Here is a 72,089-nt window from a genome sequence, read left to right as displayed (position 1 = left end):
CCCATCCCAGAAAGGAAGGGGTTAAGTGACCCCCCTTCCTTGCTGGGAGGGGTGCAGTGCTGGGGAGGGGGTGGGGAGAGCTCTATACTCACCCCAATGTTGTCTCTTCGCTGGTCCGCAGCACAATGAAGTCACTGTGCTGCGGACCCGCTAATTATATGTGCGCTCAGCCGATCAGCCAATCAGCTGAGCGCACATATAATTCTAAATGTTTCTTCTAATAATGCTATTGTCATAACATAATTAGAAGAAACATTTGATGTTTTCATTAAAGTAAAGTGATGATTAGTACAGAATGCTCTTTTGCCGGCAATATGAATTAACGGCTTACGGAGCTTCCTGTACTAATTAATATTTAATGAATAAAACACATTTTCGTTGAAATAAAATCAGTTTCGTTGTTCAATAATTTAATTCTAACGAATCCATCATTGTGCAATTAAATATACTGTCAAAAAATAAATATATATATAAATATACATTTATTTATATATATATTTATTTTAACAGTATATTTAATTGCAAAATGATGGATTCGTTAGAATTAAATTATTGAACAACGAAAGGGACTTTATTACAAAGAAAATGTGTTTTATTAATTTAATATATTAACTATTAGAGGCATCGGCATTCGGCATCATTGCCGGCTATTTTTGAAGTACTCCGTACGGACCGCCTGTCAATCCACGGCCGCATTTTCAGCCGCAAACAATGGTCTTGTTCATTTTTTACGGGTCCGTTTACGATAGGGCCGTAGATTCATACATAGTGTGCACTGTGCAGCCGTATATCGTATACTTTCCAGTGCACGCATGAACCACCAAAAATACCGCCGCACAATTACAGCCGCAAATACAGCCACACACTTACATAGTCTGAGCCTGGCCTAAACCTGAACAGGTCCCTAAAAATATCTGATTTTGAAATTTTACTGAAAATTTGGAAATTTGCTGCTAATGTTTTACGCTTTCTATTGTCTAAAAAAAATGAAGATAGTTTAATAAATGCCGCCAACATAAAGTAGACATGTTGCTAATGCTATTTAATATATAATTTATGTAGTCTAACCTTTTTCTGCATAAGCAGAAAAGTTTTAAAGTTGGAAAAATGCATTTTTTCACAATTATTCACGTAATTTTGTTTTTTTTTCATAAAGATTCGTTAAGTATCTACTCCAATTTACCAGAAATGTGAAGTACAATATGTCACGAGAAAACAGTCTCAGAATCAGCCGGATAGGTAAAAGCATCCCGAAGTTATTAATGAATAAAGTGACACAGGTCATATTCATAAAATTTGCTCCAGTCCTTAAAGGACAACTCCGGCGAAAATTTTTTTTGGCTTATTTAACACACATTACAAAGTTATATAACTTTGTAATGTGGTTAAATACCCGGTCTGGCCCCCTTCCCCCACTTTCCGACCCCCGACCCCCCACCCCGGAAGTTAAAGAATATATACATTACCTATTACGGTCGTCACGGTCCTTTTCTCTGGTGTCGGGTGATGTCAGAGCTGGGGGCGGTCCGGGTCTTCTTCCTCCTCGGCGTCTTCATTGAGAGTGAATGGGAGAGAAAAGGCTGCTGGTGCACATGCGCACCAGCAGCCTTTTCATTGGCTGGAGCGCATCACATGGCTTCCAGCTTGCTCAGCCCTGATTGGCTGAGCTTGCTGGAAGCCATGTGATGCGCTCCAGCCAATGAAAAGGCTGCCGGTGCGCAAGCGCGCTGGCAGCCTTTTCTCTCTCATGGACCCGGAAGAAGGAGACATCGCTGGACGGCGGACGCAGGTGACGGTGAGGCGGCCGGCGGCCGAATGGAGTGGCGATCGTCACCGGAGGGATGGTGAGTATGGTGTCTGTGTGTGTCTGTGGTTTTTTTTTTTTGGGGGGTCTTGCCGGAGTTGTCCTTTAAGGCCATTTCAGGCCCGATCCTTAAGCGGTTAAACAAATGATGGGATAAGGCACATTGCATACTAAAGCTTATTGACTAGGCTCAGAAATTACTTGTAATGCGTTCAGTTTAGAGATGAGTGAACATGCTCGTCCAAGCTTGGTACTCGTTCGAGTATTAGGGTACTCGATGGTACTCGTTACTCGGACAAGCATCTTGCGATACTTGAGAAAATCTCATCATCCGTTTCCTGTAAGTTTGGGCGCGATTTCTCAGCCAATCACTGCGATCACGTGGGACCTATACACATCGATAGCAGCGATTGGTTGGCCAGATCAGATGACCCTGGCATATAATAAATCTCGGCCGCCCAGGCTCGGCTCACATGCATGCTGGAAAAGAATAGGGACAGAGCTTCTGCTTGTCAGGAAGGCGTTAGGGAGGGAATTAGCATTCCAGTAGGCAGGGAATACTAGACAAAGAACCCAACAGCCCTTTTAAGGGCTTAAAATCTTTATTTTTTTGTATTACTCTAGACTGCTGCCTGGGACTTGCAGTGAAGCTACCACGATTTTAGCAGCACACTGTGGTGATCGGCTGCTGGCAGAAAGGGGACAGAAGGTGTTGCATACAGACCGCTAAGAAGTCTTCAGTACTATTATATTATTTTGTGGCTGGTGCTGCTGCTGTTGTTGCACATTACATTGCTGTGATTTGTAGTACAGCTGCATAGAACCTCACTGCTCATTGTCCTGTGTAAGAGGGTGGCATCCACTATATACCTCCATTTACCAACAGATTGTATACCACAGCCTCCAAAAAACTAGTGTGAACAGTATATGTTCCTTTTTCTTATTGCTGCCATATCAAATCTCACTGCTCATTGTCCTGTGTAAGAGGGTGGCATCCACTATATACACCTCGATTTACCAACAGATTGTATACCACAGCCTCCAAAAACTAGTGTGAACAGTATATGTTCTTATTTCTTAGTGCTGCCAAATGGAATTTCACTGCTAATTGCCCTGTGTAAGAGGGTGGCATCCACTATATACCTGCACTTACACACCCAGACTCTATACGACTACCTCCAAAAGTAGTCTGAATAATATATTTTCTTGGCTTGCTGTGATCTTTAGTGCAGCTTTCTCAGTCTTGACTGTGCAGTGTCCATAAAAAGGTGAACCCCAGGGGTAAGGGTCGAGGACGAGGGTGTGGGGTTCCAAGCAATGCAGTGGGCAGAGGCCGTGGTTCAGGGCAGGGTGACACAGCAGCACCCGTTGAAGAGGAAGCAGTGGCACACCGCAGACATTCACTTACTAGCTTCTTCTCACAACTTACAGGGTCTCACGGTACACCGCTATTGAAACCGCAACAGTGTGAACAGGTTATCAGGTGGATAGCGGATAATGTGTCCAGTAACTTATCCACCACCCAGTCTTCCACGCAGTCCACTAACACTTCCCAAGGGAGTGGAACCCTTGCTCCAGCAGCTCAGCCTCCTTCCCCACAGCCTGGCCCCTCCAGGGAAAGGAGGGATTCAGATCCACCACCATGCTCCCAGGAACTCTTTTCTGGACCCTTCTCTGAGTCTGAGCAACTGGAGCAGTCGATCTGTCCCGAAGCCCAAACTATGCAGCTCATGCAGTCAGTGGGTGATGAGAGTGGGGACTTGCGCGCGGAGTTTGAGGAGGTGTCTGATGATGACGATGAGACCCGGTTGTCAGACAGTGAGGTTGTTGTCATGGATGTAACTCAAAGTGGGGTGCAGAGTGAGGAATTGGAGAAAGAGCTGGTGGATCAGGACGAGGTGACTGACCCGAGCTGGGTGGATAAGGCTAGTGAAGACAGTGTTTCTGAGTGGGAGGCAAGTTCACCCGCAGGATCGGTTGGAAGAGGAAGAGGGGTGGGTAGAGTGGCCAGGCCTAGATGTTCGCAAGTCTGGAGGTTCTTTAAAGAAAGTGCGGATGACCAACGGACTGTAGTGTGCAACCTGTACCACACCAGGATCAACAGGGGAGCCACCACTACCAGCCTAACCACTACCAGCATGTGCAGGCATATGAGTGCTAAACACCCCACTCAGTGGAACTAAGGCCGTTCAATGACTGCAAGTCATACCCATGCTCCTTCCCCTGTGTTACGTGCTTGCTCTCTCAGTCCCCCCGCCCAGGCCCCAGGCACGAGCCCCTCTGCTTCGACAGCCTCCAAAAAACTAGTGTGACCAGTATATTTCCTTATTTCTTTATCTCTTAGTGCAGCCATATCGAAGCTCACTGCTAATTACCATGTGTAATTAGCAGTGAGCTTGGTTGCGTGTGACAACGGGCGGAACCTGGATCTGCAACTCAGCAGCCTCACACATGTACCATGCCTGGCCCACGTCTTCAACCTAGTGTTGCTGCGGTTCCTTAAAACCTACCCCAATTTGGCTGACTTGCTCACCAAGGTGCGGCGCATCTGTGCGCATTTCGACAAGTCAACCAGGGAAAGTTACCCCAACTGCTACAGTCAAATTCAAAGTCAAATTCAAAGTCAAATCAGCAGTGGGAAGAAGTGGTGAGTCACATGATGCAGGGAAAGTTATCCCAACTGCTACAGTCAAATTCAAACTCAAATCAGCGGTGGGGAGAAGTGGTGAGTCACATGATGCAGGGAAAGTTAGCATATGAATGTAAACACCCCACTCAGTTAAACCAAGGCCGTTCAGTTACTGCAAGTCACACCCCTGCTCCTTCTCTTGAGTCACGTGCTGGCTCTGTCAGTCCCCAGGCCCCAGGCACGAGCGCCTCCCACCCTACACCCACCCCTTCACCTCCACTATGCTTCACACCCTCCAGCAAGGTGTCCAAGCACAGCGTTCAACTGTCTCTACAACAGACCTTTTAACGGAAGTGCAAATACACTGCCACTCACCCACATGCACAAGCCCTAAATGTGCACATAGGCAAACTGTTGAGCCTGGTGATTCTGCCGTATTGGCTGGTAGAGACAGAGGCTTTTAGGAACCTCATGGCGGTGGCGGCCCCTCGGTACTCTACTGTGTCATGCTTAATGTTTGGGAGGTTCCACGCCTGCCTTATCGACCTTGTTCACTGCCATGCTCTCTCAGGCCTAATTTTTAGGAGGTTCCACGCCTGCCTCATCTAAAGGCCGGTAAAGGCCACTTTATGGCCTTTTTTTCCAATTTTTAAATCAAATCAACTTCAATTTAACTATTTTGCAGGGCTGTCAGGCCATCTATTGTATCTCCAAGATACACGCCACCGTTCAAAGGAACAGACAGTGAAAATGGTGGATCTTAATTTAGCATCATATGCTACCTCTGTTTTAATGGTTCCCTGTGTTCTCACTGCAATGCTGTGTCAGGTTAAATTTTGGAGTGGTTCACGTGCCCACGCGGTGGAATTGTACTCTCCAGATCGTAGCCAGGGTTTACCAGCAACGCAGAGCCATTGTGGAATGCCAGATGTCAACCTAGGCAAGAAGCTGTAGTCAGGTCAGTCAGCTTCCTCAAATCTACAATGAGGGGTGGACGTGGATGTCTGCTATCTGTCAGGTACTGGGCCCCATTGAGGAGTCAACACAGATGGTCAGCGGTGATGGACTTGGGGAAGAACATCCGCCGCTAGATAGCCAGCCCACCCTCACGTCTGTTTCTCAGCACGAAGTAGAGGAGAAGGAAGAGGAGCAGATTGCTGCCGCGACAGAAGAGGGTACCCATGCTCAATCCTTAGTTGTTGAGCGTGTATGGCCTGAAGAGGAGGAATTGGTGGAGGAGGAGGAGGAGGAGGAGGAGGAGGAAATTGAGAGTCAGCCTATTGAGGAGAGGGAATTCTTGCGTGTTAGGACCCTTGCGCACATGGCTGACTTTATGTTAGGCTGTCTTTTCTGTGACCCTCAGGTTAAAAATATTTTTTACAACACCGATTACTGGGTGTTCACCCCCCTGGACCTTCGGTACGAGCAGAACTTTTCCACTCTCATTCCTGCCAAGAAACGCAGTATGAGAGTGAATCAATATCAACAGGCCCTGGTACAGAAGCTGAAAATTTACTTCCCGTCTGACACCACTAGCGCCAGAGGACGTAGTTCTGTGGGCAAAAAAGTGGGGAGAGGAGGGGTGGAGCAGGCAGCTTGATAAGGAGCAGGGGAACACTCTCTAAGGCCTTTGACAGCTTCATGGCACCCCAGCAAGAATATGTCACCGGTCCCCAGTCTATACAGAGTAGGGGGGAGGCCTTCAGAAAGATGGTGAGGGAGTACTTTGCTAACTGTACCAACGTATACAATCTGTGGGTAACTGCAGGTATATAGTATATGCCACCCTCTTACACAGGGCAATTAGCAGTGAGCTTGGATGTGACTGCAGTAAGAAATGAAGAAATAAGAAAATATAGTGGTCACACTAGTTTTTGGAGGTTGTCATATAAAATCTGTGGGTAAATGCAGCTATATAGTATATGCCACCCTCTTACACAGGGCAATTAGCAGTGAGCTTGGATGTGACTGCAGTAAGAAATGAAGAAATAAGAAAATATAGTGGTCACACTAGTTTTTGGAGGTTGTTGTATAAAATCTGTGGGTAACTGCAGCTATATAGTATATGCCACCCTTTTACACAGAGCAATTAGAAGTGCGCTTGGATGTAACACACAACCACCACTTTTAATTTTGAGTTTGACTTGGAGGTGCTGGGTTGCCCTGCCACTAGCATGTTGTCAGAGCGGTCTTCAAAGCAGCTGGTGGCATCATCACTGTCTGGCATAATTGTTGGGAGGCTCACCTGCTACTGCTTCTACCTGGGTCACTGTGTCCTCACCGCCATGCTGTGTCTGGTATAATTGTTTGGAGGCTCATCTGCTACAGCTTCTACCTGGGTCACTGTGTCCTCACCGCCATGCTGTGTCTGGCATAATTGTTGGAAGGCTCACTTTCTACCTCACTTTTAATGGTTCTCTGTGTTTTCACTGCCACGCTGTACCAGACCTAATTTTTGGGAGGTCCCACGTCTGCCTCAACTAAAGGTTGGCATTTTTTTAATGTTTAATTTCAATTTTCAAAGCACCACAGACATTCACTCCCTAGCTTCTTCTTGCAGCTTACGGGGCCTCAGGGTACACTGCTATTGAAACCGCAGCAGTGTGAACAGGTGATCACGTGGAGAGAACATACAAACTTCTTGCAGATGTTGTCCTTGGTGGTATTTGAACCCAGGACCCCAGTGCTGCAAAATTACAGTGTTAACCACTGAGCCACTCAAATTCAAACTCAAACTCAAAATCAAATCTGTGGTGGGGAGAAGTGGTGACTCACATGATACAGTGAAAATTACCCCAACTGCTAAAGTAGTCAGGGGCTGTCATGCCCCAGCCCAGGTCAGTCTAGTAACTTAAAAAGACAAGTTATTAAGGGGGGAGGAGGGGAGCAGTCAGCTTGTCAGGCACTGGCAGGGGAACACTCTCCAAGACCTTTGACCTTCAAAGGGACCTTCAGGCCTTTGACCGTGGTCACATGTGCCTCGCCCATCTTGGTCTGGGTCAGCACTATTGTCTTGTGGTTGACTACCAGGCTGTTGCCCATAATTTGAGGTAATTGTGCGATAAGGCAGCCTCAGAGGCATCCATGCATGCTGCCCCTGCTGTTTCCTGTCCATTTCCGTGGTGTTTCCATCATTTTCTGAGGTTGATAGGTTTTCACATGACCTTTCCTCTACCAAGCTTGGGTCCCCTGCAAAAATGCTCAAGTTTTCCATTTACTTCAATGGGGTTCGTTACTTGAAATGAGCACCTGTGTATCGGGAAATATTCGTCTTGAGTAACGAGCACCCAAGCATTTTAGTACTCGCTCATCACTAGTTCAGTTGCATTTGCAGTGTTTTGTTCTAGAACAGTGTTTCTAAACCTTTTCAAGCCAAGTTCCTCCACTCAACAAGATGCTCCAGCTGAGTACCCCCAAGGATGCAATAAAACGATTATAAACATTGCCTTAGGGTTGATCCACGCAAACGTTTCACAGTTAAATCTGCTGTGATACTCTGTACTGTTATGGCCTATGGCTTTGCATTCTTGCAGCAGATTTTTATTCTGCTGTAAGGATGTAGCAGCTACTGCCTATTTAACTGTTTAGCTGCCGGGTATTGAACAGATTATGGTTACCGGCCTGCACTCCCACCTGCTTCTTAGGCTCCTGGCTCACTAATGCTCAAGTAATGTCATAAAATAATGCCCCCTTCTCCAATAATAATGCCCCTTTGCGACCAGTCATTGATGCAATGCCTCCTGTAACCTGATATGCCCCCTGCAGCCATATACACCGCTTGCAGTTAGGTATGCACTTTCAGCTTGGTATGGCCCTGGAGCCAGATCCCCTGCAGCCACATATGCCCCTTTGGGCTAGGTATGTCTCTTACAGCCAGTTATGTCCCATGAAGCCAGATGTGCCCCCTGGATATGCTGTCTGTAGCTAGGTATGCCCCCTGCAGTCACATATATTTTTTGATGCCAGGTATGTCCCCTAAAGGCGGATATGTCTCTTCCAGCCGGATTTGTCCCCATGCAGCTAGATACCTCCTCATGTAGCCAGATACCTCCCCCATGTAGTCAGATACCTCCCCATGTAGTCAGATACCTCCTCATGTAGCCAGATACCTCCCCCATGTAGTCAGATACCTCCCCCGTGTGGTCAGTGACCTCCTCATGTAGCCAGATACCTCCCCCATGTAGTCAGATACCTCCCCATGTAGTCAGATACCTCCCCATGTAGTCAGATACCTCCTCATGTAGCCAGATACCTCCCTCATGTAGCCAGATACCTCCCCCATGTGGTCAGTGACCTCCTCATGTAGCCAGATACCTCCACTATGTAGCTGGATACCTCCCCCATGTAGTCAGATACCTCCCCACAGGCCCACTGCCCACTGGGCTGGTTAGATTACCAATCATTGGGCCTCACATTTTCGCCGGCCCTCTGCAGTGGCTGAAAGAACAGCATGGTGCGTCCGCCACGCTATTCACTATAAGGGGGACAATAAGGGGGGCGTCTATAAGGGGGTTAATAAGGGGGGGCATCTATAAGGGGCCTAATATGGGGGGGCATCTATAAGGGGGATAATAAGGGGGGCATCTATAAGGGGATAATACTGGAGTATCATCTATAATGGGGATATCTATAAGTGGGATAATAAGGGGGCATCTATAAGGGGGCAAAACGTGGGGTGCATTTATAAGGGGGACAACATATGGGAAGCATCTAAAAGGGGGACAACACAGGGGGCATCTATAAGGGGGATAACACAAGGTGCCATCTATAAGGGGGAATACAGAGGGGAACCATATACTATGCGGGATGCACAGAGAATGTAATCTACTATAGGGGGAACACACATGTGGGGGCTCTCAAGGAGATGCACATGGGGCCATCTATATGGAAGACTGAACAAGGGGCCAACTATAAGGTGGCTACACAGAGGGGGGTATATAAAAAAGGGGGGGGGGGGGTCCACATAGTGTCAGGGCTACCCACTAAATGAGGATGTAAAGGGGCAGTACAGATGTGCAGTTTGTAAAAATGAGGATGGTGCCAGAATGAGAAGCCTAATATGTCTGTCTGGCAGATTCTGTGCAATCGTGGCTCGGAGAAGTTCTCATAATGGCCCAGGGAAGATGGAGAAGAAGACGAAAAAAAAAGAACTCTGATCAGAGAAGACGTCCCCTGTGAGTCACCTGATATAACTGCACTGTAATGCATATGGTGTACAGAGCCTTTGTAGAGCTGGGGCTACCTCTATATGACTGGATGAGGTGATAGTGATCTGTGTACAGTGGATCTTGTTCAGCAGCGGTGGTGTTAGTCAGTATGTGGCGGTGTTAGTCAGTATGTGGTGGTGTGTGTCAGTAGCAGCGGTGGTGTTAGTCAGTATGTGGTGGTATTATTCATTATCAGTGGTGGTGTTAGTCAGTATGTGGCAGTGTTAGTCAGTATGCGGTGGTGTTAGTCAGTATGCGGTGGTGTTAGTAAGTGGTGGTGTTAGTCAGTATGTGGTGGTAATATTTGTTACTTGTAATATGGTACTGTGTTTTATTGGATTTAGTATACTGGATTATTGGTCTTAGTATACAGGAATTGGTCAGTAACAGTATGATGGTAATAAGTATGTTGATAATATTTCTCTCCTATATACTGGTATTATTGGTAATATCGGTCTTGGTTTATATTTATATGTTGACTTCTTTTCGTGCACCAGGACACAAGAGACATTAGATACGCCTGTGGATAGATAGATCTCAGTTCTTTGCGGTGCCGCGAGGGATCCCGGACGGAGCATATACTATGCGCATGTATATATGTACTATGTGTATATGCTCCAGCCAGGATCCCATAGAAGATAAGGCAGCATGTCTTTAGGCAGCAAGTATGGCCATTGTTGCCAACTGCGACACAGTCATACTTTTACGAAAATATACGCTGTGGTTACATAGCCTCAGGGAGGATATGGTATGTGGGCTGCAAAGGTTTAAGTGCCAGGGCTGATTTTAAGTCCCAGTCCGGCCCTGCCCTTTGGGTAGCTACTACAGCCGTGCAATATCTAGTTGTACATACTTGTAGTAACAAGGTCTTGTGGCAAAACTCTCGTACTACTACATCACCACTTAAAGAGGTTTTCCAGGATTTTTATGTTTTTTCAAAAATCATCTAGCATTATGGCCAAGTCAAGAAAAACCTCCCCATATCCATTTTTCTTCTCTATCAGCTTCTCTTGAAATAAAAAAGCTCTTTTTATATCTTGTATTGTTTGTTTACAAGCTGCTCTGTCTCTGTCTGTTTACATACGCAGCACACCCAGTGGCCAGAGTTGGAATTGCAGTGTATAACAAGCTAATCAAATACCACATGTGCTGCAGCCTCAGGCCAGGTTCACACTATGTAAAAACAACGTCCGTATTTCATAACAATGGCCGTAGTTGTTATGAAATGCGACCATTGTTTTTACATAGTGTGAACCTGGCCTAGGCATAGGTTTCTTACCTAACCAAAATAAAATCATGTCAAATTGTAACATTATAATGAACTGACTAAAATATATATCTTTTCTATTTTTAATTCTTTTTATTACGAATTTGATCTATTTTTTTGGACTATTTTCCTCCTGCTCCCACAGCTTCTGCCTATGGTGCAATGGTAAGTGTCAGGATTACTGTGCTCGCTGAAGGGTTCGGGTCTGGTGACAGAGTTTGATTTTATTTTTTCCCCCCGTCTTAGGGCCCGTTGACACAGAGTAAGAAAGGCGGAATTGTCCGCCGCAGAATGCCGCCAGCCTCCGTATCATAATGACGCTCTATGGGAGGCGCACGCCGCTCCTCCAGCGCCGAGAAATGCAGGGCGCACCTCCCATAGAGCGTCATTATGACACGGAGGCTGGCGGCATTCTGCGGGGAACAATTCCACCGTTCTTACTCTGTGTTAACGGGCCCTTATTTTCCAATGATGGCTTGTGCTAAGCATTATAGTGATTGTATTTCCTCTGCAAAGAAGAAACACTGAGGTATTATACAAACAAGATGAATTTTCAAAGAAAATAATGCTCTACTGACAATACCTATTGACTCTATACCTTCTAAAACTGCCCTGGATATCTGTATACCTGTATTACCTAACCAAGTCTATTTGGTTTTATTATTTATTTATAGACTTGGTTAGGTAATACATGTATACAGATATCCAGGGCAGTTTTAGAAGGTATAGAGTCAATAGGTATTGTTAGTGGAGCTTTATTTTCTTTGAAAATTCATCATGTTTCTGTAATACCCTCAGTGTTTCTTCTTTGGAACTACAATCACCATAATGCTTAGCACAAGCCATCACTGGAAAATAAGATTGAAAAAAAAAAAAAATCAAACTGTGAACCCTGGTCAGTGAACTTGGTAATCCTGACACTTACCATTGCAGGAAAGTAGGAGGAAAGTAGACTATAACAGTGTTCTGCCACACAGAGATCCTCTCCACCCCCTGTCCCGACCTCCTCCTTCCACACAGACATAGGAGGACACCAGCAGCAGCAGCAGCTCTATCTATAGGAAAGTTCTCACTGACATCCCATGAGTCCTGTGTGTGGAGGGGGAGGGGTGGCTTAGCACGGGGGTGGAGATGATTTCTGTGTTGTGACAGAGAGAGCTATTAGATCGGCAGCACAGACACACAGCATCTCCCTCCCAGAGTGACTCTCACTGCTCCTGCTCTAAATGGGATGCAGCCTGCTGCAGCAGTGTGTGATTCACTCTGGGGACCGAGAGACACTGTAGATGTCTGTGCTGCTGCCGAGAGCCAATCAGAAAGCATCAACACCTGAGTCCCTCCCCCTCTCCACACACAGGACTCAGCAGCTGACGTCACCAAACCGGAAACACAGACGGTCCGGGATGTGACAGGAAGTCAGAAGCTCAGGAGCAGGCAACACACGTGACCAGCAGGGGGATCTCCTAGAGCTGACAAGTAATGTTAGGGAAGTATATTAGAAAAGGGTTAACCTTGGTTATCCCTTTCCTAATACCAAAAATAAATTGTTCCTGGAAAACCCCTTAAATCTTAAAAGTATAGGCTTTTACGAAGGGTGTATGCAATACAATAGGGACACCACAGGGGCAACTAAACCCAGTACATCTCATTCAGAATACACACCAGCTGCCTATCTGCCTGAATAAAGCAGCTACTGTACAGGTATCTGGCTGATTCTCTCCATAAATGGACGGAATATACTGTGCTGTGTCTTCTAGTAGCCCTAAAAGGGGCTTTTGTGGTCTTTCCTGCCTAAAATGTGCTAAAACCTCCCTTTCCCTGCAGCAGTCTCTCTTTCGCTGTCTAGGTCTGACATGGCATCTGACGACGAGCAGGAAGTCCCAAGTTTTTGTACTTTGGAGGTCACATGAGTGAGCCAGCCAATAAATATAGACTCTGTTCTCGCAATGCCCGCGTGCTCCTACCCCCTCAACCCCCCCCCCCATTCCTGCATGGTTGTTGGTCCAAAAAAGGCGCAAGGGAAGGTGGGAAGGGAATTGAATTTTTACTGAGCATTCGGACGTATTTTGAATAGCATAGTATTCAATCGAATACCTACTCGATCAAGTACTACTCACTCATCTCTAGTTATAACTTCTAGAGGTGCTGTCAGGGGAACAGCTGGTAAGTATGCCAGAGGAGTAGGGGGTTGCCTGTGGTGCCACTGGTGGGATCAGGGGCGGTCTTGGCATTTCTGGGGCCCCAAGCTAAGTTATGTTTGAGGCCCCCCCTCGACACGCGTTCCAAAACAATAGACCGCTGTGTGTTGCCCCCAGTAGTATATACCCCTTGTGCGCTACCACCAGTAATATATACTCCTTGTGTGCTGCCCCCAATAGTATATACCCCTTGTGTCCTGCCCCCAGTAGTATATACCCCTTGTTTGCTTCCCCCAGTAGTATATAGACCCTTGTGTGTTCCCCCAGTTATATATAGCCCCCCTGTGTGCTCCCCCAGAAGTATATAGACCTCCTGTGTGCTGCCCCAGTTGTATATAGACCCCCTTTGTGCTGCCCCCAGTTGTATATACCCCCTGTGTGCTCCCCCACTAGTATATATACCCCCTGTGTGCTCACCCACTTGGATATAGACCTCCTGTGTGCTCCTCCAGTAGTATATAAACCCCCTGTGTGGTTCCCCCAGTAGTATATAGACCCCCTGTGTGCCCCACCAGTATTATATAGACCCCTTGTGTGCTGCCCCAGTAGTATACAGACCCCTGTGTGCTCCCCCAGTTATATATAGACCACCTGTGTGCCTCACAAGTAGTATATAGACGCCCTGTATGTTCCCCCAGTAGTATACAGACCCCCTGTGTGCCCCACCAGTAGTATATAGACCCCTGTGTGCTCCCCCAGTAGTATAAAGCCCCCCTGTTTGCTCCCCCACTGGGATATAGACCTCCTGTGTGCTCTCCAAGTTATATATAGACCCCATTCTGCTGCCCCAAGTAGTGTATAGACCCCTTGTGTGCTGCCCCCAGTAGTATATAGACCCCTCTGTGAAGCCCCAGTAGTCTATAGCCCCCTGTGTGCTCCCCCTATTATATAGCCCCCCTGTGGGCTCCCCCCGATGTGCTCTCCCCCAGTTAAACAGACCCTTGCGTGCTCCTCCTCCCATATAGTATATAACACAATAAAACAAACACTTATACTCACCTGGGTCCGGGCGTCTCCTCTTCTCTTCACTCTTGTGGCCGCAGGAAGGGTTTTCCCTGCGATCACAAGAGGCGGCACTGCCCTTGTCCTGGCGCCGATGCTCCAGTGATGTCACTGGAGCGCCGGCACCACAAGGACAAAGCTGCCACTTGTGACCGCAGGGAAAACCCTTCCTGCGGTCACAAGAGTGACTGACAGGAAGGGAGCCAATGTCTCCCGCCCTGTCAGTGCTGCTGCATGTAACTATGAGCGCTCATTACGAGTGCTCATAGTTACAGTTCAGATGGCAGTGGCCCTGTCCAGCGGTCTTGAGCACAAGAGCGGGGCGTGGGGGCCCCCTGGATGTTGGGGGCCCCAAGCGATCACTTGGGGTGCTTGGTGCCAAAGACCGCCACTGGGTGGGATAAGCATGATTTTAAAAAACAAATCCCTGCCTTTACATACATACACACACACACATATATGTACAGTGGTACCTTGGTTTAAGAGTAACTTAGTTTAAGAGCTTACAGTTTTTCAAAATTGTCACTTGGTTTAACTTGGTTGTACTGGGTGGGAGGGCGAGTTGGGGAGGGGCATGTTCTGCATAGCGGGGTCTACAGCACTGTACTCTGACCCAGGAAGTCTCCCTCACCTTACTAATTATGGCAGGTCTACTTCAGGCTGGGGCTTACATCTGGGGACAGGACTGTGGAGGTAATCTCTTCATAGCTCCCCAGAGTGCTGCTATACTGTGCTCACTCTACAACCTGCTCATTCCTTCATACTCTCTGCAGTCTCTGTCAGCCCTTGTGTTTCCCATCCTCGCCATTATGGGGATCTGCGGCTCCAAAACAAAAACAAAAACGATTACACAACTAAAATGTTGAGCGGTAGGGTGGTAAGGCACATTTTGAAACTAGAGTTGTCCCCTCATCTGGTGTGAAGAGGTACTGTACAGCTTCAGGCTGGGTTCACATGCTGTAAAACAGCGGCTGTTCAGTGACTCGGCCATGCCACAGAACGACCACTTTCTTTGAAGTTCATCCCGACCGCTACTGCAGCCCAGCTACTCTTAAAGGGAAGTCACTGTTAAAGGGGTGCTCTTTTCAAGCACTATGTATTTCCCTGGAAATCAAGTTTATTTATTTTTATTTATAAAATGGGAAAAGGGGGGTTATTTAAGCTTTTATTAGGGGAGTTTTTTTTTTAAATTAATAAAATATCCCCCCCCCCCCCTTTAACGAACTGCCGCGATTCCTGGCTGCTTATAGCAGCTCTATACAGCAGGGTCACAATCTCCCTCTTTCTATTGGTTATATATCTCGCTAAACAGCCCAGCATTCAATTAAGTGTAAAAACAGGAAAATACTAACCATAAAGAGGCGCTGCCATTGCAAAATTTTTCAAAAACACTGTATTCGTTTAAAAATGAAATTTATTGTGCAAAATAGTGCATACAGGATAACATGTTTCGAGGATCACCCCTTTTTTTAGATCCCAAACTGTATAAAGAGGTACAAGTTGCTGGGTATAAATAAATGTGCAAACAACTAGAATCAGTTCAAATTGGTAGGGCCATAGCTACTGCGATGAATGGGTAGTAATGATCAAACAGATCAGTAAACACAAACACTTTAGATACACCGGACAATAGGACCAGTAGTAAGCCATAAGTCAGACACATCGGAATAAGGGAAATATATTAGTATGGCCTGGGTGTGTTTCACAGCCTCCTATAGGAATATGCCCCATTGGGAGAATGAAGTAAACAGAGAACACTGCAGTTGATCATGGAAGGGATGTGGTTGACACCTCCAGACAATAGCTGATACAAATAGTGTTGGTACTTGCCCAGCAGCCATTGTTGTAGCGGCGTGGTGGGTGGTGTCGCCCACAGTGGCTGTGTCTAGTTGCATTAGAGCTGCTGGACAACTGGGTTGCTCCTCCCTCTGGCACCCTGGTTGTTGCAAAGGTGGTCGCCACAAACTCCTGATGTTAGTAGTATATAGTGTGAAGCAAAAGGATCAGTTATAAGTATATGGGTGTGCTTCAATGTCTATTACAAATAGGAATGGAAAGAGGTAAGTATATTGATATTATGGTGAAGATCATTGATAGGCGGAAGTGAGGTAATCAAAACAACCCAACAGGCTTTCATAGTACATATATATGTATTTATATTAAAAAAGGACCATAATGAGTTAGGAGACATTCTCTATACACTCATTAAGCTGATTAGTGATGGGTCTAGCTAGGGTCCTAAAACATGTCAGGGGCCCTCTGAGTTGCATCAATTTGCCACAAGTGGCTTCCACTAACTTAAGAATAGAAAAAGGGACAACTGATTCCTGATCTAGATTAGCCAATTTTAAGTAAATTTAAAGGGTTATCCCCCCCACAATTTTTTTTTTTGCATTAATTTATTGCCCACCCATAGCTTTCCATCTTTCCAATATCAATTATGGATTCTGCAGTTTTGCTGTTATCTAGGTGCATTCACCCCCAATAAATGCATAGAATCATCAAATCTTAGTCCACTCTGACACCGCTCCCTGCTCCTGGCCCCCACCCTCCGTGTCGGAATCATGTGTCCTCCATCTCTTCAATGGGCTTGACTACGCTTCTAACCTGCCCATTGAAGTGAAGGAGGCCACTGAGACACTGACAGCTGCTGCTGATCACTGTCTTCCTCCCCCCAGGTCACCTGTGTTCCCTCCTGCCCTTGAGCTCACCAGTGGCCAACACTGTGCCCCCCCTGCGCTCACTTGTGGCCCCCATGCTCCCCCCCCTTCCCTCACCCGACAAATATCTTAGACTGTGCACTCTTATAATACCACCTACTCAACTTGTACAAGATGCCCATCCATATTGCTTAAAATCGTAATAATGCCCCCTTCTGTAGCCCAAGCAGTATAAGTTCCCTTAACAAAACCCCTTAATAGTGCCCCATACAGAAGTTATCCCATAATAGTGCCCCCAAAAAAGTAGTTACCATTATTTCTCATTGGGGGAGATTTATCAAAGGGTGTAAAATTTGGACTGGTGCAAACTGCCCACAGCAACCAATCACAGCTCTGCTTTCCTTTTAGCAGAGCCTAAAGCTGAGCTGTGATTGGTTGCTGTGGGCAGTTTGCACCATTCTAAATTTTACACTTTGATAAATCTCCCCCATAGTTTTTAATCCCCGCATAGTAGCTAACTCCTCTCAGTAGTGCCCCATATAGCAGTTAGGCCCCCAATAGTGGCCTACATAGTAGCCAATCTCTCTGTACCATGCTACCTGCACTGGAAGATAACAGAGAATGCAAGAGAAGCTGCTGGGGAGTGGGTGACCTGTGAGTAGCTGCCCGTCCTCCTCCCCCCTCTTAAGCTGGTTAAACTTTCAGGGCTAGCCTTTAAATAGCCCCAGACATTCATGTCTAGCGATGGCCCTGGTTCTAACAGGGTAAGTTATGTTTGGGTAACTTTTCTGAATATGTTGTGTTTGTTTGTGTATGAGTATATGACTCGCCTTAACCCCTAGATGACCTAGGGCTTACCGGTACACAGCGGAGCACGCTTCATAGCAGGTAAGGGTTGGCTGCAGTGAGCAGCCCAGCCCTCACCATTAATGACAGGCTGCAGCGTGTCATTAACCCCTTAAACACCGCAGCGTTTAAGTGACAAGGGCAGTCCACTGTCACTTAGCGATCGGGACCCCCGCAGTCCCACTAGCTTTATCAGACTGCCGGAGGTCTCTTACCTTCCTCCATGTGGTCCATTCGGCTTTCTACTCATTGAGCCTGCCACAGGCAGACTTAATGAGCAGAACGACTATTTCACAGATCAATGCTATGCCTATAGCATAGCATTGTATAGTGTCTATGATTTCATGTAAAAGTCTAATGATTTCATGTAAAAGTCCCCCAGGGGGACTTATAATGTGTAAAAAAAAAAGTACAAGTGCTTTATATGTACCCCAAAGCCCCTCCCCCAATAAAAGTTAAAATCACCCCCCTTTCCCATTATATAAATAAAACATATAAAAATAAACATATTATATACCAAAGCGGGCGTAATTGTCCCATCTATTAAAATATAACAATCGTCATCGCGAACGGCGTAAATGAAAATAGGGAAAAAAAAGTCATAATAGGCCCATTTTATTAATAATTGCAAAAAAAAAAAAAAAAAAAAAAAAAAAAAAGGATTTAATAAAAAAAATATATAACATGAGAATCTGTGTAAACCTGCATATGGTTGTGTTCGGGATGACCTATTGAATAATTCTATCAAGTCCCTTTTACCATATAGTGCATTACATAGACACAGGAACCCCCAAACTGTTACCATATTGCATTCTTTTTTATTTATATCTTCATAAATAATATTTTTGGGGTTCCATCATACATGTTATGGTAGAATGAAAGAAGCCATTGCAAACTACAACTACTCCTGTAAAAATCAAGCCCCCACATGGCCCTGTAGATAGAAAAATGAAAATGCTAGAGCTCTTAGAAGGGGAGGGGGAAAAACAAAAACACAAAAATGAAAATTTGCACGGTCCACTGAGTCATTTTGGGCTTGGTCTTCAAAGGGTTAACTTTTTTTTTTTTACACATTTGAAGTCCCTTTGGGGGACTTGTACATAGATTAGTTTGATTTTTACACTGATGAATGCTATGCCATAGGCACAGCATTGATCAGTGTTATCGGCGCTCTGCTCATTGAGCCTGCCTGTGCAGGCTTAGAGTAGCAGAGCGCCGATCGGACCGCATGGAGACAGGTAAGAGACCTCCAGCAGTCCGTTATACCGATCGGGACCCCCGCAGTCACACTGCGGGGGTCCCGATCGGTAAGTGACAGGGGACTCCCCCTGTCACTTACACTTAAACGCCGCGGTCGCGCCGTGATCGCGGCGTTTAAGGGGTTAATGACACGCGGCAGCGCGATCGCTGCAGCGTGTCATTGCCGGTGAGGTCCCGGCTGCTCACTGCAGCCGGCCCCCACCTCCTATGAAGCGCGCTCCGCTCCGGAGCGCGCTTCATAGCGGGAATAACACCCGTGACGTAAGGTTACGTCATGGGTCGTCTGGGGACAGACTTCCATGACGTAACCCTACGTCCAGGGTCGTCTAGGGGTTAAAAACACTAATACACTACCCCAAAACCCCTCCCCCAATAAAAGTTGAAATCACCACTCTTTCCCATTATATAAATAAAACATATAAAAATAAATAAATAGATAAACATATAATATACCGTAGCGTGCGTAATTGTCCGATCTATTAAAATATAACAAGTGTCATTGTGACCGGTAAACGGCGTACACGAAAAGAGGGGAAAAAGTGCGCAGATTACCGATTTTATGTTACATTATATATATAAAAAAATTAATAAAAAGTGATCAAAACGTCCGATCTTCACAAATATGGTATTAATAAAAACTAGAGATCATGGCGGAAAAAATGACACCCCATACAGCCCCGTAGGTGAAAAAATAAAACCGTTATAAGCGTCACAATAGTCCCATTTTATTTATAATTAATTGCCAAAAAAAAGGATTTCATTTAAAAAAAATATATAACATTAGAGAATCTGTGTAAACCTGCATATGGTTGTGTTCGGGCTGACCTATAGAATAATAGTATCATGTCGCTGTTACCATATAGTGCATTACATAGACACAGGAACCCCCCAAACGTTACCATATTGCATTCTTTTTTGCGATTTCATCAATTTATATCTTCATAAATAATATATTTGGAATTCCATCATACATGTTATGGTAAAATGAATGACGCCATTACAAAGTACAACTATTCCTGTAACAAATAAGCCCTTACATGGCCTGTAGATAAAAAACTGAGAGTGCTAGAGCTCTTAGGAGGGGAGGAGGGAAAAACGGAAACACTAAGATCAAAATTTGCGCGGTCCACTGGGTCATTTTGGGCCTGGTCCTCAAAGGGTTAAATCGTACGTGTGATTACCTATCCACATCCATTTAGCGAGCAATGATTTGTTTCGCCAGAAGATTGGGGAACTATGGATATGACCACAACAGGTGAATTTTATGCACAAACCCTATTCTGACGTACTAGGGCTCACGAATGGGACTCTTCCTGGTCGTATCCATAGTAACCAGGTCTTCCGACACAGGAGTGACTGCACGATGGTCGGGTGAACACAACTAATCACAGGCATGCTTTAAGGCTATGTTTACACAATGTAAAAATAAGTGCAAATAACAACCCTTATTGCAACACAACAGCAGATTTTAACATTCGTTTATTAATGCTGTCCGCACTTTCCTTTGTGTGAACATAGCCTAAAACTAGTAATAGCAAAATGAAAAGATGTCCTGCTTTTCAACACCCCTATTTACTAAACATAATCAAAATAGAATTCTTTAGATTTCAATCTGCAAGGTTTGACTAACCGGATAGAACTAGTTACTTACAGATGGTAAAGATACAGATACTATGCATACTGAAGAAGACAAAACAAGCAATGTATACTTTATGGCACTTCACAGATAATTGCGTAGACATAGCTAATCCTGTCCCAATGGAGTTATACCACTTTCCCTGGAAAACACTCATACATTAGAGCCAGTTTATTAAATCAGCAACTTCATTCCAGTATGCATTTGCACTAAGAACCCCCCCCCCCCCACATGGTAATGGAAGCTGTGCCACTATACAACACACAGTCAATGCCTCCAGCTTCATACGTTTATATCCTATGATGCAGCTCACTCAAACAGTTGATCGGCAAATATACCGGGTGTCAATACACAGCCGATCAGCTATCGATGGCCTACCCACTTAATAGGCAACAACAAAATTTGCCTGTAAAACCCTTTAAAGACAGAGCCAATTTTCATTTTTGCGCTTTTATTTTTTTCCTCGTGCTTAAAAGGCCATAGCGCTTGTATTTTTTCACCTACAGACCCACACAAGCCCTTATTTTTGCGCCACTAATTGTACTTTGCAATGACAGGCTTAATTTTTGCATAAAGTACACTGCGAAACCAGAAAAAAATATATGTGTGGTAAAATTGAAAATACCTTTATTAGGGGGGGGGGTGGGGGTCTTGTGTTTACGCTGTTCGTCCTAGGGTAAAACTGACAAGTTATATATGTTCCTCAAGTTATTGATTACAAAGATATGCAACGTAACTTTTATTTTATTTGATGGCTTTTAAAAAATTAAACCCTTTAAAAAACACAGTTCCTTAAAATTGCTCTATGACCATGCTTATAACGCTTTTATTTTTTTGTGTGTATGGGGCAGTGTGAGGTGTTTTTTTTTGGACTATAATCTGTACTTTCTATCAGTACCTTACTTGCATATATCTGACTTTTTGATCACTTTTTATTACAATTTTTCTGGATTTGATGCAACCAAAAAATGCGCAGTTTTGCACTTACCCAAAAAGCTGACATCATGCGGCAGAGAGTTCCATAGTCTCACTGCTCTTTCTGTCACACAAAAAAAAAAACAAAAAAAAAAACAACTGTCTGTGCTATTGGTAAGACCTTCTTTCCTCCAGAAGTAGACAATGCCCCCTTGTTACAGACCTAGGTGTAAAAAGATCTCTGTACTTCCCATTCATATATTTGAACATCATAATCAGATCGGCCCTAAGGAGGCGATCTGATTACGATAAAGTAAATAGCCCCAAGCTTGAAAATCTGTCTTGGTACTGCAACTCACGCATTCCCTTAATGACCTTGGTCATCCTCCTCTATACCCTCTATAGGTCAGCCGTGTCCTTCCTATTTACAGGAACCTAAAACTGTACACAGTATTACATGTGTGGTCTGACCAGTGATTTATAGAGGCAAAACTATGTTCTCATCTTTAGCATCTATGCCTCTTTTGATGCATCCCATGATTTTATTAGCCTTGGCAGCCACTGCCTGGCACTGATCCCTAAAGTTGAGTTTACTGTCCACAAATACCCCCAGGTACTTTTATGAAGCTGTTTTTCCCAATGTCTGATTATTTATCACATAACTGTATTTGATATTTTTTTGGCCCAAGTGCATGACTTTACATTTATCTACATTAAACTTCATTTGCCATTTATCTGCCCAAGCCTCCAGCTTCTCCAAATCCATCCGTAATATAATATCATCCTCTGTGGTGATTACTTTAACCAGTTTAGTATCATAGGCAAAAATGGAAATTCTTCTCTGTACCACCTCTACAAGATCATTATTAAACATATTAAAAAGAACCGGACCAACTCTGACCCCTGTGATACTACTAGTAACTGTGACCCAATCCGGGTATGTTCCATCAATGACACCCTCTTTTTATTCTATCACACAACCAGTTCCTTACTCATTTACATATATTTTCTCCTAGTCCCAGCATCCTCATTTTATAGACCATGTGGCACAGCATCAAATGCAAGGTCCAGTCTATAACTTGACCTCCTCATGGAAGCTGATCATGTTAGTCTGACAGGACCAATCCATCATAGACATAGTGCTGTGTTTATATACATTTTATATATATATATATATATATATATATATATATATATATATATAATATATATATTTATTTTTTATTTTTGGCAATTACACTCTACTTGTTAAATATCTCAAATTAGGAAGTATTAAAAAAAAAAAAAAAAAACACAACCCAGGTTAACAGCAATATTTCAGTACTAACTATAGCCAAACACAACTCACCTGCATTGTGTGTTTTACCCTAACATGCAAATGGGTTAGAGGAATATTTGTAATTGTGTAAGCATAGCTTAAAACCTTTATACTGTTCAATAACGCAAGTACATTTTTATATGCAAGATATGTATTGCACTGGCATGTCTAAAGTGTAAGGCTGAGAAGTTTGGATTACATTTGCGACAGAGCTGGAGGACAGCTTTATGCCTTCTGTGAAGCACTGAAAATTAGATATAGTGGTGTAAGGCTGTCACACACAGCATTTTTTTTTTAACGTCAGACTGCAGTTTTTGAGCCAAAGTCAGAAGTGGATCCAGCAGGAAGTGTAAGCACTTCCTTTATATTTTCCATTCCTTTTAAATCCAGTTGGAGTTCTGTATCAAAAACTGCAGTGGCAGTTAAAAAAAAAAAACAGTTGTGTGTCAGCAGTCAAAGGCTGCGTTTTCACATTTTTATTGTGTTCTGCTTACATCATATATTTTCGCAATGTCATGCCATCCTATGGACGTTGATTAGGATGAATGTCATCATGAGATTTAAATCAAATTAAAAAAAAAAAGCCACACACTAGATAATGTTTTCAGCATTTCTAAACTTTGGGATGGTAGAGTAAAAGCTAAATTATATACAGAAAAATAAATACACATTATAACTACACAATCAAGAGCAAGTTACTTCTTATTCAGAAACGTAAACATACAACTAGGATTTACTAAATTGTAACATGTTTATTTCACTCAGGTTCTTAAAAATAGTTCATCTGCAGTTGTCGCAAAAACATCCTACTGTAAAAAAATATTGAACTGTTAGGAAAAGAAAGCAAAGCATGAAAAACAGACCCAAAATGTTAAGATTTTATTTACAAAGTGTTTTTTTTTCTTTTTTTTTTTGTTGTTGTACAGAAAGTAAAAATGGTGCTCCAATGTCTATTTAATAGGTAGCCATTGACAATCATGACTCACCAATCAGACACTAAATGTTCTAGTTTGTTAACCCTTAAGAACCCCATTGTACTAGTAAAAGCACTGACCCGGTTTGTTTAGGCGAACATTTTGTGTGTGTGTGTGAGTGAGTATAATATTCCCCCCCTCTGTGTGTGTGTGTGTGTGTGTATATATATATATATATATATATATATATATATATATATATATTTCTTTATTTCCATTTATTTACTTTTTTTGCCTTTTAAAACTTAATTATAAACCAAGATGAAAGCTTCCAGTAGGGTTTATTGGCTGTAGGAATGTCACAGTAACAACTCTTTGGCTCTTTTTGGGTGTTCGGGGATAGGGCTTGTTTTAATTGTTACAATTCATTTGCAGCTTGCTTTTCAGTAATCCATGGATGGGGCCAGTTCAATCAATACTGTGTAATCCAATAAGGTCCTTTTCATTTTTCTTTCTTACAGAAATTTAATCATCCTCTTCATCACCTTCGTCATCTGTGTCCCTCTTCCTCTTTTCTCCTTTTCCAGCTTCTTCTTCTTCTGAAGAATGAGATAGATAATGTTGATTTACAATAAAACAGTTTACACATATAAAAAAGGCAACAACATTGCTTGAAAATGATTGAACAAACAGCTGTAACTAAAACAGAAAGGTGACAAAACACTGATATATGCAGTTTTTTTGTGGTTAGGGTAAACAGGCTGCAGCAGCCTGATGTGACAATACGGTGAATAAATATAAAAGGAGTTTGCCAGGGAGAAGAAGGTGGCTGGTGGTTTTACCCGCTTGTAATGATCGGGATGTACGTCTGCCCCCTCCGCATCTTGAAGGGCCTACTTACAAGTACTGGATTCACAGGAAGTGAGCATTGGGGAGCAGAAGGCTTAAGTTGTCTTCTGCTCCCTGGACATCCCCTAAGGGGTTCAGGACAGGCTGCTGTTTTCATTAATCCCTTCAAGACCGAGCCCATTGAGGTACGGATGTCTGGGTCAAATTAATGCAATGTTTCTCCCCGCCTTCTAAGAGCCATAGGGCTTTTATATTTCCACCTACAGGGCTGGTTGAGGTGTAATTTTTTGTGCCATGATCTCTAGTTTCTATTAATATCATATTGGTGTAACAGAAAAATTGTGATCGCTTTTTATAATTTTTTTTTCTGATCTATAATTTAAAAAAATAAATAAATCAGCAATCCTGGTGTTTTTTTTCCTCCGTATTTTAAACTTTTATTTAGAGGGGGGTTTATAAGGGGTTCTTTTAATACTTTTAAAAACTTTTTTTATTATTACACTTTTTTAATGTAAAACATGCAATCACTAGATTGCATGTACTGATCTATGCTATAGCATAGCATAGATCAGTGTTATTGGCGATCTATGCATAGAGCCTGCCTTAGAGCAGACTCTATCCAAAGATGGCCGATCCGACAGGATGGAGGTAAGTGGATTACCCCCGCCCGTCGGTACAAGCAAAAGGGACCCCTGCAGCCATGCATCACTCAGTGACAGGAGCTTGTCCTGTCACAGAGTACCTAAACGCTGCAATCGCTATAGATCGCAATGTTTAAGGTGTTAATGAGAGGCAGCTGCCTATCATCCTCAGCTCCCAGGACACTGATGTGTGCGGGGCCACTCACATTGCAGGGGTGACACACACACACACACACACACACACACACACACACACACACACGCCCCTGAAGTCAGGAACATAGAAATACATTCCAACTGCACATGGTATGTGCTGATGTGAAGGGGTTAAACTGCAGAACACCTTACCTAACAAGCAACATCTAGTACAGTTTTTCTTTTTTAAAATAAGGGTGTGAAATTTTTTGTGTGAAATGTATCTATTTTGCAGAAAATCTTTCTGAATCTTGCACAATTTTTCTCATATGTGCAAAAAAAAAAAAAAAAAAAAAAAAAAAAAAAGGATTAGTACATTTTACACCTTGTCAGGAGGTGACGAACAGTACTGCAAAAATTGTGCACAAAAACAAATATGTCTAATAGAGCTGCACAGGCTAAAAAAATATTCAGTTAGGCGCATAATAAAAATAAAATTGCACGCACACTATTTTTAGTGAGCAAATTTTATTTCATAAATAGCATGGAACAGGAAAATGAGCTATTATTTAAATTCTTAACTCTTCTCCGCTGCAGCAGCAATTTTTGCAAAAAGGCAAAGCTTCTTGACAAACCTGTTATAAACTGCACAAACTGTTAAAAGGGTTATCCAGTATCAGAAAGAACAGCTACCTTTTCCTTAGTGTACCGTTTTATTGAAGTCAATGGTGCAAAGTTGTAGAACCACATGTGACCTGTGGACAGGTGTGTTGCTGTTTTTGGCAGAAAGTAGCTGTGTTTTCTCTTAAGGGGTTATATAGGATTAAACAGGGCTTGTGGCCTCTTTTTTACCTGCCTGTATTAGTAATTAGTAATAATACATCCCATGAAATTTCAATTCTGTTGCATTTTAGTAGATCACTAGGTTGTGTTATTCCTCTCTTATTAGTCTTAGAAATTTTAAAATAAATTGATAACTAGGGGTTAAAATTTCCTAGTCAATGATGTGTGTCTACACAATCAGATATGGTCAGCACTTATTGGACAGGGACACACCACCAATTGGTAACACCCAGATGTCAATTTATTCATACATTTGGGGGCTGGGTTCACACTATGTATATTTCAGGCAGTATTTGGTCCTCATGTCAGGTCCTCATAGCAACCAAAACCAGGAGTGGATTGAAAACACAGAAAGGATCTGTTCACACAATGTTGAAATTGAGTGGATGGCCGCCATATAACAGTAAATAACGGCCATTATTTCAATACCACAGCCGTTGTTTTAAAATAACAGCAAATATTTGCCATTAAATGATGGCCATCCACTCAATTACAACATTATGTGAACAGAGCCTTTCTGTGTTTTCAATCCACTCCTGGTTTTGGTTGCTATACAGCCTCACAAATACAGCCTCAAATATACATAGTGTGAACCCAGCCACAAGGTGTAACACAGATACAATACAACATAGTGATCTAAGACAAAGCATTGTAGAATTTCAGTTCCATGGGGAACATCATTATTTACTAAAACAGACAAGTCAGGAGTGGTGAAAGGTCTTCTCCCCTTATTAATGTTTGGGTTATCTGAGCATATATTGAAAAAAAAGCTCTTATTTTTTTTATGCCATTTACCGTGCACTAAAATTGACATGTTATTTGTAATCCTTGGGTTGGTAAGATTACAATCATAACCAATGTGTTAAGTGTTTTCTGCTATTGCAATCTGTTGAACTATCTGTGATCTGCTAGTGCAATGGCCTCCAGCTGCTGAAAATAGCCGGGTATGGAGTAGGTTTAAGTCCCGAGCTCTCTCCATACTCTCCTAATGGCGCAAGGAGTTTTCTCATCCTGAGTTGTTAATAGGTTAACATGTCCTGTATTCTCACATACATATGTGTGATCAGTGTGGTGGGATGATATGGAGTCAGCGCATATATTAGTGTAGACACTCGCCAACAACTGACAGGATCACTACTGTTCTCACTGCCTAAGTTGACTGCATTAATGGAATCCAGAAATGCAAGTTAAAACATGAAGGGTATGTACACACCTTTGCAACTATTTATTTTTACTTCAATGCATCTGAAATTAAGCAATCCTGGAAATAGTATTAAATAAATATATTATGCCATTGTGCGTATACATCTTCTTCCAGTTGCATTTGAATTTTGCTACAAACTGTGCTTGAATTAAGGCGTACAGCTAATACATCTTATTTGTTTTAAATGGGATGTGTCCTCAAAAAATGACTGTTTAAAAGGCACAGAGCATCAAGATGAAGATAGCTGTTGACTTTGTTGATATAATTTTTCGTCAGAACAGAAGAGTGCATTTTTTTCCAGATACCATTTTGGAGCACCATATTTGTTTCCTTTTCACATAACTTTACCATCTGCTATAGAAAACAGAAATATTTTACAAATAAAACAAACCTTCATCTTCCTCTTCATCTTCCTCTTCTTCATCTACCTCTCCATCATGTCCTAATTCCTCATCCTATATAAAATAAAGTGGTGTTAGTACAATATAGCACTTTATATTCTCTTTAGTCACTGCTGTTTGAAGTATCAGTTTTCCCAGGCACCCAGGTATTCTATATCAAAGCGCAAAATAGGATGGATAAATGTGCACGATTATTTCCTTTTTCCAGGATAAGGAATGCATTCTTTTGTTTGGTGTATGCAGCCCAGTGTATACCGTTTTGATTGCTTTTTCTTATTAGATTATATGGACACACACTTTAGGGAAAACTTTGTACAGTAAACGCTTTAACCAACTGTAGATGCCAACCAAGAAGTAGTGGTGTGTATTGTGTGCTGCATGTATAACATTTTGTATTCAACACCCCCCCCCCCCCCCAAAAAAAAAACAAAAAAACATACAAGTTATACAGGGTCAAAACACATACGTACAATTGAAAAGTAGATATAAATATGTATATATTTTATGTAGATATAAATAATTTTTTAAATGCTGCAAAATAAAAAAAATATTCAAATACAACACTAATATTCTAAATATTCTAACCTCATCTTCTCCACTACCATCCTCATCTTCATCTTCTTCTCCAACCTCTTCCTCATCTTCATCATCTTCCTCCTCCTCATCTATATCTTCTTCCTCTTCCCCTTCGTCCTCTTCATCATCTTCTTCCTCTTCCCCTTCTAAAATAAATAAATAATAATAAAAATAAATGTATATATACTGTAAGAGCAACAAAGGTAGGGCAATAGGCACCACTAACAAAACACAGTAATCACTCAACTCAAGTAGAACAGTGAAAAAACTCCAATGAAGTACTCAATCAAGAGTCTCCACTGATGCCCCCAAAAATGTATATATGCAAAACAAGAGTCCATGGAGTCTCGGTTGCGAGTCTCAAAACACGGGACAGCCAGATATCTCTAGCCTGTTGCCACGGGGTGCCTCCATGATGTGGAGAGCACCACACCACCCTGATAAATAGCCCCTTAAGTCCCACTCGGTTGCAAGTATTGGAACATAAATAGGGAATAGGCACCACTACCCTCACTCTGAAAAAACAGCAGGCGTATGAAAGGATTAGGAGTGTGCTACTCAGATGTCCCACTGGCGGTGTGTCTATATAGCACAGTCTTGATGACTGATGACTTGATGATCACCGATTACAGTCAGATACTAAAACTTCTTTTAGTTTAATCTGTTTCTATTTTCTGTACTTTGTTATGGTGAGCTGCCAACTTTCCTGAGCTGTTTCTTAGAGCATTTAGTGACATGCTTTGCAGCAGCTGATCTCACTCCATTACATGGGATGGTATCTGCATGATGGCGGTGGGTTTGGCTGGCATCAGTGTATAACGTATGGGGACCTTAAAAGGAGAATTTCGGGCAGGGGGCTTTTGTGCCAAAATGCAGGGGAAGATAAAAGTATTATGCACTTACCTCCCTGGCTTTAGCGCTGATGCAGGTACCTGGCTGCCTTATGGTTAGAGAGAGCACCTTCTAGGCCCGCTCAGCCAGCCAGCGCAGTGGGGTCCCAGCGGCCAGGGACCAAAGCAGCAGTATATGGGCATCAGCACTGGAGCTGGGGAGGTAAATGCACGTCATTTCTGTCATCCTCCCCCTCCCTGGCACTTTGGCAAAAGAAACCCTGCCGGGAATTTTCCTTTAGGTCTCTTTTCATACCCTCGGAGTATACCTTCACCCTAAAACTATAAACAGATGCCACAACGTACCAGACTCCCATAAAAAAACAAACAAAAAAAAACTATGTAGTTCAGAAATAAGTCCCTTTTTTCTTTATACTTTTGAGCATTTTAATAAACTTGTTTTTCTGAAATTTCTTTTTTACCTACTATTGGATTTGACTATTTGACCATCACACAGTTCAGCTTTCATGGACAGGGAGAGGTTGCTATTTGTCAGAGACAGAAATGTGTCAGATTTTTGTCTCTGTCATTTTTGACCAACTTGGCTAAAAATGACACAGGTACTACATGTGAACACAGTACTTGTGTCATCATCACACATTTTCATCCCTGAGTAGTTAACAAAGCAAGTTTTCATTCAATTATTACAAAGCAGAATTTTTGGGGAATTGAGGAATAGATAGAAAAAATGCATATTAGAAGGTGTAACGACTTTTAATTACACAATAATTATTAGCACATTATGAAATACCACAGTAATAGCATAGCACACCTTCATCTTCCTCTTCCTCGTCAACACCATCTCCATCAGCCTCTGCATCCGAGTCTGGTGCCTCCTTATCATCTCTGTCATATCCATCTAAGTATGTTAGCTGGGGGAGGAGTTTGAACACACTTTCTCTGTAGTCATTTAGATTTGTTACTTCACAGTTAAACAGGTCAAGACTCTTCAAATGTTCCAATTTTTTCTGAAAAATATAAAATCCTTTTAAGATCAGTAGCATGTCTAATTTAGTTCTTTGTCTTTAATACCACAGCAAGCAATCTGTCTAAAGCCAACATTAAATTAAGTTTTTATGTTAAACTGTCACTGTCATCCCACTAAACTTTTGACATGTCAAAAAAACAACATGCACTTACCTCTCCAGCCCTGTGCGCTGGTGGCGGCACCTGCCCCCCCCCCCCCCACTCTGGTCGCTTCCTGCTTCCAGAGGCCGCTGACTGGCTGAGCAAGCCTGGAATGTCACGTCCCAGATCTCCTCTCAAACCAGGAAATGGCGCGGGACCAGAGCAGCGGTAGCATCTACCAGCACTATTTTTTTTTCCATCCTCCTGCCACTTTTGAGAAGAAAATAAGAACATCCCTGTCCAGAATTCTCCTTTTCATGTCAATGGAAAGCTGAGAATTGCCACCTCTTCAACATGCATATGGACCAAGCAGCCCTTCCACTGGATCAGTGTGACTTCTGAGGTTCCAATGTGAATAAACTTGACACTGTAGCAAAAGCTTATATAGCTGTCTCTGATGTATGTAAAAAACCAACCCACAGAAACAAAAAGATATAACTTTCTGTTTATTAATTTAACTACATGTAGCCAAATGTCAAGTCTTAAGCTCGAAACAACATTTCTCTGTTGGCAACCAAAAAAAAAAAAAAAAAAAAAAAAAGACATACCAGAGGTTCCAAAGTGCTAATGTCTTTTAATTTGTTTCCACTGAGATTTAGATGCGTCAGGTTGGGAAGTTTCTCTGCTAATACATCCAGACCTCCAGAGATTCTATTGTCACTTAATTCAAGCTGAAAGAAAAAAACAAAAAAACCCCACACAATTTAATAAAAAAAAAAAAATTATATATATGTATATTTTAGGAGATGGGCAGCAGTGACTAAGCACATATTTTTCTAATGTCTTCACTTAATATGCATATCATATTCGTATATAAATTAGATTGTATGTAAATCACTGGCCTAGAACATTAGGCATTAGTGCCATATCTTCCACCTCTGATGTGATGGTTGTTGGCAGCCTTTTCAATGAATGTGCTGGAAATGGAGCGATACAGTCAAAAAATATATGGACAGAATAAAAACAGTTTTTAGTATCTGACTCATCATTAAATAAAAATGTAGGTGATATATTCCCTTTAAAGGAGTCCTGTTACCCCCCGTGCCAGGGTGACAGGCTCCCGACCCCCAGTTAGATCCCCTAATACGTACCTCATCTCGCCGAGTCCCGCTCCCGGGATGGAGATATCCCGGTCATAAGCCGGCGCGCACGCTCTGAAGAGAGGTTTGGCGTCCACAGCGAATGAATGGAGCCGTGCGCGCTCTGGAGAGAGGTCCGGCGTCCATAGAGAATGAATGGAGCCAGACTCATCTCTGAGGCGCGCGCACTGCTCCATTCATTCTCTATGGACGCCAAACCTCTCTCCAGAGCGTGCGCGCTGGCTTCTGACCGGGATATCGCTGGGACCACGGCTATTAGCGGGCACGGTTCGATCGCCCCCCCCCCCCCCCCCCCCGAGCCACAGAAGAGCGATCCACACATCCGGCACCGGCCGGGGTCTGCTCTGTAATGGCGCTGATCCCGGCTCGGCACTCGATTGCTTTTGGCTGCAGCAGCCGAAAGCAAACTAGTGCCTATCTCATTGATCTATGCAGTATATCTATATAAGCCGGGGGCTTCTAGTGTAAGTGCAAAAAAAAAAAAAAAAAGCCCTCTTCCCTAATAAAAGCATGAATCACCCCCCTTTTCAAATGTTACAAATAAAAATAAACAAACATGTTTGGTATCGCCGTGTGCGTAATCGCCCGAACTATTAATTTATTTAATTCTTGATCTTGCGCGGTAAACGGCGCAAGCGCAAAAAATACCCAAGTGCACAATTGCGCATTTTTGGTCACATCAATTCCAGAAAAATTGTAATAAAAAGCGTTCAAAAAGTCGCAAATGCGCAATCAAGGTACCGATAGAAAGTAAACATTATGGCGCAAAAAATTACACCTCATACAGCCCCATAGATCAAAGGATTAAACCATTATAAGCCTGGGAATAGAGCGATTTTAAGGAACATATATTTGCTAACAATAGTTTGAATTTTTTACAAGCCATCAAATAAAATAAAAAGTTATACATGTTACATATCGTTGTAATCGTAACAACTTGAGGAACATATATAACAAGTCAGTTTTACCCCAGGGCGAACGGCGTAAAAGCAAAAAGCACAAGGAGGAAAAAACAAAAACGCAAAAATTTAAATTGGCTCGGTCCTCTAAGGGTTAAGAGTTCACAAAGGAAATATGAGACATTAACTTACCTTTTTTAACTTGGGTAGCTTTGGAAGGTTTGAAACAGACATCAACATGACATTTATTAGGCTGAGAAACTCTAGATTAACAAACTCGGCAGTTAGACCCTCAATTTTGCCTTCTCGTGCTCTGCAGTTATCAAGCACCAGTTCTCGTACCTGTAAAGAAGAAATGCACAACATTACAATGGAGAACCTTATAACATTACAATGGAGAACCTTATAATATTAGAGTGGAGACTGCCCAGACTACTTGTAGCCCCTACCATATGTGTATGTGTGTGTGTGTATATATATATATATATATATATATATATATATATATATATATATATATATATATATTCTAACTGTATAGAAAGACTGCAAGCATGAATATCACTAATACAAAGAGAGTATGAAACTGCTCTTATATGTAGAAACTGCTATGGATATTGCATCTATTAAGGTGTACATAGCCAGAGCTGAGGACTGACCCTGAGTTTAAAAAAAAAAAAAAAAAAAAATCTTTTAAAATGTTATAATTGAGGAACATTTATAAAATGTATATGAAAACTCATCAATATATTTTATGTTCTATCGATCTAAGGACCTTATTTATAACAAACAGAAAAACACTTTCTCACATGAATTTAGTTATGCAGGATGAAGCATTTCCTCCATATATCAGTAATAAAGCACTGACCCTATTAGATAGGGGTGGTTGGGGAAAAGTTGGTGGTCACTATTTGGCAGTTTGTTTCTGAGCTGGAAGACGCGCGCGTGCGTGTGTGTGTGTGTGTGTGTGTGTGTGTGTGTGTGTGTGATCTGTGCTGTTCAGAAGGAGGAGAAGCCATAACTAGTGTAGCAGAAAACTCTGTCCTTAATGTTGTGGTCCCCGTGTCTCTACAGTACAGCATCACAGCTCATAGTCCTCCAACTGGCTTCCCATCCTGTGATGTCACGGCCCTACTCAGCCAATCAGTGAGTGAGGTGGGACACAGCTGCAGTCACTGGCTAAGCAGGTAGTTCCTGTGGGGTCGCGATGATTCAGGAGCACGGACACTGACAGAGAGCTGATAAACCTGGGTCTATGTCTGATCGCTAGATCACAGGTATCTGGCATTGTTAGCAGTTTTTCTTTGTGTATGGTGAATATTTAGTTAGTAGGGAGTTGTTCAGGCCATGGTGGCTGGAGACTGGCTGCATCCACTGCACCCAAACACAGAGGAGAATCCCAGGATCACGTAGGACATTAGGAAGAAGTGACTGAGCAAGACCTACTGGTGGGGAGGCAGTATGACGTTCCAGCAACATCATGTTGCAGGAACTACCTGCTTTACATGACGTTCCTGGAATGTCATTTTGTGGCGAGGGGTTAATTCGACCTGGACATCTGGGCATCAATGACTTTAGGGATTAAGAGTAATTAATAAAATTAAAAACAATTTAAACCACTGCTCATTTCTCATTTTTTAAAGAAAGTAAAACTACATTGTTCCAAGTGCAAACACTAAAACTATTGAAGTGTAACATTATCAATCCTTCTTGGTGAACACCATAAAAAAATACCCCACACAATTCCCCAAAAAAGTCTACCCCCAAATGGCATCAATAAAAACTACAGCTAGCTTTGCAAAAAGCAATCTCTGAATCAAACAGCTCTACAGAATAAAGTTAACATTTCACCATAGAGTAAATTAAAACAAACCCAATTTCACCCCATAAATGCTAAAATTAGGGGATCCATTAAAATATATAACTTGTTAAATAAAAAATAAATAAAAGTACTCGTATGGCTAACAGACTAAAATGATGACTCGAGGAAGTAGGAATAAAAAAAAACAAAGAAAAATTAAAATTGGTGGCGTCTGCTATTAGCAGCTGTACATACTTGTGCAACTAATCCACACTTTTATTAGCCTGTGCCTTTGATAAATAAGTCTTGAACTAGATTTAAAGTTTGACCACATCAGCGGAGATTTAAATCTGACTTTTTACAGTACACAATTTCACCATAAATAAAAAAAACAATAACCCTAGGACAATGTCTTGCATACAAAAGTAATAATACTAAAATATTGACATGTTGGGAAACATTCTTTTCATCCACTTATAAGACTCTTTTGGAGTTACATTATTAGACGTAATTATTTTATCCATGGTTTGTGATGCAATTGTCAACAGTATTTTAATAATAAAAGATAATACAATTGTACTTTTCTATATGGAAACATACATATCTACAAATGACATTAGGAACATAATATTGTTTCCATTTTGATTACTGACTTCTATGCCGAACATGGGCCAGAAAATACCACAAAAAACAAACAAAAAAAAAAGTGGAAAGCCTCTTTCATAAGCGAAACAGACACTAGAGGGCATCATAAAACCCTAGTTGCATAACACTGCACACATTTAGTATGTGAAATGTAATATTTCTACCAAGTACCAAAGGTGAATTTGGTGATTCACAAGAGTAAGTAACTCACAACAAGCAAGGCACATGGACCTACCAACATTAAATGTTTTCTCATTAGGTTAAATTAATATTATATGTTTCAAAACATAGAACTTTTTGCCTAAAGTGTCACTGTCATAATAAAAACTTTTTACATGTCAAAAGTTTTGATTGGCGCAGGTCTGAATATTCAGACAAAGATCCCAGCAGGGGTTGAAACACCATATCTCTGTAAGCTTGGCTCTCAATAAAGATTGAAGACATGTCAATTCTTTCAGCAGAGAGCCATGCAGAGGAAACATTGAGACGAGGCAGGAGGAATTGCAAGGAGTCCACGGCAGGGATTCCATTTGGAATTTCCACCTTGTTTCCTCAAACTGAAAAGAAAACAGCATTTCCTGCGGGACATTCAACAGCTGATAAGTATGGGGAAGACACTAGATTTTTTAAATAGAAGTAAATTACAAATCTATATAAACTTTCTGAAACCAGCGGATTTGAAAGAAAAAGATTTTCGTAGGATAACCTCTTATTCTTTTGCTGCCAGAAATTTGACATTTTGCACTATTGGTAGTAAAGACTAGGGATGGTCCGAACCCGCCGAGGTTCTGGTTCGGCTGAACCCGAACGCTCGGAGTACAGCTGTCTGCCCGCTCCGTTGAGCGGGCGGATACAGCGGGAGGACCGCCTGGAAAACTGGGATACAGCCTATGGCTATGGCTGTATCCCAGTTTTCCAGGCGTTCCTCCCGCTGGATCCGCCCGCTGCATGGAGCGGGCAGACAGCGGTAATCATTACGGATGGTTCGGGTTCGTACGAACTCTGTTCGGACCATCCCTAGTAAAGACTGTTTTATCACTTTTGTCATGCCAATAAGGCTGGGGTTACACAGAGATTCCTGATCCATAAAATGCCACATTGCCCTACCTGGTGAAATGCCTGCCATGCAACCCCACCCTAAAACTAAAATTAGTGGGGGGGGGGGGGGGGGGCGAAACATACTCCCCCATACCTATATATATAATTCACATTAGTAACAATATTAGGCAATGTTCCCACAACTTTTTTTGTGTGTGTCAAAAACAGCCTTTTAATAATGGCGGATATTATTTCACCTAAAAAACCTTTGCCTTAAAATGTCACTGTTCATTTCATAAACGCATGCAATTTCGAGCAATTTTGCAAGAATAGTAATGATTCATAAACTGGAAACTTTGGCCCAAGTAGACAGTTAAACGCATTTGCACCTTCTAAAAAGGAGATCACACTTACAAACATATCACTTTGATCTATCTACATGCACATCTTCATAAAACCACCAGAACTGATAAAGACAAAAAAAAATCTGGTTTGTTGAAAATGTAACCTACAGAGATAGCACACCCAGAAAAGTAATTGCACCCCTAATACCTAGGGCAGCTTCCTGAAGTAAATACTAAATTGGTGGCACACACATATACATATTACATGAATACACCTTAAACACATCCCACTAATAATAGCAAGTAATGACGTCTGACGGCATGTCAAATCTTTATTTATTTAACAGTAATGCTTTAAGATGCGATACCATGCACAAAAAAAATGCATGGCACATTGTTCTAGTACAGTAGTGCTAAGATTTAAACAGTTATTGAGCTCCCGGCATAATAATGAATGATTATGCTGAGGTCCGGTCTGAAGAAAAATGTCTATGCATGGATAGTATTTTGTGGAAGTGTTTTTATCAGCTACTGTATGTCCTGCAGGAAGTGGTGTATTCATTCCAGTGTGACAGTGCTCTCTGCTGCCACCTCTGTCCGTGTCAGGAACTGTCCAGAGCTTAAGCAAATCCCCATAGAAAACTTCTCCTGCACTGGACAGCAAAGAGCACACGTCAGACTGGAAATAATACACCACTTTAGCAGGATTGTATGTTCTGAATCTGACAAGTATGTAAAGTCATTATAAAAAAAAATAATTTTTTTTACATCATAGAGACATGTCAAAGGTTTTGATCGGTCTGGGTCTGAGTGTTCAGACCCTTGCCGATTGGGAGATAGAGTGGGGAGAGGAGCGCAGCTGCAGCACCTCCTCTCATCGCTCTGAGTTAAATGAAAGTCGGGCTCCGAAGTTGTTGTTTTTTTTTTTTAATTCAGAGCGGAGAGAGGAAGGGGTCTGAACACTCAGACCCGGACTGATCAAAACTATGGTAGGTACATCACTTTAGTTTTTTTTACATTAACAGAATGACGCAGGGATGCCAGTGGCACAGTCATTTTTTTTAACCCCTTCCCGGTCTATTAGAATCAATGTAGCCACATCACAGAGGGCAGGAGAGATTGTCACACTGGGGGCATGCAGGCAAGTCTCCAGTGCAGGTTGGTGCTCGGGACTAGACCGGCACCATGCAAGCCAATCAGGCAGCGGTTCAAAAATGACCGTGCCTCCAAGCATCACCACGCCGGTCTGTTAATGTAAAAAACCCCAAGCAATATACCTGGTGGTACATACGCTTTAAGATTTTTATTTTTTTTATCAATTCTTTAGTTAGTATAACAGAAAACTGTTAATCTTGCATGGAAAACTAACACTAATGAAAAGTTTACTTGCAAGGTGTACATCTTATTAACTTCCAGTTAACACTGTGTAACAACATACAGCTGTAAAACAGTAATTCACTTTAGCATTTTTAAATAGAAATAATTTACGGATCTGTATAATTGAAAATAATTAAATAAACTGCCCAGTCTTGAGATGCCTTGTCCACTGACAATCCTTCCCCTCCCTTCCTTTTCTCCTTTTTTTTTCTGCACTTTTCTCTCCCTCTCCCCCCTTCTTCTACCTTCCTTTTCTTTAAATTTGCTTCTTTCCTTCTCCTCTGGCTTTTCTCTCATCTTTTGCCCTATTGTCTCCCTCTCTTTAAATAGTAAAAAAAAACTGTTGGATGACTGAAGTGGTCCTGGCATGGCTCTGAGGGCCTCCTGAAATTAATGTGAGAAGAATCATAACGCAGATAATTTCTTTCATGTTGTTCTTTTATGTATGCGTATATCCTGTTTTTCATACTTCGTTAATTGAGGAGGTTGGATGGGCATGTTGCCGTTCTGCCTCCATTTGTCCAAAAAAGAAAGAATAAAAATAAAAAAAAACCCAGAGAACTCCTTTAAGCCGACTAACAGTTGGTACAAACCTAGATTAGTCATATTTTTTTTTTTTTTTAAATAGCATGACACGCTTTGGAAAATGGAGTGCTAGCTTAAACTTTCCAGTGTGAGAATTATGGTGCGTTTACACAGGCAGATTTATCTGACAGATTTTTGAAGCCAAAGCCAGGAACAGACCATAAACAGGGAATGGGTCATAAAGGATAGACTGAGATTTCTGCTCTTTTCAAATCCATCCCTGACTTTGGCTTCCAAAATCTGTCAGATAAATCTGCCTGTGTAAACACACCATTAGACAGTTTTAGTAAAACTGGGGCAATGTTTGTGTACCTCTTTGAGCGCCCTCATGGCAGCTGGTAAGGATGCTGCATCTATTTTACCCAGGACTTTATGGTAAAACTATGTTGTAAAGAAAGATTTACATGTGAAACAGTCTGTAAATCCACGGTTTGAACAGTTGGCCATGCAGCCGGCAATACTGCCCTTTTGGCACAAGTGTCAAGTGACAGGATCATAAAATGTTGACTAGGCTGCTTATGTTACCAGCATATCATCACTAATAGTTTTTTGCAGAACTAAGTCTTTGTATAGAAGTTCACACTTGGCAAAGAAAACTCAGTTTTCAGCTGTACGCGAGCAAATAAACACTGCTTATAATAACTGTTTATGTAAACGTGATTGCTAGCATCATACTCTTAACCACACAAGGCGCAGCCCATGCTGGAAAGGTGAGCACTAGAGATGAACGAACCTCGAGCATGCTCGAGTCCATCCGAACCCGATCATTCGGCATTTGATTAGCGGTGGCTGCTGAAGTTGGATAAAGGCCTAAGGCTATGTGGAAAACATGGATATAGTCATTGGCTGTATCCATGTTTTCCAGACAACCTTAGAGCTTTATCCAACTTCAGCAGCCCCAGCTAATCAAATATCGAACGCTCGGGTTCGGATGGACAGTAACATAACCAAGCCTTTTTATGACCTCAATACAGGTTGTTACTTATCTTTAGTCACATTCTGGCCACATTTACCAGTTTGTCCTGACCCTTGTGAATAAAATATAATGTGTGATTTGTAGTTGGTGTTCTAGTTATTTTGTCCAGCCCCTTGTATGTTCGTGAAATGGATCAGACATATTCACCAATTGACTATGTTTGCTCCAATGAACTCAAGGTACCCACTGCTAGTATGCCATGGTATATGTCAGAATAACTTTTGACAGGTTGCCGATGTATACATCTGATGGACCCTTAAAACGTGGTATAATGCCGAAACCAATAAAATATTGAATTAAAAAACTAAACAAAACGTGGTATAACATTACAGTTTGTTTCTTACTTAAATGACTATTTTAGAGCCTGGAATAAGTAGCAAATTTACAGTATAACATTAAAGTAGTATTCCCATCTCAACTAATATTGTTATATTTGTAGGACTCAAGTTAAATACTTTTGAGAATAAATTCATTTAGCTAATTTACATCCTTCTCCTTATATGAGTCTTTTTCCCCTCTCATTGGTGACAGCTTATTGTCTAGGTTACAGACCACTACCCTGCTCTAACAGAGAATTTATCATTGTGCGCCACGGCATACTTTTTGCAAAAGGCACCTTTTCTCTGGATAACTTCCCCCTTGCCTAATGGGCGGGTAGGGGGGGTGGCAAGGCATCCCCCACACCTCATTTATCATGATTTACGCCAGCCAGCAGGCAAGTGTAAATCATGGCAAAAATTTGCACCTGCTCCGAAGCAGGTGTATATTTCTGCGGCTGCCGTGTGCAGACCCAGTCCCTCTGGTTTCACTAAGAGGCGTGCACCTATGGTGGGTTGCATGGGGGGGTGAGGCTTCAAATATTAAAAATTTCCGCCCATAGTGTAAATATGGTGTATATTATATCTATATATTCAACAAAAGATTACCTGTGGTAACACAGCAGAGCCACTACGCAATGCATGGAGCAGTGGACTTTATGTGCTACCCTTAAGCTGCGTTTACACAGAACGATCGTGCGAATTCTCACGATAATGATCGAGTTCGAACGATAATCGTACGTGTAAATGCAGTGAACAATCAAACGACGAGCGAGAAATCGTTCATTTTGATCTTTCAACAACTTCTTAAATCATCGTTGATCGTTCGCAAAAAATTCGCAGATCGTTCCATGTGAACAGTCGTTCGCCGATTTAACCAATCTGTGAGATAGGCTTAGTGATCTCAATACGAATTTTTCGTAAAATATAGCGTACCGTCTAAACGCTGATCGTTATGAAAAAAATCGTTACTCCAACATCGTTAATCGTACGATCGGGCGAATTATTGTTTCGTGTAAATGTAGCATTAGAATAGGCTATCAAAATTTGATTATTGGGGTCCAACTCCCAGCACCCACACTGATCAGCTGATAGAAGAGGCCACAGCACTAGTGCGAGAGCTGCAAACTCTGTACATTTGGCAGCAGCTTAACCTGGTACTGCAGTTGTCCCAATAAAATGAATGTACAGCAACTAGCCAGCAGCCTTCAATTATAAAGGGTACTAGGAGTCAGACCCCCACCAATCAGAAATTAATGGCCTTTCCCGAGGATAAAAAACAGACCTAGAGCATACCCATCATTTTAACAACGCGGCAGGTTACGTTGCAAAATTCCTGTAGTTATGCTGTCTAAAACGGACAGTCAACAGAATTACCTGAAGCGCCACAGACTGCATTGTAAGTGTATTACAATGCAGTGTATGGTGCTTCTGGGAATTCAATTCACCACTTGCGTCAGAAGAGGGCAGCGTACCTGCAGGAATTTTGCAATGTATCCTGCTGCATTGTTCAAATGATGGGTATGCTTTAATGAATATAATTTATCAAGGTTTTATACATTTATATTGGTCCTTACAACTTGTAAACACAGTTGCTGTAAATTGCCATATAAACATTCACAGCATCTTGCAATTTTATATATCAAAGTAAACACACAACAAACTCTCTAACATAGGTAAAGTAAGCTTAACGTTAAGTCTGCCTTCATAAATTCTATAGGTAAAATCCCTTCATAAATTTATACAAAATAATCCTCAAGTCTTTGAAGACTTATATGCTTTTAATACTTCAATGACCATACGCCCAACCACAGGCTATAGCTATAGTCATTCAAGCACCTGCATTCCATAAATGTATGAACTGTGCCTTTCCATTGTAAGGGTACAAACACACACACCGTATATGCAGCATACGCAGCAAATACACAGCAGATTTGATGGTGTGTTCAGTTATTTAGATCCAATCTGCTGCGTATTTGCTGCGTATCGCAGCAGTAAATACGCTGCGTATACGGTGCGTGTGTTTGTACCCTAAGGGTATAAACCAACACACCATAGACACAGCGTATTTACTGCTGCGATATGCAGCAAATACGCAGCAGATTAGATCTAAATAACTGAACACAGCATCAAATCTAAACCATCAAATCTGCTGCGTATTTGTTGCGTATATGGTGTGTGGGTTTGTACCCTAAAACACTGTTAAAGGGGAACTATCAGCAGGTTTGAAGCATCTAAACTGCCGATATGCCCCTATAGCGCAAAGGGCACTGAGGATAAAGGCGGGTTTCTTACCAGACTCCATTTTGTGTACTTTAAGCCATATGCTAGTGAAGCGGTTCAGTGCACTGGGGTGGGACTATCGCCCTCAGTGCACAGCGGCAGATGAACATTCATTATAAGGGGTGGGCCAGTTTTGTGTACTAAGGGTGGTAGTCCCTCCCCCAGTACACCAACCTGCCTCAATAGTATATGAATTAACCCCTTAACGAGTATACTCGTCATGCGGCCATTATGGGTAAACAGCCTGCGGTCCCCGGTTGCTGTGTGCAGCCGGGGACCGCGTGTATTAGCAGCTGGCAGCTGCATTTAAATAGTATCTGTGCCCCTCTCCCTGGTGTCTAGTGGGGGGATCTCACCCCCGCGATGCAATCGTGGAGGGGAGATCCCTTGTACTGAGCCAGCTGGTGCTCAGCGTCGGAATGACGCTGATCCCGGCTCAGCAATCAGTGTATCTGGTCTGCTGCAGACCAGAATGATAGGGCTCCAATCTGATGGATCAGTGCTCTATTATACACACAGCATTGATTTCAATGGGAGATATATATAGAAGTCCCCCAAGAAAACAAAAATGTTTTTATTAATAAAAAATCCCCTCCCCTAATAAAAGTTTAGATGACCCCCCCCCTTTTCCTTTTATAAATAAAAAAACATATTTGGGGTCGCTGCGTGCGTAATTGCCCGGACTATTAAATTATGACATTCCTGATCTTGCACGGTAAACGGCGTAAGCACAAAAACCCGCCAAAGTGCAAAATTGCGCATTTTTGTTTACATCAAATCCAGAAAAAATGTAATAAAAAGTAATCAAAAAGTTGCATATATGCAAACAAGGTACCGAAAGAAAGAACAGATAGTGGCGCAAGAACAGCCCCATAGACCAAACAATAAAAGTGTTATAAGGATGGGAATAGAGCAATTTTAAATACATTTAGATTTTTTTTTTAAAAGGTTTTAATTTTTTAAAAGGCATCAAATAAAATAAAAGTTATGCAAGTTAAAATCGTTGTAATTGTACCGACTTGAGGAACATAGATAACATGTCTCATAGGGCAAACGGCGTAAACACGAAATCCCTCAAAATAAAAGGAATTGCACCTTTTTTTCACAATTTCACTGCACATATAATTTTTTTCTGGTTTTGCAGCATATTTTATAGAAAAATTAAGTCTGTATTTGCAAAGTATAATTGGTTTCGCAAAAAATATGGGCTCATGTGGGTCTGTAGGGAAAAATATGCAAGCGCAGTGGCCTTTTGAACATAAGGAGGAAAAAACAAAAGCATAAAAATGAAAACTGGCTCAGTCCTAAAGGATTAAACTACACAGCACACAAAAACAGCATCAGCAACAGGCAGGGCTGTGGAGTCGGTAAGCCGCAGCTCCGACTCCCAACTCCGACTGAATTTTATCAGGACCGACTCAGACTCCTGCTCCTTCATAAATGGCCGGTCATATACCAGGGGAGTTATTTCTCATACTGGCTCAGCAGCTTCTTCCTAATGTCCTACATGATCCTGGGGCGACTTCTGAGGGAATAAAGGTATACTGTATATGAAGCAGATTCTCCTGTGTGTGCAGTGGATGCAGCCAGTCTCCAGCCTCCATGTCCTGAACTACTCACAACTAGACTAGATGAGCAGGTGGTCTTTTCCTGCTGACAATCTTCTATGTTTCTAACTAATATTCACCATACACACAGAAACACGGCTAACAATGGCAGATACCTGTAATATAGAGGTCAGTCATAGTGATATAGAGAGGGGTTACACATAGTGATATAGAGAGGGGTCACACAGTGATATAGAAGGACACTGTGGGGGCACGCAATAGCACACACACACAGCCTGCTGCAGCTATAGCACACACACAGCCTGCTGCAGCCATAGCGCACACCACACACACACACAGCCTGCTGCAGCCATAGCACACACACACACACACACACACAGCCTGTTGCAGCCATAGTGTGCACACACATACACAGGCTGCTGAAGCCATAGCACACACACACACACAGCCATAGAACACTGAAGAAAAACACACACACACACAGCCATAGAACACTGAAGAAAAACACACAATCTTCTCCCAGAGAGAAGCCACCACACTGAGGACAGAGGTTACTGTTAACACTACTTATGTCTTCTCCTCCTCCTCTATATTACACAGGATATCTTCATATTACACTGCTGCTCATATACAGTCATCCAGCATCCAGGAAGAGAACAGCACAGATCTCCCCCCACACAATGGACTCTTCCAGCTCAGAAACAAACTGCCAAATAGTGACCGACAACTTCTCCCCGACCACCCTTATCTAATAGGGCCAGTGTCCTATTACTCATATATTCCCCGACCACCCTTATCTAATAGGGCCAGTGTCCTATTACTCATATATTCTCCGACCACCCTTATGTAATAGGACCAGTGTACTATTACTGATATATTTCCCCGACCACCCTTATGTAATAGGGCCAGTGTCCTATTACTGATATATTCCCCGACCACCCTTATGTAATAGGGCCAGTGTCCTATTAGAATGTTGCTCATAATATTTATTCATGAGCAAAACTTTTAAAATTCATATCAAAATTCAATTCTACATTTTTTAAAGATTTTTTTAAAGCTGGAGTCGGAGTCGGTACATTTTTTCCCCGACTCCAACTCAGACTCCAGCCAAATCTAGCTCCAACTCCAAGACTCCGACTCCCCAGACCTGGCAACAGGTGCACTATAGGAAAATATTAACAGGTTACACTGCCTTCCATGGATGGCACTGTATTTGTCGGCGTAGTACAACTTTAGTGCTTAGCAGGAAGGTGCTATCTCATCATTAAGGATGTTCACGCGGTCAGAATGACATGCGTTCTGCCACCAGGATCACACCGGGTCAGTACTGCACACATACCAACCCATTGTGGACATATCCATGGATAGCTGAACTTCCGGTAGCAGAAGGAAGTAGCTTTTTTTTTTACATTGTGATATGGGACAGAATTAGGGCATACATTGCTAGCATTTTTGTAATTTAATAGCTAATTTATCCATGGAACTATTTTTCTGAAGTCCAACTACAATAAAATACCTTACATTGTGCAGCACTGTGCTGGCCACTAAAACCCCTCACCACTAGAGGGGAGTGCAACTTGAGCATGCTCAAGTTCAATCGTTCAGCATTTGGCCTATGGTTGTATCCATGACTCCCTAGGGCTGCATCTGTCTTCTTCGGCCACTGGTATTGAAACGCCAAACAATCGGACTTGAGCATGCTTGAGTTGTGCTCATCTGTATTCCTCACCATTTTTGTATACAGCACAGTGGACCACCCATGATACATACAGAAGAAGCAACATGGTAACTTGACAAAGGAACTACATGAAAAATATAATGCATTAATGTGGTATAATGCTGGGTTTGTCTTGGCTAACGGTTTTCCCTGGGCACTTCTCCAAGCAGAGAGGACTTTATACCCCACCAAAAACAATTCCAGCAAGGTTTTATGTATTAAATACATATTCCAAAACTAATAAAACTAACAAAAATAATGGCGTATTGCTTGGATATGCTTCATTTTACAATTACTGCTAGTACTCTGGGACTTTATTAACTGAAACAATGAAGGAGTGGCAGAATAGGTGTAGAACTGCGTGCCCATGTAAGCGTGGAGGTCCCTGCATTCTTAGAAAGATTCCCACCAGGGATGAGGTGATGGCTCATTTAAATCCTAATAAACAAGATGGGAAAACACTATGCTACTATCACAAAATATATTAGGGTGCCATGGTCACACACCTTTTTACAGTTTCTTTATATACCCTTTTGTATATGTGAGTTCATAGTTTGGCAGATTGGCATAGTTTGACAATTTAGTGAACCCCTTAAGGACAGAGCCCAAAATGACCTTAAAGACTGACTATTATTAATTTTGCGGTTTCATTTTTTCCTCCTCGTCTTCTAAGAGCTATAACTCTTATTTTTCTATCTACAGAGCCATGTGAGGGCTTGTTTTTTTCAGAAATACTTTACTGTACTTTGTTATAGTCCTCTTAAATCTGGCATTAAATTAATAATGAAAACCCCCACATATTTACATAACATCTGGCAGTGGACAGCAAAGTGAAGGGAGGGGAGACTCCTTGTCACCAAGACCCTAGGACAGTTTTTTCTGGAGTGATTTTTGGTAAATAAAGACATTTTCAAATATGAAACAAACAATGTAAACATAGTGCAAGAAAGAGGCTTCATTTTTTGTAATTTCAAATATATAAATTTGATACAAATGTCTAAAAGGAAGTTGCTTTCAGTTTGTGGCTGCAGCTACCAGCAATCCCTACAAACAGAAGAGGCTTTGGCCAATAAACCACTGCGGGTAAAGGTAGTACGGTATTACCTGGATTGCTATAGTTCGACAGAATGGGAGTCACTTACAGAATATCCCTCAGTTCTGACTAATAACGTATATGATAAGGGGTTCTCATTGTGAGTCAACCCCTCTGAATGAGGCACAGGAAGCTGGATGTTAACATTATTGCCATATATGCAAGAAGCATTCATTGTACATAGTTCAGTCAAATTTTTAGGCATGATTTAATTTTTTAAATGCACATTATGTTGCAGACATTTTGTGGATTTTCATTACAGGCTTTAATTATATCTCTTCCAGTATTACAACAAATGCATTGACAAGTTGAGGGGAATGTATTCCCTATGTTTTTATGAAAGAGGCATTGACTGAAAGTAAAAAGGCCCCTTCTCTCAAAAACACCATATACTTTTGGTTTTACCATGCAAGGAATGTGTTATACAAACATATGTTACTGTTTAAAGGAAACACATCCCTATAAAAGGTGTACACAGTTCACACTGCAGGTCAAATAGAAAGTAAAGCCACTATGTACATTGTTAAAAACTGCATTAAAGGCCATTGAAGCAACCATTAAAGTGTAATTACTGTTTTTAAAAACTTCCACCCCATCTCTTATAGCATGATTGACAGCTGGAGAAGGCAGGCAGCAGCCTGAAGTTACAGCAACAGCCATGGAGCGAGGTGGGCTGAGGCCGTGTAGTCGGGTGCAGAGAGTGTCAAAAAACACACCTCCATGACACTGTCAGCTCAGGGATTAAAGGGGTTGTCGAGCAAAAATCTTTCTCTTTCAAATCAACTGGTTTCAGAAAGTTAGATTGGTAATTTACTTCTATTATAAAATTTCAAGTCTTCCCATACTTATCAGCTACTATATGTCCTGCAGGAAATGTTGTTTTATTTTCAGTGCGACACTGCTCTCAGCTGACATCTCTGTCTTGGCAAGAGATGTCAGCAGAGAGCACTGTGTCAGACTGAAAAGAAAACACCATTTCCTGCAGGTAGAGTTACGCCCTGGAAGTCTGTCACCAGATGACCCTGGACATAACTGTAAGTCCTGGGTCTCTAGGGAGCTATGAAGAGCGCTCCGGAGCAGAGTGTGCTTTTTAGCAGGTGGGGGCCGGCTGCAGTGAGCAGCCGGGCCCTCACCATAAATGACAGGCTGCAGCAATTGTACTGCAGACTGTCATTAAACCTTTAAATGCCATGATCGCAGCGTCTAAGTGTAAGTGACTGGAGCAGCTCGCTTTCCTGGACTGCCGGAGGTCTCCTACCTTCCTCCGTGCGGTCCGATCGGTGCTCTACTGATTGAGTCTGCCTATGGCATAACAGTGATCAGTGTATGCAATCTGATGATTGCATGTAAAAGGTCCCACAGGGGGACTTAAAATTTGTAAAAAAAAAAAAAAAAAAAAGGCCCTTCCCCCAATAAAGATTAAAATCCCCCCCTATCCCATTATATAAATAAAACATATAAAAATCATTAAATAAATGGAAAAAAAGGTGCCAGGATTGCCGATGTTTTGTTACATTATATATAAACTAAAATAATAAAAAGTGATCAAAATGTCCAATCTACACATATATGGTATTAATAAAATCTAGATATCATGGTGCAAAAAATGACAGCCCATACAGCCCTGTAGGTGATAAACTAAAACTGTCATAAGAGTTACAAAAGGACCATTTTATTAATAATAAATTGCAAAAAAGGATTTCAGAAAAAAATATATAACATAAGAGAATCTGTGTAAACCTGCATATGGTTGTGTTCGGAATGTTATCGTATAGTGCATTACGTAGACACAGGAACCCCCCAAAACTTATGATATTGCATTCTTTTTTTCCAATTTCCTCAATTTATCTTCATAAATAAAATTTTTTGGGTTCCATCATACATGTTATGGTAGAATGAAAGATGCCATTACAAAGTACAACTATTCCTGAAAAAAACAAGCCCCCACATGGCCCTGTAGATAGAAAACTAAAAGTGCTAGAGCTCTCAGAAAGGGAGGAGGAAACAAAAACACAAAAAATGCAAACTATCGCAGTCCACTGGGTCATTTTGGGCTTGGTCCTCAAAGGGTTAAGATAGTTTTGTAGGAAAACGACGGATCACAGAGCAGAGCGGAAGGTATGTATGCACTGCTAACGTGACTGGCAAAGGCAAACTGGCAGCATATCCGTACTGTCAGTTTCCCTTTAAAGTTGATCTGTCACTTCTCTTATGCTATCGTATCTGATGCAGGCATGCTTTAGAGGGCGATACACTAAACTCATGTACAGTATATATAATTTTCTATGAGTGGATTCATTATTTTCTTGTAAAAACCCATTTTAAACTTCAGAATTGCCTGTGAATTCTGCTTTCTCTACCCACACAGAACGACTGATGGGTCTACCCATAGGGAAAAACCAATCAATCACTCAGTGTTGGTTGACAGATGCACTTTTAGTAGAATTTCAAGGGCAGGTGTCAGACCAATGGTGCCAAATGATGTGGGAGAAGCAGGGGATAGCAAAGGAGCTGCTGAAAAGATCCCTTTGAGGCTGGGTTCACACTACGTATATTTCAGTCAGTATTGCAACCAAAACCAGGAGTGGATTAAAAACACAGAAAGGATCAGTTCACACAATGTTGAAATTGAGTGGATGGCCGCCATTTAATGGCAAATATTTGCTGTTATTTTAGAACAACGGCTGTTATATTGAAATAATGTCCGTTATTTACTGTTATATGGCGGCCATCCACTCAATTTCAACATTGTGTGAACTGATCCTTTCTGTGTTTTTAATCCACTCCTGGTTTTGGTTGCAATACTGACTGAAAAATATACTGACTGAAATATACATAGTGTGAATATAGCCTAAAAAAGGACAAATAGTGTAGTAGCTTAGATTTTTTAGCATTTATTTCACTGTGTGTAAACAGAGCCTTGAAGTGCCCATACACCCTAAAGATGGTCAAAATCTTGGTTTGGTCAGATATAGTCAGTGGACAGAAAGGTCAGGCATATTGGATTTTCTCACCTGACCCTAATGTTTTAGGGAAAAAAAGCAAAAAAGTCATTTTTTGAAATTTGAAATGAGCTAAACATAGGTAAGTGAAGAGAGATTTGGGGCTGATGGTTATTGAATGTGGATGGCAACTTCTATATGTATGGGCTGCTTTAGAAAATTATCTTATTTGCATGAACAAACCACACCCCACTGAAAGAACATCATCTTTAGGCCGTGTTCTCATATGCCTAGGATCACAAAAGGTTGAAACCATTAACACATTTGTCACCAATAGCTGTGCAATGTTGCATTTAAAGGGGTAGTGCGGCGGTAAACAATTATTCACAGAATAACACACATTACAAAGTTATACAACTTTGTAAAGTATGTTATGTCTGTGAATGGCCCCCTTCCCCGTGTACCCGGAAGTGTGGTGCGCAATACATACCTGTCACGTGCCGACTCGTCTCCGATCTTCACTCAGCGATGTCGTCTTCAGCCGAATCCCTCCGTCCGTCTTGAGTGCCGGCCGCCCTCTGCCGAGTCATCGGCTGCTCAGCCGCGATTGGCTGAGCATAACTGTGCTCAGCCAATCGCGGCTGAGCATCTGATGACGCTGAAGAGGGCGGCCGGAACTCAGGAGGCTCAAAGGGATTCGGCCCGGCCGTCCGAAGACGACATCGCTGACTGAAGATCGGAGACAAGTCGGCACGTGACAGGTATGTATAGCGCACCACACTTCCGGGTACACGGGTGGGGGTTATGGGACACGGGGAAGGGGGCCATTCGAGACATAACATACATTACAAAGTTGTATAACTTTGTAATGTGTGTTATTCTGTGAATAATTGTTTACCGCCGCACTACCCCTTTAATACTGGCGGCACTGCACTGCTATTGGTGAACGCGAGGGTGTGGTTTTAGCCGCATGCATTCCTAGGCATGTAAAAACAGCCTTAGGCTGGGTTCACACTGCGTATATTTTAGTCAGTATTGTGGTCCTCATATTGCAACCAAAACCAGGAGTGGATTAAAAACACAGAAAGGCTCTGTTCACACAATGTTGAAATTGAGTGGATGGCCGCCATTTAATGGCAAATATTTGCTGTTATTTTAAAACAACGGCTGTTGTATTGAAATAATGGCCGTTATTTACTGTTATATGGCGGCCATCCACTCAATTTCAACATTGTGTGGACAGAGCCTTTCTGTGTTTTTAATCCACTCCTGGTTTTGGTTGCAATATGAGGACCACAATACTGACTGAAATATACTGTGTGGGAACCCAGCCTAAAGGCCCTATTCCACGGCCGACCTGAGGATCAAATGAGCACACTCAGCGCTCGTTTGCTCCTCGTTCCCCGCTCGCTGCCGCGCGGGTGAGTCCGGGGGGAGCTGCCTGGGTGATCCCTAGATCGTCCGGGCAGCCCATGGCATACAGCAGCGTCTGCTGCCGCCGCTCCTATTCCACGGAGCGAGGGCAGTAGATCGTTGCTATATCGTTTGTTTTTTAACATGTTGAAAAACAAACGACTGCAATGATCAGCCAACATCGTTTGTTGCCTTCTATTCCACGGGACAATTATCGGCCAAATACGGCCGATAATCGTTTCGTGGAGTAGGGCCTTAAAGCTGCATTCACAGGTCACATAAAATTGTCTGTGGTCACGGATCCACAACCATGGACAATTTTAGGAACCACTCAAGTGAATGCAGCCATTCACACAATCTGCACCGCGAAAAAATAGGACGTGTCCTAATGCGGATCGCGGCACTGACCCCCTCCCTGCCGCAGAGATGTCAGGAGCGCATAATGTGCGGTCCTGTCATCGTATCTGACAACTACTCATCAACTCCCAGTGCTGGTCAGCTTACATGTTCACCAGAAGTGGCGTGGACTAAACTGCCTTTTTCTCCCGACACCATCACAAACCAGCCTAGTCCACGCCACTTCTGATGAGCGTGTGTAAGCCGCCCGGCATCAGGGGAGTAGATAAGTGGTTGTCAGATGCGACAACAGGAGCACAAATTATGTGCTTCTGTCATCTCTGCTGCCGGGCGGCAGGGTTGGGGTGGGTTTGCACTTCTAGAGGGTCTGTCCTCTGCTCATTGCAGCACGCATCGTGTGAATGAGGCCTTAGGGTGTGTTCACACATACAGGATCCACAACAGATTTGATATCAATGTGTGAAAGACCAGAAAAAAGTAAATGGTACTTTAGGTCAGCACTGTCCACAATAATAGATTAACATTTGGAAGAATTTAATAGTAATATAAATGTAAATAAAAAGGCACAAATATGACGTGTTTCGAAGACTGGCCTCTTCATCAGATATATAAAAGTGCACATACACATGTCTTTAAAACGCGTCATATTTGTGCCTCTTTATTTATATTACTATTAAATTCTTCCAAATGTTAGGCCCCCTTCACACGTCCGGAAAAACCATCCGGATTGCCTATCAGGAAATCCGGACCGATTTCCGGACCCATAGACTTTAATTGGTCACGGACACCCTTCCGGATTTTTCCGGAAGGGTGTCCGTTCCGGAAAATAGGTCCGGAAAAAATAGGACATGTCCTATTTTTGTCCGGAATTCCGGCCCGGACGCCCCCAAAAAAGCCTATGGGGGGCGCCGGAATCACGGGCACTTTCCTGATGTACATCAGGAAAGTGCCCGCGATTCCGGTTTACCGGCGCACCCCCCCACCACCCGCATAACTCACTGCTGCCGTCCACTTCTGCTCCCCCGGCCTCCTGCTTCCTGGTGCCGCGCCCGGAGTCCTCACCCAGCGGCACCCCCCCCCCCCCCGGACCTCAGAGTAGCGGCCTGCGCACGGACCGCTTACCCATCGGCACCCCCCCCCCGGACCTCAGAGTAGCGACCGGCACGCTCACCCATCAGCACCACCCCACCCCCGTAGCTCAGAGTAGCGCAAACCAGCTCCCCCCCCCCCGGACCTCACTCAGCGGCACGATAAATCTCCGCCAGACCCCCCCCCCCTTGCCTCGGAGTAGCGGTCGGCGCCCGGACCGCTTACCCAGCGGCACACCACCCCCGCCCCGGACCTCACAGTAGCGACCCGCGCCCGGTCTCCTCGTCCAGCAGCCCGACACCGCACACATCCCCCCGGACCTCGGATCGGCGCCGCCGCGGCAGTGCTGTATCCTCACCCGGTTCCACATCACAAGACCAGGAACCAGGACAGGTGAGATCCATAATGGGAGTTGTACTTCTGCAGCCTGTGGCCATCCAGGTTGCAGAAGTACAACTCCCATCATGACCTGTCAGCCGGCATTATGGGAGTTGTAGTTCTGCAAGCTGTGACCATCCAGGTTGCAGAACTACATCTCCCTTTTTTTCTTCTGATCAGGAAATCCTGAAGGTTTTTCCTGATGGTTTCCTGATGGTAAAAACGGATTACTGTCAGGAAATCCTGATACTTTCCTGATGACATTTGTGGCCTCCTGATCAGGATTTCCTGACAGTAAAAACTGACACGGACGTGTGAAGGGGGCCTTAATCTATTATTGTTAACTCTATCTATTGTGGACAGCGCTGACCTAGAGTACTATTTACTTTTTCTGGTCTTTCACACATTGTTTTCATGGGCCCCATTACTTTTGGGAGTATCCCGTTTTTTGGTACAGTCAGCATAGCTGTCCCTAGCACACTGGGCTCTCTAACCAGCTGGATCGCATCCTGGACTTGGACCTGTACCCCGCAGATTGGAAGGGGTGATATGCACAATGATCAAGTGGAGTTCAGATGAGCCGCTGTTCACCCTACTCCACCCTTTTACAGTTTGGTATCACATGAGGCGCCTGTGCCCGGTGCCTTTCAGTTTTGATATTAATGTAACTAAATAACTGAACACAGCATCAAATCTGCCGCGGATCCTGTACGCGTGAATGCCTCTATTACCAGGTGACGAACACTGTCAGCGCTTGCTTGCTCCTCTTTCCCTGCCGCCGGTATAACACGCGCTGGCAGTGAGCTGGTGAGTATAGGGGGGGGGGGGGGGGGCCGCAGGGAGTGCTGCCCGGGTGATAGGTAGATTGTCTGGGCAGCCCATAGCAGATAGCTGTGTTCTGCTGTTGTCGCTCCTATTCCACGAAGCGATGGCAGCAGATCGTTGCTATATTAGTCGTTTGTCTTTCAACATGTTGAAAGACAAACGACAGCAACAATCAGTCGACATCAATCATGTCGGCTGATCGTTGCCTTCTATTACACAGGACCATTATCGGTCGCAACGGCCAATATCGGCCGGATACAGCCTATAATCATTCTGCGTAATAGGGCCTTTAGGCTAGGTTCACACTATGTAATAACAGCCATATTTCATAACGTCCATTGTGCAAACAGCCGTTATGAAATACCACTGTTGTTTTTACATAGTGTGAACTTAGCCTTAGGGCCCTATTCCACCGGACGAATATCGTTTGCATAATCTTTAACGATTAACGATCTCAAACGACCGCTATTGCAAAAGACCTGAAAACGTTCACTCATTTCCATGGAACGATAATCGTTACTTATGATCGTAATTGCGATAGTTTTTTCTTCGCTATTTATTCGCTATTGCGTTCGTATCTATTGCGAACGACGTCTTATTCAACGCCAACGATTTGCGAACGTTTTGCGAACGAGCAACGATAAAAATAGGTCCAGGTCTTATAAAGCGATCAACGATTTCTCGTTCGGTCGTTAACTGCATTTCATCCGAACGATTATCATTTAGATTCGAACGATTTAACGGTAATCTGAACGATAATCGTCCGGTGGAATAGGGCCCTTAGGCTATGTTCCCACACAGTATATTTTAACCAAAACCAGTAGTGGATTGAAAACACAGAAAGGCTATGTTCACACACTTTTGAAATTAAGTGGATGGCCGCCATTTATTGGCAAATAACTTCTGCTGTTTTAAAACAACGGCCATTGCTTTTAAATAACTGCAGTTATTTGCTATTAAATTATTGTCATCCACTCAATTTCAATAGTGTGTGAACATAGCCTCTCTGTTTTCAATCCACTCCTGGTTTGATTAAAAAATACTGAGCAAAAAAACACTGTGGGAATGGATGTCCTTAAGCAATCTTAAAACGATTGTAAAAACTATTTTTTCAAACAATTGCTTTGTGTAAATGCCGATTGGCATAAAAACCAAATCGTTGTTGCAAAATCGTTAAACGATCGATTGGGCAATTTATCGCTCCATCTAAACCAACCCCAAGGCTGTTTTTAAATGTGTTTAATGCAATTCAGCTCATTACACCTGCAGTCCATGTAACGCATGTGTGAAAGCAACCCAAGGCTTTTTACAAACCGCCCGTTTATTCTTTTTTTTAACATGGGTGCCAATGTATGGAATCTATCAAAAAGAAAGTCTCAGTTAGGTATTTATAACCATGCATAGATACAACATCACTTTTTAGCCAACTCACTGTTGGGGTGTTTTATGTCCTATTTATGACACCACCGAGTATCGCCAGTTCTGTTACAGTTCCTTCTTAGGTCATTGTGACAGGCTCTAACAACAGTGCCGAACCCCACTTCGCAACCCCTGCAGCCAACTGAATGCCAATCTGGAAACCATCTCTGCTACAGAGTGTTGTTCACTTTTCCATCTAGCAGCCCAATGTGATATATTTATAGGTTACATGGGCGTGGTAGTAGATGTCCACCACATGGGCTTCCCTTCACAAATTCTGAATAATGACATCACAGCTCATGACTTTTACCACATCCCTGAGAGAAAAGAATGTTCTACATGCTTAATACCATCTCTATTGGCATATGAAACCACAAGGCACTGGGTGACCTTCACCAGGTCACCTCACCTATTTGTAGGTGCTGGCAGGAGCAGACTAGTTAAGTGATGACAACCTGTCTAGTGGCTTTTTATGGGTCAGTCCCTTATTATATAGGTGTATATGTAGTGAGGGAGGCAGCTATAGGTGTTGTGGGAGTAATAAATCCTGTACACTATAAAGATGGTATAATAACAGTCCATAGTCATACAGGGTGTGATGGACATCTCCACTATTACGGGAAGCGACTATAAAACATTACAAAGTAGCATCCAGACAGAAGAGATGCATGTAACCTTCAAGGACTGGGCATGAGGAGGGTGGAAGAGGCGAGTGATGGCAGACAGCAGACAAAGGCGCTGAGGGGGGCGGGAAGGAGAAGCCGGGGAGGAAGAAGAAGCCAAAATGCACGGCTACCATCGAGGCAAAAGACAGCGGCGCCATGCCGAAGACTACAGCGGGGCAAAATGGAGGGTGGAAGGCGGGCACTGCAGCTGTCACCAGAGAAGGAGAGCCCCGCCGGCCCCACAGACCCAACATGGAGAGCGGGAGTGAGGAGGAGGAAGACAGGACGACAACATGGCGATACCGCCGCCTCCTCCGACGTAGGGGAGCGCTGAGCGACATGAGGCGCAGCCCCGGCACCGTCTCTCTCTCCACATTAACCCGCTGCATGTGGTTGGTTTTTCCTATGGCCGCGTACTACATGTGTGAATAGGAGCCTGCACATTACTCTCCTCCCCCTCTGCTCGGCTGCGCTTTCCCGCCCGACTAGCTGAGGAGGAAGAGGAGGAGGGGAACATGTCGCCCGGACCCGCTGGAGAGATCTGGGTTTTCTTCCTTCTCTTTCCTCACGCCATAGCCTGTAGTCACACACACAGAAGCGGGGAAATAAGAGGACTACAGCCAGCCCGCAGTGCACAGCCACCAGCTCCATTAGCCGAGCTCTGCTGTGTGGGGCGGTAGTGTCAGCACACGGTATATACCGGGACATGCCTGGCAGCATCCCCAGGGGCTCACACACACAATAGGGGGCGTCCTGCCGGGCACCGAGCCTCACATCAGCTCCATGACTAAACCCTGACACTTCTGGGGGCTCCTGTGGATACAATAACAATCCTGGGGGTCACGTGATGGACTAGATGCAATGGTCTGGGCACAGCAGCAACTTTCCGGATGACTTTCAGTCCACCCTTGTGTGAGGGGAGAGAGAGCGGCCAGGGAGGCTGAAGCATGGGGGGCCAGGGAGGCTGAAGCATGGGGGGCCAGGGAGGCTGAAGCATGGGGGGCCAGGGAGGCTGAGGCATGGGGGGCGAGCGGCCAGGGAGGCTGAGGCATGGGGGGCGAGCGGCCAGGGAGGCTGAGGCATGGGGGGCCAGGGAGGCTGAAGCATGGGGGGCGAGCGGCCAGGGAGGCTGAGGCATGGGGGGGCCAGCCGCCAGGGAGGCTGAGGCATGGGGGGGCCAGCCGCCAGGGAGGCTGAGGCATGGGGGGCCAGCCGCCAGGGAGGCTGAGGCATGGGGGCCAGCGGCCAGGGAGGCTGAGGCATGGGGGGCGAGCGGCCAGGGAGGCTGAGGCATGGGGGGCCAGCGGCCAGGGAGGCTGAGGCATGGGGGGCCAGGGAGGCTGAGGCATGGGGGGCCAGCGGCCAGGGAGGCTGAGGCATGGGGGGCGAGAGGCCAGGGAGGCTGAGGCATGGGGGGGCAGGGAGGCTGAGGCATGGGGGGCGAGCGGCCATAGCCGCCCGTAATACGGGACAGCTCTCTCATCACTCTACCATCGTGCATGCGACCCCCTGCCAGGGTGGGCACACGGCCCCCACTCCTCAGCCATGTTCCTACTGAGAACCCTAGAAGGGCGGTCAGATGTCGCCTGTATGCAAAACATGGCTACCGGTCTGGCAGCTGAAGAGAGTGAACGAGGAGAAAAAAGAGAGGAACCTAAAACTCTGAAAACCAATCAAACCATCCATCTAAATCTAATTTTCCATAACGCCATCCCTTCCTCCTCCTCCTTCCCTCCAGACAACAAACTCACACTCTGATCACCTTCCCTGCCACAGGCATCAAGGGGCAGCACAGACAGGCAAAGTTTAGCCTTGTGCCAGCCGAGGGGCATGGTGTGGCTGCCAGGCGCTGGTGTACAGCCGGCAAAGTGCAAGAAAGTGGAGTGTTGGGTTGTCTGGGAGGTGGTAGAGGAAGGCAGGGCAGCAGCCCATGTGGTGCCCATACTGGACAAGTCCTCTGCTCCCGAGAAGTAAGGGACTAGATAAGGTGAGTGGGCAGCAGCAGGGCTGGCCATGGTAAGGATGCCCGCTGCCAGCAGTGGCTATAAGAAAGAGGAGCTTACATCAGACGGCGTCCTGTTCCGGAGCTCCAGGTGAATCCTCTTTTTCATGTCCATCTTCTCGGGTGTCTTGGAGTCGTTCGTCCCCCGCTCTCTTGTCTGTGGCTCTATGATATATCGGTCTCCCCCCGTCCTGGCTGCTTTTCTAGGTGATCCAGCCCAGAAATAAAAGTTTCACAGGGAGGGGGTGGGAGGCTGCAGAGCAAAAGAGCAGTTCGAGGTGTCTTTAATGGAGGCAGAGAATCTGAGCGCTCTCTGTACAGAAAACGTGTGGAAGCTGCTGAGACCAAACGCCAAGTTAACTCACAAGAGCGAGGAGGAGAAACCATGGAGGGAAAAAAAAAAGGCTCTGAAATAAAAAAAAAAAAAAGGACATTGACACGACTGCCTCCGGTGGCCGCTGGGCGGTACTGCAGCCTGAGCTAGCAAATGCTGCAGCAAACAGCAGATAGCGACAGCAGGGGAGGAACAACGCTTGTATAAGGAAGCTACAGAGAGGAGGACGGCGCGTTCATAGAGCGGTTACATCGCCGATTGCTGAGCTATAATATTACCTGCGCGTTATAGCGATACAGCGGGACTGCGCTACTTACACACACAGCACTGAGGCCAATGGGGGCGGAAAGGAGTGGTCTGGGGTTACAGTTCTGTCTAGTTCAAGTTTTCCTAGTCCTTCTAGGTGGACATTATGTCGTTATCCCCCCCATATCTCTACTTTACTAGAAGTTTGCGAGGCAGGGTGCCACTGTGTAGTATAATGCTAGCATCACTACCAGCGTTCCTTTTATTCACACTAATATTACATTATCAGCCCCCCCCCCCCACACACACACACACACTGATGTGGATATTTCTGTGTGTTTGAGGGAGAAAATGGGATAAGCGGTCATGAGAACTGTCACCAGAGGTCTGTGCTATCTAATTTTGTTTTTCAGAAGGACTGAGGAAGGGGTGTAGTCAGGACTGTGCAAAGTATTTATCAGTGATAGAGTGCATGCATGTAGGACAAGTCACACCAGCTGCAGAGCGTGCATCTGTTTTATCATAGCTTGTTATATAGCAGTCAGTTATGAAGATCTTTTTGGGAATCTTTTTTAAAGGGGTAGTGGGGCATTTAACATTTATTCACTAATTAACACATATTACAAATTTATACAACTTTGTAATGTGTGTTATTTAAGTGAATGGCCCCCTTCTCCGTGTTCCCCCCACCCTGGAAGTGTGGTGCAGGGTACTTACTCAATTGCTGTCGACCCCGGCCACAATCTTGGGTCGATGATGTCACCTTCGCCTCTATTAGCCGGCACGGCCCCCGTTGCCGCACCAACTATTTAAGCATTTCAATGCAGCTGTCAAACCTGACAGCTGCATTAAAAGGCTTTATACTTGATCTCCCTGGTGTCTAGTGGGTTGGATCTCCCCCCCCCCCGCGATGCCATCAAGGGGGGAGATCCGTTCTTTTGGCCAGGCCAGGCCTCAGCGTCGCACTGACGCTGATCCCGGCTCGGCAATACATTGCTCTGGCCTGCAGCAGGCCAAAGCAATGTATCACCGATCTAATGGATCATTGCTGTGTATATACACAGCATTGATCTCTATGAAAGATCAGTGCTGTCTATTTAGAAGTTTCCCAGGGGGACTTCTAGCTAAAGGGATTATTCAGTGCTACAAACACATGGCCACTTCCTTTCACAGACTACACGACTCTTGTCTCCAGTTCAAGTGCGGTTTGCAATCAAACTCCATTCACTTCAATGGAACTAGGCAGCAAAACCCCGCCCAAGCTGGAGACAAGAGTGGGGCTGTCTCTGGAAGAAAGTGGCCATGTTTTTGTAGCGCTGGATAACCCTTTTAATGTAAAAAGTAAAAAAGTGTTTTTATTAATAAAAAATCCCCTCCCCTAATAAAAGTCCAAATCACCCACCTTTTCCCATGTTATAAATATATATAAATAAACAAACATATTTGGTATCGCCGCATGCGTAATCGCCCAAACTATTAAATTATCACATTCCTGATCTTCCACAGTAAATGGCGTAAGCGCAAAAAAATCCAAAGTGCAAAATTGCGCATTTTTGGTTGCATCAAATCCAGAAAAAAATGTAATAAAAAGTGATCAAAAAATCACATGTGCAAACAAGGTACCGATTAAAAGTACAGATCATGGCGCAAAAAACAGCCCCACAGACCTAAAAAATAAAAGCATTATAAGGATGGGAATAGAGCAATTTTAAACACATTTAGTTTTTTTTTTAAAGGTTTTAATTTTTTAAAAGGCGTCAAATAATATAAAAGTTATGCAAGTTACATATCCTTGCAATCGAACTGATGTGAGGAACATAGATAACATGTCAGTTTTACTATAGGACGAACGGATTAAATGCGAAACTCCCTGAAATCAACACAAATTCCTTTTTTTTTCAATTTGACAGCTCAAATGATTTTTTTCCGGTTTCGCAGCATATTTATTGGAAAAATAATGTCTGTCTGTGCAAAGTATAATTGGTGTTGCAAAAAATAAGGGCTCATATGGGTCTTTAGGTAAAAAAATGCAAGCGCTATGGCCTTTTAAACATAAAGTGGAAAAAGCAAAAGTGCAAAAACTAAAAATTGGCTTTGACCTTAAAGAGTCACTGTTAAAATTGTTTTAATGTTTTTGCAGAAATCAATAGTCCAGGCGATTTTAAGAAACTTTGTAATTTGGTTTATTAGGCACACATGCCATTATCTGCATTTAAAAAGCCTTTTCCCAGGTCCCCCCCCTCCTCTCCTTTCTGTCATCCACTCAGAATCAGGAAATCTCGACTGTTTTTCAGACAGTTGGATCCTGTCTGAGCTATAGAGAGGGGAGGGGGGGAGGAGAGACAGAGGAGAAATGCTGGCAGCAGAGAATAAGGGATTACTCAGGGAGGGGAGCTATTCAGAGGTCAGAGAGGTCAGTTGTGACTGTCAGAGGAGAGAGCCTGTGATGTTGCTGTAAATTAACTCTTTGTTGTCCTGTTTTGGTGCCTTGTTTCCCTCTCTCCATAGGGAAACCATGAAGACGGGGGAGAGCTTCAAACTGCTTTTTCATGATAAAAATTCATTTTTTTCGGCTAATAAACTTAATTACAAAGTTTCTTAAAATCGCCTGTACTATTGATTTCTGCAAAAAAAATTTTAACGACAGTGACACTTTAAGGGGTTAAAAAACATTTTCCAGAGCCTTACACTGTCTAAGCTTGTTTTGTCTCCCTTAGTACATGGCAGTGCCATCTCTCCCCCTGGAAAGCAATGCACAGTGTATATGGTGTTACACAAAACATAATTAGATTAGATGGGCTTGTCTGCACTACCCACATGCATCACAAGCCTAAAGGGCCTTTTACATGGGCTGATTTTCATCCAGGAGTGTTGCTGATAATTGGCCCATTCACACAGAAAGATTATCTGACAAAGATTTGAAGCCAAAGCCATGAATGGACTATAAACAGAGATCAGGTCATAAAAGAAAGCCTGAGATTTCTCCTAGTTTCAAATCCATTCCTGGCTTTGGCTTCAAATCTTTGGCAGATAATCTTTCTGTGTAAATGGACCCTAATGCTAAGTTTACACAAGGCAATTATTGGCCCGATCATATGATTAGCGATTTCGAAGTAACAATTATTTTTTATAACTATCAGCGTTTAGATGGAACGATATATCGTACAGAAAATTCATTTTGCCATCGCTTAAGCCTATCTCACACACAGGTAAAATCAGTGAACGACTGTTTACACGGAACGATCAGTGAATTTTTTACGAACGACGATTTAAGAACATGTTAAATGTTAAACATGTTTATCGATAGTTCGCCGCGTTTACACGTACGATTATCGCTCAAATTCGATCGTTATCGCGCAAATTCGCCCGATAATCGTTCCGTGTAAATGTAGCATTAGGGTCCATTTACACAGAAAGATTATCTGACAGATTATCTGCCTAAGATTTGAATCCAAAGGCAGGAATGGATCTGAAAATAGGAATCTCAGGCTTTCCTTTATGACCTGATCTCTGTTTATAGTCTGTTTTTGGCTTTGGCTTCAAATCTTTGGCAGATAATCTGTCAGATAATCTTTCTGTGTAAATGGACCCTAAAAGTGGCAGCAATCAGCTGAGGAGGTTTGCCTGATTCTCAGCTGATCGTGTTATTAGAGCAGGCTTCAAAATTTATGGTTCAACTGCACATTTTGCTATGTAAAATGGATGTGTGTGTGTATGGATTTGTATATACTTACTATCAGCGCTGCTTGTAATCCTGCCATAAGATACAGGACAGGAGAGCCAGTAGAGTGGGATGCCGGTGGAGAAGGTAAGTATGCACTGTTTGTGACCTGAAAACTGACAGCACGGATATATATACATTATCTGCGCTGTCAATTTCCATGGCTACACAAACGATACAGGGATCATTTGTGCAGCCTGGCTACTAGATTTGTCATGCCGTAAAAAGGCACAGCAAACAAGCACCAATCCCGTTGATTGACGCTAGCATTTTATCACATCTCAGTAGAATGCATGTACGGTACTTTAAAGGAAACCTGTCAGCACCCGGGCTCTACATGAGGTGCTGACAGTGTGCTGTAGCTGGCAGTCCCCTAGTGAGCATGTTGTCTTACGGTAATTTGTCCGTGCAGTGGATTCCGCACAATCTCAGGTCTTCTACTGTAATGAGTAAAACACAAGTTGTTGCCTCACTCTGGCACACCTCACCACTCCTTCCTCCTCCCTCTTCTAAATGAATAATCAATGCTGCCCAGCCTCCTGCTTGCTCAGTTTTCAGTCAGTGTCTCTGATTGCAGACCAGTCCTCTGTAAACAGTTTATGTCTGAAAGAAACACAAAGATATAGTTGTATATCTGAGCCTAAATGTGTTGTAGCTGTGGTCTGGGGCTAAATCACCTGTCTAGAGACCTGCCAGCAGTTTATTCACACACAGTATTTTTACTCAGTATTTTGGTCAGTAGTTTGCAACCAAAACCAGGAGTAAATTGAAAACACAGAAAGGCTATGTTCACACATTGTTAAAATTGAGGGAATGGCTGCCATTTAATGGCAAATATTTGCCTTTATTTTAAAACAACGGATGTTGTTTTGAAATAATGGCCATTATTTGCTGCTAAATGACGGCCAGCCACTCAGTTTCAACAGTGTGTATATATAGCCTTTCTGTGTTTTCAATGCACTTCTGGTTTTGGTTGCAAAATATTGAGCAAAAATACTGTGTGTGAACATAGCCTTAAAAATAATACAATATTTAGAAAAAGATCTCCATCAGGGGAGTCGAACCAAAGAAAGACCTGCTGTAGGTCTCTAGACAGGTGAGTTATTCCTAGACCACAGCTCCAACACATATGGGTTCAGAGAGTCAACTATATGTGAGTGATTCTTTTAGACATAAACTTCTTACAGAGGACTGATCTGCATTTAGAGACACTGGCTGACAGCTAAACGAGCAGGAGGCTGGGCAGCATTGTTTATTCATGAAAAAGAGGGAGGAAAAAGGAGTGGTGAGGTGTGCCTGCAGCACAAACAACTCCTGTTTGACTCTTCATTACAGTAGGAGACCTGAGATTGCTCAGAACCTTAAGGTGGTCATATACCTTCAATAACGTTCCTATGTTCTCTATTGGAAGGGGGTAAGCCACCGCTCTGGCTGAGGCTTCTTTCTGAAAACAAAGAGGTCAGTTAGTAAAATTCTATCATGCCCAACCCCTATCTCTACCGACATAATTTGTCAGTGGAGTGCCCATAGACTTCATACTGACATCCGAACCCACCATGAGCTGTTGGTTTACCCGACATTACTATAAATTGAATGGGGAAATTTAGGCCTCTTTTTACATTGTATTTTGGGCAGTATTTTTAGACAAACTATAAGTGGAATTGACACTTAATATTTGCATCTTTATTTGTGTTTTGGATCACTCCTGGTTTTGGCTACAAATACCGACCAAAATAATATGTTTGACAAAGGCTTTACAGTTACCCATTTTTCTTCTGCAAACACACAAACGTTTTTGCGTGGCAACCCCCCTCTGAACTGCTGCGATCCCCGGTGCCCGCTAATTTGACAGCTGCATCTAAATACTTACTCTCCCTCATACCTGGTTTCTTTAGTGGAGGGATCGCCGGGTGATCTGGGGGAGTCCAGGAATTGAAGCCAAGGAAACCATGTTCTGGAGCACTTGATGGACGCCTGTGGAGTGGTAGCTAATAATTCTTCCATGTGGTAGGTGTGGGAGATTTCTGCAAACCACTCCTCTAGGGACGACGGGTCTGGGGCGCGCCAGTGTCGTGGGATCACCGTTTTTGCCGCCTGTAGTAAGTGGCAAAGCAGGGATTTTTACAATTTTTTCTGTGGTATAGGGAACATAAATAGAGTGGCCTACGGGGAACGTGAGTGCCTGTGATTTCCGAAATGAGCTGAAGCACCAGCTGCCAAAATGGCTGCAGCCTAGGGCAGTTCCACCAAATGTGCACCATTTCTTTTTTTTTTTTTCTTTTTTTTTTAGTTTTTACGCCATTCGCCCTGGGGTAAAACTGACTTGTTATATATGTTCCTCAAGTTGTTACGATTACGACGATATGTAACATGTATAACTTTTATTGTATCTGATGACCGGTAAAAAATTCAAACCATTGTTAACATAAATATGTTCCTTAAAATCGCTCCATTCCCAGGCTTATAGCGCTTTTATCCTTTGGTCTATGGGGCTGTGTGAGGTGTCATTTTTTGCACCACAATGTTTTCTTTCTATCGGTGCCTTGATTGCGCATATGCGACTTTTTGATTGCTTTTTATTACAATTTTGCACTTTTGGATTTTTTTGCGCTTACGCCATTTACCGTGCGAGATCGGGAATGGGATAAATTTAATAGTTCAGGCGATTACGCACGCAGTGATACCAAACATGTTTGTTTATTTATTTATTTATTTGTTTATTTTTATTTATAACATGGGAAAAGGGGGGTGATTCTGACTTTTATTAGGGGAGGGGGCTTTTTATTTATAATAACACTTTTTTTTTTTACTTTTACACTTATACTAGAAGCCCCCCTGGGGGACTTCTAGTATAAGTGCTTTGATCTCTCATTGAGATCTGTGCTGCATAGATATGCAGCACAGATCCATGAGATAGGCACAGCGATTGCTTCCGGCTGCTGCAGCCGGAAGCAATCAAGTGCCGAGCCGGGATCAGCGCTATTACGGCGCTGACCCCGGAAGGGGTAAGATGTGTGGATCGCTCCTCCTGGACAACGATCCTCCCCACTAGACACCAGGGAACTTCTGCATTTGGTAATCGGATGCAGCTGCATCCGATTACTGTATTAGCGGGCACGGCTATCGGACCGTGCCCGCTAATACCCGCGGTCCCGGGCTACGAGCGGCATCCGTGTCTGCGGCAGTTCAGAGCACGGCCGCCGCACGGCCCCACTCTGAACGCGGGGAGGCGGCCCTGGACGTACGGGTACATCCAGGGTCGCCTAAGGATTAAAAGCCATCAAACAAAAAAAAAAGGGATACAAGTTACATATCGGTGTAATTATAACAACATGAGGAACATGTATAACAAGTCAGTTTTACCCTAGGACGAACAGCGTAAAAACAACCCCCCCCCCCCCCAAATTAGATAATTGCATTTTTTTTCAATTTCACCACCCATATAATTTTTTTCTGGTTTCACGGCATATTTTAGGCAAAAATTACATCTGCCTTTGCACAGTACAATTAGGGGCGCAAAAAATATAGGGCTCATCTGGGTCTCTAGGTGGAAAAATGCATGCGCTTATGCCTTATATACACGAGGAGGAAAAAACGAAAGTGCAAAAAATGAAAACTGGCTGTGTCCCCTAAGGGTTAAAAGGGTTTTCAATCTCATGTTTTTTTGTTTGTAGGCTATGTTCACACAACGTACATCTTGTGAAAAGACGGCTGTTGTTTTCAATTAAAATAACGGTCGTTCTCTTCATAGTGAAATGTGTTGCTTTGAAGTCAATGTAAACAACAGTTGGTGTTCACACAATGTATTAAACAATGTCCGTTGTTTGATACAGCCGGCAAAATAATTGACATGTCAATAATTTCCAGCCGTAGTGCAATTTTCAGTGCAAAAATAGCCGTTGTTTGACAATCACTACAACGGCCATTGTTTTTGAGCGCCAAACAATGGCCGTTGTCCGTACATAAAAACAGTGTGGGTAGTTCTCACACATATGCTGCTTCCCTGACAATCGTTCCCTCTGGCCAATGGCAGAAGTGATCATTGTTCTTGCCTTTTCTTTGGTCCTCAGTGGTAATAGCCATTGGTGTCTTACGTCTGAGCCCCCACTGGTTAGCATATCACAAAGGTAAACAGGTAATACTTCTTCACCCGCTTAACTCTGACCAGCTGAATTTTTTTGCTGTGCTGTGTGCAAAGCACCTGACATAGTAGATCCACTAAAAGCAGGGGGCCATATTTGCCTAGAGTGGTACAGGCCAGCTGTACTCTCTTCCTTACTTTTTGGCGAAGCGAGTGGGAATCTGGTGGGGTTAAAGAGGAAGTGCCCACACGCTGCCTGGACTCCATGTACATTCTACCTTGAGAAGAGAAAGAACCATGCATCTCTATGTCTTCTTACTTGCCCCCACTTCATGCAAACATGCATTAGTGATCCTGCTAATTTCAATTGGTGGATAATGGAGGAAAATTCAACATTATGGCTGTATAGGGGCATATGTTGAAGTCTTCTGCAGCCACATGGGGCAGCTTATGTATAAATATTTATATAGCATCTATTAAAGTCTGGGGAAACAATTTAAATATGTATGCTGCTTCAAGTGCAAGCTACTAGCAGAATTTGCGAGACACTGACTGTTTTGTCTTTGTTTTGTCAAGAGTCTGGGATATTTACCCTATTTTATAAGGGCATGATTTAGACTGGTTCCCACTGTGGATTCATAATGCATTGACCCTAAATAATCATTACTTGCATCCATCATTATCATTAGACAGCCATCATTTCTGTACTATGTTTGAGATGTTACTGAAGTTTGTAAGCCTTTTTAACTGTTTACCAGGTTGTAATATATTACTAAATGATATGTTTGATTGCACTTAGTATTCCTAGACATGCTGCTGACAGATTATAATTGCAGTGGGGAAGAGACAGAGGCGTAGCTACCATAGAGGCAGGGTAGGCAGTTGCTATGGGGCCCATGCAGGAGGGGGACCCGGGGGAGAAGGTAACCGCGTGTGTCCTTCTGCTTTACCTCTTATGTACTGCAGTGTGTAAGTGACCCAATATTTACTTACAAAAAAAGGTTAACAAGCAAAAGACAAGGAGATCTCTGCTTCACTGCGCTGCGCAATCAAGTAGGAAAGGAAAATGTGCAGAACTCCTCCAGAGGTCAGGGGTTATCAGTGCACGAGCAGTAAAGCATATATCTCCTTGTCTTCTGAACACTGGGTCACTTACACACTGCAGTACATAAGGTGTTAAACAGAAGGTAGTCTCCTGCACCTATGTATTTAATCATAAGGGCTCTTAATGGGCCCTTTTAGGTAAAAACAGTGGACTGTCATAGCAAGCAGCCATTGGCTCTCTGCTCTGCCAGTCACTCTAGTGGCTGCAACCAGGATTCTGTCTCTGGCCATAAGAGCATACACTGTAAATGTAAATATATATATATATATATATATATATATATATATGCATTGCTTTGTGTTGTGCGTAGGGTAGGGGGGCCCTTAAATTTTTTTGCTATGGGGCCCCATGAATCCTAGCTACGCCCCTGGGAAGAGACATGGTTAAGAGTAGGTAGGAGACTATGAGGCATAGAGCCCAGGTGATGGAGCACAGATTGTGAGGCAGTGCAGCTCTGGAAGAGACAGGGGGGTTACACTGCTGGGGATACACTGATGAGAGACCTCTGATAGGAGAGACTACAAAAACAGCAGCATCTAGAGCAGAGGTGGGCAGTTAATTTTTTCATGTGGCCACCTGAGATATTGACACAGTTTTCAAGGCCCAAACTGGTCGGTGGGAATGGCGGGGGGGGGGGGATGTTTGTTCCAAGGCATCACTTTCCCTTTTCCCTCCATCTCCATAATGATTTATTCCAGCTACAATTAGCCTCTTCAGAACCTGCCAGACAAACATCTTAGACTCCGCACTTTTCCTTCAACTTATTTCTCTTTTTCCTACATATATGGTCCCATACAGTAGTAATTTTGCTGTTTTGTGTCATGCACAGTAAATTAAGTAGGTATGTGGGTAGCCCCATATAGCAATAATATCCCCTTCAATGCCCCCCAATATAGCAATAATTTCCCCTGCTGTGCCCCTCACATACTTATAATGCTCCTTACACAGTAATGATGCACCCCCATATAATAGTTATGATCCCCTGTTGTGTACAGCACCCCCACAGTCATAATGCCAGTCATGATGCTATGCATCCCCCACCCATAGTAACAATTCCCCCGCTATACACCCCCCACCACCCATAGTAATAATGTCCCTGTTTTATACAGCCCCCCACAGTAATATTGCCCCCTGCTGTGTACAGCCCCCCACCCACAGTAATAATGCCCCCTGCTCCAACATAAAAAGCAAACATATGATACTCATCTATTGCAGGAAAGCAGCATGACCCTCCATCTTCTAGCTCCAGTGTCTGTCAGCCGCGGGATGGATCCTCCAGCAGACGTGATGACATCATATTATTGCATCTGCTGGAGAGATCGCATCCTGGCTGCTCATACGCTGCGGGCACGAAGCACTGACAGGTCCTACTGCTCTATCCTCACCCTTATGTTCAGCTCGCTTACACTGCAGTGAGCACGCTAAACATAGTAGCAGGCATCCCTAGAAGCTGAGCGTCCGTGGCTTCTAGGGATTCTGAAAGAGGGACACGGGCCAGGCAGAAACGGTTAGCGGGCCAGATGTTGCCCGCTGGCCATATGTTGCCCAGGTATGATCTAAAGCAGGGCTTCTCAAACTGTGAGGTGGGCCTCACAAGTGAGTCCCCCCGCACTAGTTGCTGGTGAGGCAATTTTCACAAAAGTGATTGTAAGCTGCACAGTCCTTTTCCAGACTGCATCAATCTCTGGTTTAGGAACATTGACTAATTTTGTACTTATTTATTGTTATACAGAGTTTAGGAGACAAATAAAGGGTAGACTAAGCAATAGTTGTATGGACTTCCACCATAGATGGTGAGGCTCCAGCATTCTCTTGGCCTTTCTAGTGAGGCCTAGGCATCATTAAGTCTGTTGGGCGAGGCTCCTGTAGAAAAAGTTTGAGAAGCACTGATCTAGAGGAAGCTGAGGAGACTGAGATAGAAGTCAAGGATATGAACACAATGTATAACTCTATGGAATAGATGCAACTTTTAACCAAAGCACGTTGGACACTGGTTGGGCTAATTCCCGGTCTGTGTAGTAGCAGTAAAAAGGAAAAGGTCCCCATCTCCAGATTATTTAAAAAACAATAGCCCAGAATTATGAAACAGTATAGAATAGAAGCTTGTGTGAGCTGTAGCAGCCAATCACAGCTCGTTTGATAAATCTGGGCCGATAACATTTTTTTCCTTCATAGCTAAAATGCTGTACAAGTAGATGATAAAAACATTGCAGAAACTCCAACACGTTTATGTAGCATGATTACAAACTGTAATAGATAAAAATGTGTCAGGGTATCTGTTACATTTTTATAATCTGCTTGTACAGTATTTTAGCTATGAAAAATAAATAGTTTTATGTGTTATGGAGCTGGAGATCCGTTGTTTCTGTATTCCACAATTTATACCACAGATTTATGCCACTGTTAAGCCATAGTGTCGCAAACGTTGACCATTGGTCAAGTTGCAAAAGAAAATGGTTTGCCATTACATCATGCCACGAATAGGCCAAAATGCCTCTCTAGGGAGGCATATGGCTACTTTTGCTGTTGGCACATAAACTGAACATGTTTCCTGAGTGCAGTATGAACATATCCATACATTTTTCTACATACTTACCTTTTTCATAGCACATTTTATAGTTTTACTGATGCCATCGGAGACAGACAACCCTCTTATACATACCCATAAAAGCTTAGCTGACCATCTATGGTGCAAAAGGAAAATTATTTTTTTCTTAGATTACTATGTTATGCATAGTTTAAGGATTTCTCTTCAAAAAATGTATATTGTGAAAAAAAAGCTTTATGCATAAAAAGAAAGAAGATTTCAATGGTAAAGCCTACAGAATGAAGAAAGCCGCTATGGGCTCAGATTTGCTGCCATTTTTGAGGTGATTCTAAATGTAAGCTGGAAAAGGATTTTCAGTAGTGGATATATGCTTTAAATAAACATGTTAAAAGCCATTTGTAAAAATTTCCATGAGACTAGACAAGTCAAAGGTGCTTCAGAGCAATCTGTAAATAGCACAGGGCATTCAAATCATCCTTAGATCCCAAGAGCAAATGATACACTGCTAATTGCACCAGTTTATAATATAAAAGTGGGGTAAAGGCTAGACTACAGGGTACCGAAATGAGATCCTGAGACCCCTTGTGAGACCATTTGCTGGTGCAGTTGGCCCTTGGTACCCCCTTAATGCAGGACAATGCTAGACCTCATGTGGTTGAAGTGTGTCAGCAGTTCCTGCAAGATGAAGGCATTGAAGCTATGGACTGGCCCGCCCGTTCCCCAGACCTGAATCCGATTGAGCACATTTGGGATATCATGTCTCGCTCCATCCACCAACGTCACGTTGGAACACAGACTGTCCAGGAGTTGGCAGATGCTTTAGTCTAGGTCTGATCCCTCAGGAGACCATCCGCCACCTCATCAAGAGCATGCCCAGGCATTGTAGGGAGGTCATACAGGAACATGGAGGCCACACACAATACTGAGCCTCATTTTGACTTGTTTTAAGGACATTATATCAAAGTTGGATCGGCCTGTAGTGTGTTTTTCCACTTTAATTTTGTGTGTGACTTCAAATCCAGGCCTCCATTTGTTAATCAATTTGATTTCCATTGACGATTCTTGTGTGATTTTGTTCTTTCTTTGTGTGATTTGTGATCTTTGCATTCCCCTCTATCCATAGTTACGTTATGTGCGTTGGCACATCACTCAGGACCCAGAAGTGCCCCCTTCTCTGATGACGATCATTAGCAACATTTGTGCTACCAATCATTGTGTTGCATTGTCAACACGATTCTCTTCTACTCTTGACACACTGAGAGCAGTACCACAGAAGAAATGCTACTACAGGCCTCCTGTATCCATTGTTTTAGGTGCCCCACACACTGGATCTTCACGAAGTACACCATAATCTTCAAATGGATAGAAGTCCAAGGGAGTGAGATCTGGAGACCTTGGGGGCCAATCCTCTTCCCAGGAAATTTAATTGAGGAACGTTCGGATCTGATAACTTAGGGTTTGTACCTGCTACAGTGCACAGAGAGGGAAACACATTATCACATAGAAATTTGGTTTGGTCATTGGTGACAGTTTTCAGATTTCAGCTTATTCAACACCGAACCAGTAGCATGAAATTTGGCGAGCAGTTTGCTAACTGTGGCATGGTAGATGGGTGGTCTTGTAGGGTTTCTTGCATTGAAGTCTGCTGCAATGATCCAGGCACTGCAATCACTAGACAATCAACACGTCTGTTCTCTTCTCGTTTGTTAATCTCTGAAACACGTCAATGGCTGTAACAATAACAAAATGTGTCAATAAAAGAATGAGCACACCATTGTTTTTCGTGTGCAATTCTCTATGTTTTTGATGTTTCAAATGGCAAATTCAAAATGGCAACTTTTCAGCTGGCCGACATGGGCGTCACCCAGCCTCAAATATTTTCCCCCTCCCATGTACTAATATGCCACAAACAGTAAGGTGATATCAGCACCACTTCCATTTTATCATATTATACTCTCTCTCTATATGTATATATATATATATATATATATATATATATACATATACACAGTGGTACCTTGGTTTAAGAGTAATTTGGATTGAGAACATTTTACAAGAGGCTCACAGTTTTTCAAAATTGTAACTTGGTTTAAGAGCTCCCTGTACTGAATGGGAGGGGGGGCAGGAGTGAGGCATGGTCTGCATAGTTTGGTCTACATCCCTGTACGTTTACCTAGGAAGTCTCCCTCACCTTCCAAATCATAGCAGATCCACTTCAGGCTGGGGCTTGCACCAGGGGACAGGACTCTTTATAGCTTTAACCCCTCTCTCCCTAGACAGAGTGCTGCCATACTGTGCTCACCCTATACCCTGCTCATTCTTTCCTGCAGTCTTTGTCAGCCCTTGTGTTTCCTATCCTCTACATTCCTGCTATAATCTGCCTGCACTTACACTAAGCTATAGACACTGCTGTATAGACAAGTTTCTGTCACTGTCCTCCTGCAGAGTTCTGTGATTGTCCCTTCCTGATTGGTCCATGTTGAACTCACACCCCTTCCCCATTGCTGTCATGTGACCACACAGACCTCTGACAGCAGCCCTTCTCTATTCTAGCCTGTTGTAGTACGCTACTGCATTATAGGGATATACAGCTCCATCCTGTATCTACAAACTGCTGCTGTTTCTTCTGGTTTATGCACTTACTATACATTATCCCCTTGCCGCAATATGACGTTCTGGAAATGTCATGGGATGCAGGTACTTCCCTCAAAATGATGTTCCCGGAACGTCATGCTCTCCCTGCCTCCCCCCCCTCTGTCCCTAGCGGCGATCGGGCAGCAGAAGGAGGCTGTGTCACACAGCCTCTTCCAGCTGCCCCTGCCTGGAAGGAAGCCGCGCACCCCCCGGGCAGTTAACCCCATAGACACCGCGGTCGGGCTGACCGCAGTGTCTATGAAG

The 72,089-nt window shown here is 43.3% G+C and overlaps 1 protein-coding gene across 3 annotated transcripts; it reads right to left on the bottom strand.

The window, feature by feature from the left end:
* Positions 1-23,981: 23,981 nt before the first annotated feature.
* ANP32B (acidic nuclear phosphoprotein 32 family member B) lies at positions 23,982-57,554 on the bottom strand. 3 transcript variants are annotated; one of them, XM_069962128.1, is made up of 7 exons: positions 57,218-57,554; positions 32,515-32,664; positions 30,872-30,994; positions 29,968-30,163; positions 28,315-28,451; positions 27,720-27,783; positions 23,982-24,255 (listed from the first exon to the last, which is right to left on the bottom strand). In XM_069962128.1, exons 1-7 carry the CDS (start codon positions 57,269-57,271, stop codon positions 24,182-24,184), a joined length of 798 nt encoding a protein of 265 aa, XP_069818229.1. In that variant the 5' UTR covers positions 57,272-57,554; the 3' UTR covers positions 23,982-24,181. The 3 variants fall into 3 exon arrangements, with proteins under 3 accessions (XP_069818229.1, XP_069818228.1, XP_069818230.1); XM_069962127.1 differs by lacking the exon at positions 57,218-57,554 and adding an exon at positions 55,683-55,840; XM_069962129.1 differs by lacking the exon at positions 57,218-57,554 and adding an exon at positions 54,503-54,840.
* Between the last annotated feature and the right edge of the window lie 14,535 nt (positions 57,555-72,089).

The sequence above is a fragment of the Dendropsophus ebraccatus genome, chromosome 3, assembly GCF_027789765.1.
Source record: "Dendropsophus ebraccatus isolate aDenEbr1 chromosome 3, aDenEbr1.pat, whole genome shotgun sequence".
Classification (NCBI taxonomy): Eukaryota; Metazoa; Chordata; class Amphibia; order Anura; family Hylidae; genus Dendropsophus; species Dendropsophus ebraccatus.
The sequence above is the reverse complement of the archived record's forward strand: the minus strand, read 5'-3'. Positions and strand labels throughout refer to the sequence as shown.

What these genes read in the sequence shown, in the direction of transcription:
- ANP32B (XM_069962127.1), bottom strand. Translation starts at nt 55,805, where the DNA reads ATGGAGCTGGTGGCTGTGCACTGCGGGCTGGCTGTAGTCCTCTTATTT. An exon ending in AACCCAGATCTCTCCAGCGG is followed by an intron (nt 32,665 to 55,682) that starts GTCCGGGCGACA and finishes TCTTCTTTACAG; the next exon opens with GTACGAGAACTGGTGCTTGA. An exon ending in AGATGAAGAGGAAGATGAAG is followed by an intron (nt 24,256 to 27,719) that starts GTTTGTTTTATT and finishes CTCATTCTTCAG; the next exon opens with AAGAAGAAGAAGCTGGAAAA.